This window comes from Lycium barbarum, chromosome 6 (assembly GCF_019175385.1).
Source record: "Lycium barbarum isolate Lr01 chromosome 6, ASM1917538v2, whole genome shotgun sequence".
Taxonomy (NCBI): Eukaryota; Viridiplantae; Streptophyta; class Magnoliopsida; order Solanales; family Solanaceae; genus Lycium; species Lycium barbarum.
Window position 1 is genome coordinate 89,740,125 of NC_083342.1, and position 72,089 is coordinate 89,812,213.

Sequence of the window (72,089 nt, forward strand, 5' to 3'; positions counted from 1 at the left end):
TCCCGAAACTAATTTTCGAAATTCCAAATTTACCCTCGGCCTTCCCCAATGTCTTAGCACCAATAGTTTCATAACCAACATAGTCATATTAACCAGAATCAAAATATTTCCTTATAACACACAAGTCTTAATCATTTTTCTCGATTTCCAAATATGCGAAAACACGGGACATAACATTCTCCCCCCCCCCCCCTTAAGAACATTCGTCCCCGAATGTTAAATTAATCTTATAAAGTCTTATGATCATGGCGGGGAGTCCTTTTTAATAAAGGCATACGTAAGTCATTTTGTCATCCAACACAACAAACTGAAAAGTTTAGATTACCTGTGGACGTCGGGAACAAGTGGGGGTATTTCTTCTTCATCTCGTCATCCGCCTCCCAAGTCATCTCCTCCCGGTTATTGTTGCGCCACAGGACTTTAACGGAAGGCACTTCTTTAGTGCGTAGTCTCCTCACCTGTCGATCCAGAATAGTTATAGGCTGCTCGTCATAAGACAAATGCTCCGTTACCTGGATGTCATCCACCGGGAATATCCTGGAAGGGTCACCAATATATTTCCGCAGCATAGACACATGAAATACCGGGTGTACGACCTCCAAGTCGGATGGTAAGTCTAGCTCGTAGGCGACCTCGCCTATCTTTCGAACAATCTGATACGGCCCAATATACCGCGGGCTCAACTTACCCTTCTTACCGAATCTCATAACACCCTTCATAGGAGACACCTTCAGGAATACCCAGTCGCCCATCTGGAACTCTAACGGTTGACGTCGTCTGTCTGCATAAGCTTTCTGTCGACTCTGAGCAGCCAATAATCGCTCCCGAATAAGCTTTACCTTATCTACTACTTCCTGGATCTCATCTGGCCCAATCAGCTTAGTTTCGCCTACGTCAAACCAGCCAATAGGAGCTCTGCATTTTCTACCATATAGGGCTTCGTACGGTGCCATCTGAACGCTGGAGTGATAACTGTTATTATAGGAAAACTCAATAAGCGGCAAATGATCATCCCAGCTGCCCCTGAAATCAATAACGCAGGCCCGCAACATGTCTTCCAGCGTCTGAATAGTGCGCTCGGCCTGCCCGTCGGACTGAGGGTGAAAAGCTGTACTGAGGCTCACCTGAGTCCCTAATCCCTCCTGAAATGACCTCCAGAAATTTGCCGTAAACTGGGCACCTCGGTCAGTAATAATAGATACAGGGACTCCGTGAAGTCTGACTATCTCTCTAATATACAATCTGGCATAGTCCTCAGCCGAATACGTAGTCCGAACCGGAAGAAAATGGGCTGATTTCGTCAACCTGTCAACAATAACCCAAATAGAGTCGTACCTGCGTGGAGTGCGCGGTAACCCAACAACGAAGTCCATATTAATCATCTCCCATTTCCAGGCTGGAATTTCCATCTCCTGTAATAATCCACCAGGCTTCTGATGTTCAATTTTAACTTGCTGGCAATTCGGGCACTGACTAACAAACTCGGCAATATCTTTCTTCATACCGTCCCACCAATACAAACACCTGAGATCATGATACATTTTAGTGGAACCAGGATGAACAGAATAGCGTGCATTATGTGCCTCGCCCATAATCTGCCGTCGTAAGCCTGCAACGTCCGGTACACAGAATCTACCCTCATATAACAACACCCCTTCAGATGAAATTTCAAACGGAGTCTTTTCTCTATTAAGGGCCACATCTCTGTACTGAACCAGAACAGGGTCCTCGAACTGATGCTGCTTTACCTCTTCTATAATAGATGATTCAGCAACTGCACGAACAGAAATCCCAGAATCTACCAAACGAACTCCAAGGCTGGCTAACTGATGAATCTCACGAACCAAGTCTTTCTTACCAGATGGTACATCCGCTAAACTGCCCATGGACTTGCGGCTAAGTGCATCCGCTACCACATTGGCTTTCCCAGGATGGTACAGAATGTCAACGTCATAGTCTTTCAATAATTCAAGCCATCTTCGCTGCCGCAAATTTAGTTCTTTCTGCTTAAAAATATACTGGAGACTCTTATGGTCCATATAAATATCAACATGGACCCCATATAAATAATGCCGCCAAATCTTCAAAGCATGAATCACCACGGCCAACTCAAGATCATGAGTGGGATAATTCTTCTCGTGCGGTCTGAGCTGCCGGGAAGCATAGGCTATGACTCGACCGTGCTGCATCAACACGCAACCTATCCCAATACCAGAGGCATCACAGAAAACAACATACCCGTCTGATCCCTCTGGAAGAGTCAAAACTGGGGCTGTAATTAATTTTTCTTTTAACAGCTGGAAACTGCGCTCGCAGGCATCTGTCCACTGAAATTTCGCTGCTTTCTGAGTAAGCTTCGTCAGTGGTGCTGCAATAGAAGAAACATTTTCCACGAACCTGCGATAATATCCGGCTAACCCCAGAAAACTGCGCACCTCTGTCGGTGTAGTAGGCCTGGGCCAATTCTGTACAGCCTCAATCTTCTGCGTATCAACCCGAATACCTTCTGCGCCGACAATGTGGCCCAAGAATGCCACAGAAGTTAACCAGAATTCACATTTGGAAAACTTAGCATACAATTTCTGTTGACGGAGAATACCAAGTACCGTCCTCAAATGATCCGAATGCTCCTCGGCTGATCGCGAGTAAATCAGAATATCGTCAATGAACACAATAACAAACATATCCAAGAAAGGCCGAAATACCCGATTCATCAGGTCCATAAATACTGCTGGAGCATTAGTCAACCCGAAAGACATGACTCTGAATTCATAATGCCCGTACCGGGTCCTGAAAGCTGTCTTTGGGATATCAGATTCTCGCACTCGCACCTGATGATAACCTGAGCGCAGATCCACCTTTGAAAAGTATTTAGCACCCTGTAACTGATCAAACAAATCATCAATCCGGGGGAGGGGATATTTATTCTTTATAGTCACCTTATTCAATTGCCGATAATCAATACACATGCGCAGTGACCCATATTTCTTTCTCACAAATAACACCGGCGCTCCCCAGGGTGATGTGCTGGGTCTGATAAAACCCTTATCCAACAAATCTTTCAGCTGCTCTTTCAATTCCTTCAATTCAGCCGGTGCCATTTTGTACGGAGGAATAGATATAGGCTGCGTATCCGACAACAAGTCTATAGTAAAATCGATCTCCCGCTCAGGCGGAAGGCCAGGAAGCTCGTCAGGAAATACATCTGGGAACTCACTAACGACCGGAACAGACTGAAGGGTAGGTGTCTCAGCTGCAGTATCGTGCACACGAACCAAATGATAGATATAACCTTTCTGGATCATCTTCTTAGCCTTGAGGTATGAAATAAACTTACCCCTCGGCGATGCTGTAGACCCGAACCACTCTATAACTGGTTCCCCTGGAAACTGAAAATGGACTACTTTTTTCTGGCAGTCAACATTAGCATAACAGGAAGACAACCAGTCCATACCCATAATGACATCAAACTCAAGCATGTCTAACTCTATCAAATCAGCTTTGGTGCAACGATCATAAATAGTCACAGAACAATCCCTATAGACCTGCCTCGCTATAACACAATCCCCAACCGGCGTAGCTACCTCAAATGGCTCTATAGGCTCAGACACTATCCCAATTTTACTAGCAACAAGCGGGGAAATATATGATAAGGTAGAACCAGGATCAATCAGTGCATATACAGATCTGGAAAAAATCAGTAGTGTACCTGTGACGACATTCGGCGAAGCCTCCTGATCCTGGCGGCTGGCCAATGCGTATATGCGGTTCGAGGGACCGCTAGAACCTGAAACACCACCGCGGCCTCGACCGCGTCCCGCCGGTGCCGGCATACCTCGCCCTGCAGGGCGTGCAACAGATGGAGCAGATGATGAACCGGCGGCTGACCCCGTCGGCTGAACCACACTACCAGAACCGCTAACCAACGGACAATCTCGCATAAAATGGCCCTGACCACCACATGATAAACAAGCTCCAGTAGCTCGATAGCACTCCCCAGGATGTGACTTCCCGCAATGAGAACAACGGGGCCTGGGTGGTCTGGCCTGGCTGGGACCTCTAGACACCTGTGAACCTGCCGCTCTGGAGCTCTGACCGGCCCCAGACGGTCCTGCACTATCAAATCTCCTGCCGCCTGACTGAGTACTCCGGCCGGACGAAGGAAGCTGTCTGCCTGACTGCTGCTGTTGAGGCTGTTCGCCTCGAGAATCTCCGGAATAACCTGCGGATTTGGCCCTCTTGGGTGGCCTCCTGTCCCGATCTCTGCTGGAATAATCGGCTCTGTGTCCGTCCTCCATACCCAGGGCATAAGCCTGTAGTCGGGCAATATCCATGTCTGTCTGCAATGCCACCGCCATACAGCCATCAATCAAATAGCGGTCTAACCCCATCACGTATCTGTGCATCCGATCGGCCATATCTGCTACTATGGTAGGTGCATACCGGGCCAAAGAATCAAACTCCATATTATACTCACGGACGCTCCGACCCCTCTGCTGCAGATGCAAAAATCGGTCAACCCGTGCCCGCCGTAACTCTGGGGGCAAAAAGCAGTCACGAACTCGTCCCAAGTGGCTGGGGAAGCACCCTCACCCCTGGATAGCTCCCAAGACTCATACCAGTGAGCAGCAACATCCCGTAGTCTATGCGAAGCCAACTGAACAGACTCAGTCTCTAAAGCCCTGACCAAATCTAGTGAGCGCCACATCCCCCGAATAAAGTCATGGGGGTCCTCATCGGGCTTAGACCCGAAAAACTCTGGAGGGCCACACAATAAGAACTCTCGAACCCGCAGGCTGTCACGCCTGTCATCATCATCATCATCCCTCCGCCCGCGTCTGCGAGCCTGCCCTGCTACCAATGTGGTCAACAACTGTACAACCTCCCTCAGGGTCCTGTCCTCCGCCCCTGGCTGCGGAGCTGGAGTCTCAGGAGCGGGTACTCGGGCCTCTGGAGCTGCTGGTGGACCTGCTCCAGACTGTACCAATGGTGGTGTAGCGGACCCCTCTGAGTGGGGCACGACCTTAGGAAAATCATAAACACGAGCCCGGGTAGCTCGCTGTGCCTGACTGGTCTTTCCCATCCTCGCCTTGCCCTTCTGGGCCGCCGTTGCCTTCTTCGGAGGCATCACTGCAAACACATTAACGAATCAGATCAAAATCATCCTAATAGCACAGCTCTAACGCACGATCTAAGATTCCAAGGAAAAGTGACACCCTAAATGCCCTGTAGCCTCATGTTTATAGATGTGGTGCACAACACACCGATAAACAAGACTCTACGAGACACGGCCTGTGGACATTCCAAGGACAAACCTGGCTCTGATACCACTTTTGTCACGACCCAACCCTGTAGGCCGTGACTAGTGCCCGATCTGGGCACCCAAACCCATCTATCAAACGCATTCAAATATATAGCAGAAGCCGACAAGGCTACATTCCAAATTAGACAATTTCCAGAAAAATTTCGGCAGAGTTTCCTTTGTTTTTCGAACTATCCAGAATAATCCTGCACACAACAAACACCAGCAAAGGCCACACAGGGCTAACAAAGCAACATATAAACATATGCGGACCGACCGCCTCAGCGTATGGGATCGCCCAAACAACATATACACACATATCCGAACAGAAAGACCATAACCCACAGACATGTCCACAGACCTCTAAACCGACCGACAGAATCATATGACGGGACAGGGCCCCGCCGTACCCAAATAGTCAGATATGCAGAAATATATACATGGCGAAAGATATGTATACCAAAAGTGGACTCCGAATCAAAGGGAGTACTCCGAAATAGCAGAAGTGGAGCCTACAGTGGTGGATCACCGGCGTCTGTACCTGCGGGCATAAAACGCAGCCCCCGAAGAAAGGGGGTCAGTACGAAAGATGTACTGAGTATGTAAAGCATGGAGTACAGAAATATTGACCACAACTGAAAGCAAACAGGATACAAAGGAGAGAAATGCCGAACAGTATATCCAAATGTGTATCAAAATCATATATACATAATGCAAACAAAATCATGCAAAGCTCAAGAACTTGGTCACCACTCCGACGCTGGTGCCACACACAGCATAACACCAGAAGGTTCAAATATCCGTACATCCCCGAGCACACACATATCAATATATCATATCACCAGCCATATCACAGCATAACTCCAGACGGAACCCGGCCCTATGGCGAGGTCTCGGGAACCGTAACACAACATACGGCCAAATTTATCATAGTGCGCACGAATCATAACCGGCCCGGGAACCGGTGAACGAAGTCATAATAAGGCACGAGCGGAGTCGTGAGCAAACAATGCAATTGTATATCAAAATAGCCTTTCAAAACTTGATTACTTCATAAGTCAGTTCATTAACCAAAATAGTCAAATGATTAGTTGGTACGAAAGTTTATTTCACAAAATGTTTCCAAAGTGGTACGTATGGCTCAAAACATAGTTTGTTATATCATAGTGTTCCGAACATTATTTCATAGAGGACAATTTCAAAATCGAAGGTTCTTTGTCGAAGCTTATCCAAAAAGAGAGCCTAATAGGACAAATAAGGCATCTCGGGGTTAGCGGGCCCACCTCGGGTCAAGTCGAGGTGGCGAACATAATTTACGGACATATAGGGTCTGTAAGATCATACGTGGAGATTTTGAAGTAACCCGATCACATTTACATAGGTTTCGGACATTGGATTGCTTCCTAGCCAAAATAGGGTCATTAGGCTTCAATTGAATTGAATGAATAGTAGCCATTTTATAGATCGGATTTCGAGGAGCAGAATTGCTCCCGGGGTTCCGACATCGACCTAACATACTAAGACATGCCAAAAGAAGAAGTGGGGAGCTTTACATACCTTATAAGCGTCTTATGCTCACCCCAAACTCAGATCCCGTTTCGTCCAGAATCTGCAAATGGCCAAAGTTACCAATTAGAGATTTTTAAGCTTAAGAATTCCCTTAACTTCATTTTTGTCTACCGAAATTTCGGCAGCATTTCCCCTATTTATATAACATCCCCGAGACTTAGCTCGGCTCAACAAACATCATAAGCCACAACTAAATCATTCTAACTTCAATGTTCTTCCTCACTATATAAGTTGACAACTTTCATTCAAACTTCGCAATACCAAACTAATGTCCATATTATTGTATTCATTCACTCATTCAAGGTTATTCAAACACATCCCAATTATGTTCCAAACAATATACATAAATTCAAGAAGTTCGTCACTTTCCATATTTCCCTCCGAAACGTCAACAACTACGACGAACATACTAACTCGTATTGTTTCATTCCGAATTCATTAACAACAACCATAATTCACATTTTAAAGTCTTACTTCCATAATTATATAAAATATACAAAAATCATATAATTTCCCATAAGAACCCGCAACCATTTTTCAATGCCAAATCAACTCGTTAAATATTCATTTACTTCATAAATGCCACAACGACGCAACTAACGAACTAGATAGGATTCAATTCACCTTCCCTTCCAGCTCACATGGCTCACGGCCACATACCAACACACACACACTCACGGCTGCACACACATACATCACTACCACAAAATTCTCATTTTATTCCAATCATCATAACATTCATACCAATTCCATAACACAAAAGTGGAAGAATTCTCACCTTTCCTTCAAGTTTCAACCCGCCGCAAACGTCGCTCTTGTGCCAAACCAATTATATCACGTCGGAGAGCATCTTGCATACACTACGAATACAAGAAGAACAAGATTTTTAAGACTAAGATCAAGGCTAGAAAATTTTCTTTTCTCTTCTATGGGGTTTCGGCCGAGAGCCTTATTTTCTCCAAGGTTGATTGATTTTTTTTTGTTTCTTGAACTTTCCCATGGATAAGTATGTGTATATATTTGCTTACTTATTCATTGGTCACATGAAAGTCACATGACCTATTAAATCCATGGGCTTGGACAAGCCATGGGTCATGGCCGACCACCTTTGTGGCTTGGGCCTCAAATTTTGTTCAATTTCCTTGGCCCAATTCATTAAAATCCCGTTTTTTGTAATTCCCGAAACTAATTTTTGAAATTCCAAATTTACCCTCGGCCTTCCCCAATGTCTTAGCACCAATAGTTTCATAACCAACATAGTCATATTAACTAGAATCAAAATATTTCCTTATAACACACAAGTCTTAATCATTTTTCTCGATTTCCAAATATACGAAAACACGGGACATAACGCAAGAACTCAGTATATAAAAAGAGGAAGTACTGAAATGATTTAGGAATTAAAAGGGTGATGAAGGTGATTGAAAATAATATTTCGTGTGTGCCAATAGAGGCTATGGAAGTAGTGCTATATCACATGATTATGTTTATGAGTATATGAAGTGTGTTAAAAATCATTTAGTTTATGCAAGAAATTGAGATCAAGGAGATAATTATGTGTGTGATTAGTTTTGTGTTAAGGTGTAGTGGAGGATTAAGGCCATAATTAAAAGTTTAGATGGATAAGTGATTTGGGTATACTCTCCACGTGGAGTCTATCTTATGAAATGGACAAGGTGACTAATATATATATGGACACGTACGGGCTGCTTTTGGTGATAATTTTGCTTTTTTTGAAGGTCATTAATATAGTGGGCCCTACATTATATGTAATAGGGGTTCTTTTGGATTCTCATTGGAAATAAAACAATTTTTCCCTTGAAGATGAACAAGGGCAGCAAAAGCAACGAACAAGCAACCATGGACAACAACTTGGTACTTTTATATTTTAGGTAAGTAGGCTAAGCTTCCTCTAATTTCTTTTTCCTCCAAAATCATAAGGCCTCGTCTTGATCTCTCCATGGTTGTAGAGATCAGCTCGTTGTTGTAAAGCTCGAGTGAGGCGGATAGTTTTCCTGAATCAAGGTATTAACCTGTTCCTATCTTCGTTGATGAGATCATATAAGTAATAATAGTTCGGTTATCGATTAGGACTCGCAGGATGGTGATCGAAATCCGTGAGCCCTAGTTCTTCAACTTATTATTGGTTGTTTGAGATTTTTATTTGTGCTATCTAGTTGTGTTATTGTTGTTATGGAGTTTGGAAGGAGGAAGGGCGTGGTGAAACGCCGGATAGTTGTCATATAGTGAGCTCGTCGTTCGTCGTATTGTTGATATGTCGTCTTGTTTGTTTATGGTTTTTGATAAGTTGGTTGATACTTATGTTACTATAGTTATTTTGAAGATAATGTTTTAAAGAAGGGTTGATCCATCATATTTATTCTAAAGGTTGCAAACCAAGGTATGTTAAGGCTATTCCTTCTTTTCATTGGCATGATTCCTACTATTGAGCCACCTTTGACTATTCGCACAAGGATGTGTTGTTCATGAAGATTGTACTTGGGTTACCATGACGTTATTGTGATACTCTTCTCTAGTTAAGAACGAGTATAAGAATAGTCGAGCTATATAAGATGATAGAATGACAGAAGGTATAACTAGTGTATATGTTGCTTATAGGCTAGTATGTTGCCTTTGAGTTATCATTATATGTATGTATATGCCTGGCCTTCGGGTCACGGAGTTGTTTCTTGACCGACAGGTCACGGAGTTACGCATACCTAACCTACGGGTCATGGAGTTGGTTATACCTGGCTTATGAGTCATGGAGTTGTCTATGCCTGACCCTCGGATCACGGAGTTATATCTATAGAGTTATGTTATCTTGCCTTAGATGAGAGGCAACCCAGATAGAGAACCTCCAGATCCTTTCTTGATATATCCAGAGTACAACTTGTTATTTCATTTCAGTTATTATCTTATTATCTTGCGTTACGTATTCAGTACATTATTCGTACTGACGTCCCTTTTGCCGGGGGCGCTGTATTCATGCCTGCAGGTTCTGATAGATAGCCAGATAGACCTCCTCAGTAGACGAGATGAGAGATCAGCTGACTGGTGAGCTCCATTCTTTCTGGAGTTGCCAGGTCTACTCGGAGTCTTCTTTTGCTATGTCTATATGTGATGGGTAAGTTGGGGACCTGTCCCGAATATGATACAGTTGTGTACTCTGTAGAGGCTTGTAGATGTGTCCTGTATAGTAGTAGAGTCTTGGCCTTGCCGCCCCTTTATGTACTCATTTTAGTGCTATCGGACGGATGAAGACCTCGTCGGTTAGCGTAGCTGATGTATATATATGGTTTGGCTGATATCTCGTGTAGTCTTGATGACTAAGTGTTGTGGATAGTTCTTGTGTGGCTTTGTCGGCCCTATTGGTATCTTCTGTTACAGGTAGACCTTGTCGGTCGAACTTGAGGGTTATCCCTCTAGAGATTCAAGCTCAGTATGGTATGTTCGGGCCGAGTGTGGCACCGGGTGCCGGCCATGCCCCTCCAGGCTTGGGGTGTGACAATAATAAGGATGGGACAGGACCCCGCCATACCCACATGTACACAAAAGAATCATACCAAACTGAACTGCAACTCCGGAACAAGTGGAGTGCTCCAATACAAGCGCTGAGAAGGCAGCCTAAGGGTCTGAACCGTCTCCCTATCTACCTGCTATTGACACCTAATTTTTTACCTTCCATAATTTATTTTAATTACCCAGAGTCCTTGGATATTAAACAGAGTGAAATATGTATTTTTAGAGGTCAAAATGATTTTATAAATATTATTCAGATAATATTTTACCATGCTTATTTTGTAAAATAATTTCTATAGTATTATAAAATTAATTTGCATATTTTTACAATTGTGATATATTTGCTAAATCCAATCAAGAGAAAAACAATTATCTACTTAATTGTTTAAATGGTTAAAATTTTCAATTAGCTAGTATTTTACTCTGTTTAATTCAAGGAATTTGATTAATTAATTAAATTAATCATTCTACCCCTCAGTTCTTAAATTTTTGCATAAAACGATTTGTCAGAATTTGTCACAATTAGTCGTGTTTAATTGTGATTAATTCCATAAATTGTTTTCCATATGGCTAATAGTGGCTACAATTGAAATAATCAATTGCTAGTTCAATTATGACCATCAATTGAAGCCAATTTTCATGGTTTAGCCCAATTATGGCCATTATTGCAAAATAGCCTTTTAATTGTTTGTTTAGCTTAATTGTGACTTTATTTGAAAAGATCAAATTCATTGGCTTTGTTATTTAAGGTCATTTTTGCAAATCTTTACTTTAAATTAGCTAACTGGATCAAACAAGACTATAATTGAAGTGATAGACTATAATTGAAGTGATCTGGCCTTAGATTTAATCAATTGAGGCCATCTGTTTCTGAATTTAGCCTTTAAGTTGTTAATTAGTCCTACTTGACCATGGTTAGGGGTTTAAACTAATTAATCTCTTCTTAATTGTGGTCATTTGGTGAATTGAGTATCAAAATCCAGCATATATATACACATATACACAGATATACATGTAATATACATATATATCACGTGTATACATATCACTTACTCTTTTAAATTAGGACCGTGTCCAGGCCCAAAAGGGCATGACAGCCCAAATCATCACATAACAGGGCAATACCATCCTCATTCCTTTATTCCACATGCCAAACACACCCTGTGTCTCTTCTCTTCCCTTACCCCTTCCCTTTCTCAGCAAAACCCTAGCCGCCACCCTACCCCACCTTCTTTTTCCTCGTCATTGTTGCCTTTAATGGCAAAAGCGCAGATGGGAACAGCCTTACACAGTACTTGCAAGGCCGAGAAGGGTAAACAATTAATGTTTCCGCACTCTCTCACCAAATGCCACCCCAAACAAGGTGTAAGTTACTCGTTTTTTCACTTTTCTTTATCAAATCAACGGTAACATGCCTGAAACTCTTAATGGTTTTTGTTTGCATACAATTTGAATACCGATTTTTCATTGGTTCATATAAAATCCATGCGGATCGACTTTATTTGGGTCAAATCTGGCCTTTGATTGTTTGATTGACCCATACTTCAACCGTTGGATGGAGATTTGAGAAGAACAATTCTCAGAATTGAAAATTCCATATCGGTTGAGAATTAGGGTTTGCTTGTATTTGGGGTTCTATAAATAAGAGCCCAATTTTCATTATCCAAGGGGGCGGACACTGAATATCATACATATTCACATATATACTCGAAATACCTAAATTTCTAGGCAATTTTCTTTGAAATTTTAAGAGTTCGAGTTTTAGTAAAGTTTTAAAGTTTTCTTGTGTGGGTTCTCTGTGGTTCGGGTTGAGGAAAGGAGCACTAGAAATCTTCCAAGTCCAAATCTTGATTCAAAGGTTGCACATAAGAAAGGTAATTCCCCTTTCTCTTTCCATTTTTTGCATTTCCTTTCAGTTTTAAGTTATTTGTATGTATATGTGCTTATGTGCTAGTTTAGTTAGCTAAATATGTTTTTCTTGTATTAGTTTGCTTAATAGTTAAGCTTGTTTATATGTTAGTTTTTAGCTTAGTTTATTTAGTCCTGTATATTAGCTTAGCTTAGTTTTATGCAGTTAAATGTGTCTTATGTGTTATTATAGCCTAATCTATTAAGCATGATTTAGTTTATTTTAGCTTGTTTAGTTAAATATGCCTTAGGTATTATTTTGGCCCTAGTCTGCCTATGTCAAGCATATATTATATTGGTTTTGCTTTAGTTCATCGTGATTTATATGATGTTCTTGTTATGATTAATTAGTTAGTTATTGTGTAGTAAGATTTAGATGTTGATGGTTTTTGAATTTGGCTGCAAGGCACATATTGGTCTAGTTCCTGCCTATTATTTGCTTAAAATATGGTCGTGTTATTGGTTCTGCTGGTCTATTACTATGATAGATGTAGTACTATGGTTTGATCAAATGAGCTAGTAATACCATAAAGGACTTAAATGTGCCAGTATTAAGTATTCAGTCTTTTTTTTTTTTTTTTTTTTGTATAATGTCCTATCCTATTAAGGTTGATCATGTTTCAGATTCTGTGTTTGTTTTATTTCCTTTTGATTAAATAGGAATTGATGCTATATGTCTCCACACTGTGTACTGAATATCCTGTTTTAGCTTTGCTTGTTATCTGAATATGAGTCTGAATGACATGTTGCTATGTTATCTGATGTAAGTTAGACTTGATCAATGTGGTTGAAAATATACCAGACAATGCATAAGTTCCTTTCCTGACACTACGATTAATGTGTTCCACCCATTTTATCTATTTTGACTAGCATGTTAAGGGGTTTTGACTGTTTTAAAACATACCCATACTTATATAAGTCAAGTTTGGAGTCATTTGTGACCCATGGTATGTAATGTATTGAGATGGTTTCTCAATGATATGTAGCTTGAAGCCTAAATGTACACTAGATGTTGAACTTGAACATGTCTCCTGGTTGTTATCTATCCCTTTGTCTGATTAAGTCTCTTTCATGAATACACCTTGATATGTGAGATATATTTTGTGTATATACACGAGCATATGATATTTGATGTGTTAGAATACAAGGGTATATCATTCGTATGAATCTCTAAATGTGTGCTGATATAGAATTTCTGTTAGTCCTTGGGTTTGCTTACATTTATTCACTGTTGTGCTTTTACCCCTTATGTGTCTAATTGAACTTGTGTGGATTCATTGTGTTTGGGCTTGATTTCCCCTTTGCATTTAGGCCCAAGGCCTTATTATCCTTCAGTTTGTTTCTATATACACGCATGACTTTGGAATGTGAATTGCATATGCCTTAGTCCAAATATTTTGTAGATACTAATTCTTATCATTTTGTTGTGCTATGTGAGTCCAACACGGGCCATTTGGGCCATTTCCTTTGCATAAACCTGTTGGGCCAGAGGCCTAACCACTTCATTTCATCGAGTCCGTATGACAAGGGAAGCTAATATTGTTTAAAGGCCCAGTCATGGGTGAAAATGACATGAAGGCCTAACTATGGGTGAAAATAGTAATTGGTGGGCTTAGGTAGGCCCACTAGCCTAAACCCTTCTTTTTTCTAATATACATTCATTTTATGTGAAAATCGTATTTGTAAAAAATACTTATAATTATTGAAACCCATGTGAATGTTAGAACTTAGGAAATGTATAGTAATTTAGAAAGTCGCCAAAAATGATTTCAAACTTGGATAGAAAGCTAGGAGTGCATGAAATCAGAACTTGATCACCATTTTTTAGAATTATTTTGAAGGCCACGGTCAAATCCTGAAAGGATGGGATTTTGGTTAAGAACTAATGCAAATGACTCTTTAAAATTGGTTAAATGAGGAATTTTAGGCTTCAACCTGTGCTTTGAAAGTGATAGAACTGTTTTTGATAATTCCATTATGAAATTGAAACTGAGTATGGCAAAACTATATTTTCAGAACTTACATTTTATACACCCAAAAGGCTGATTTATGAACTTAAGTAGACCCGGATAAGTTGTAAAAACTGCAAATTGACTTTGGACTTGGAAAATTCTGGAAACAGAACCTGGATTTGATCACTAAGATCATTTTGGGCCAGAAGCCCATAACTTGATTGGACTGAAAGGCGAAAATGAAAATCTGTTGGGATTAAGTTTGAGAAATGTGGATATGGACTTGGACTATTATTGACTCGATCGGCTTCAATGTTGAAATCGGACTTAAACTAACAATTTCTAATTTTCCTTATCTATGTATATATGTATAAAAATCGAAGATATACTTCGTATTTTTATATATACGTATAATAAAACCCGTAAGAACTAAACTCATTTTATTAGGACTAGAATAGTAGCGACTCTACTCGGGAGAAATTCTGGGTGTGTCCTAGTCCGACAATAAAGTGAGTTGAACACTTATGTGGATTTTCAAATCCAAAAACCTCTTTTCTAAGGGGATTTTTTTGCCAAATTTTTCCTTGAGTTGATGATATGAATAAATGACAAGTTTGTGGGAACTTAAACAATTTTAAGCAAATAATTACAAAATCACACATTGAAGCTCGTAGGTCAATCATATTCTACGGATCTTTAATACTAGGGTGCGTAAAACCTTTCCTAGGGGATCACCAGAACCCTCACCTCGAACTTTGGTCCAACAAAACTTTTTCTCTTTCTTGAAAAACTCTTTAAACTCGATTTTTCCTAATTTCTCTTAATAAATTAGGTGGCGACTCTAAAATACTAAAATTTAATTAGGGCACCAACAATCTCTTAGTAGCTTTTATGCGCCTACGTAAAAGTGAACCATAACACCTGCAGGCATGAACGCAGCGTTTACAAACAAAAGGACGTTAGTAGGAATAATTTACTGAGTATGTAAGGCATGAAAACAACATAGTAAAGATATGAAAGTAACATGAGATAAAGAGAAACAACTTATACATCTGAATGCCTCCGAAGGCGGGTGACATGCATGCTTTCCTTTTAAAAAAAACATTTTCATACATATATATAAGTCATATCATCATCATACCGTACCCGGCCATAATAAGGCTCGGTGTCATCATACCCGGCAGTGATAGGCTCGGTGTTATCGTACCCAACTGCAGTGGTGTGCAAAATAAGTGCCCCGTACCTGACCGAGTATAGCGCCACTCGGTGACATAAAATAGATATATATATAAAGCATGCATGAGAGCTCAAAGAAACGTTACAACAACATCATCGACATATCTCACCTTGAAGGGACAATAAACATAAGATGAGAACAAAAACCATAAACAAGACCAATAATCATGAGACAAGAACAATAATCATGAGATAAGATCAATAACATCATAAGAAGATCAAGAACATAAGCTCCTACTATTTCTAAGAGTGGGGTTGTTATGGATATCATTCGTATACGTTCGTATTGATATGATCATGCTAGAAGAAAGAAAGGAACAACCTTAACATACCTTAAGTCTTCCATGTAATTCAACAACAAGCTTATCACCACTAGAGCGCCAGTCCTATAACCAAAAATACATATACGACTTAGATGGCGCTTGTATATCGCTATAACCAAAAATACATATACGACTTTGATGACGCTTGTATATCAATGATAACTCGATTCCAAAGTGAAATAGACATCCTTTCCCCTATTCCTTAATCAATATCACAAAATCCACAACCAACAATTTACATAACAACTCCATATGATCTCCTTTAACCTCATATTCACCATTTTTAAAGATATACCATTGAAAAACCCTATATACACTTATATACAACACTTCCTCAACATTACTATTATCCCTCATAACAAAATTATGCTCAAAACACGCGAACAATCATAGTTGAAGTTAACTTACAACCCAAAATATCATCAAGTTCATGTTTGAACCTTTCCTCCAATTTGTTTCCCTCAAATCTTAGAATAATTACCACATAAGCTCATAAACATGAAATCTTACCTCAAGAGCACTTCAATTCCAAGATCACTTCACCTTGAAATACCCTTCAAAGCTTCTACAAGAAGAAGAAACAAGTTTCGACCACACTTTGAAACCCTAAGTACTTTGATCTTTGATTTAAGCTTGAAGAAGTGTTTGAATATGTTGGGAGAGGTTTGTAGAGCTTTTTTGAACTTGGGGTTATGTTAAAAAATGACTTAAAATGCAAAGGGGTCGTAATATATAAAATCAGTAAAATCCACCGACTCAAAAAATATGGACCCTATATACTAGCCGTATAAAATTATACGGCCAACATGTTGTCCATATAATTTTATATGGATCGTATAATTTGTTCGTGTTTTACCGTATCAAAATTCTGCTTCTTTGTAATTTTTTTTTTAAATCCTTAAATAAGGTCCATATATCAAAATAGAGACCATATCTCTCATTATACAGTCCATATTTTATATTTCCTAGAAACAACTTTTGACAAACCTTTCCGCTTCGATTCACTTATTCTCTAATCCTTCTGCAACTTACCAAACATGAACTTAAACCCTTATAAGCATAAGTTAAGCACGTCCAACCTCGTACGACCTTGAAGACAAATCCTGGTGTCCAAAACTAAGACAACTAATGTACCACGAATCTAAATGTATAAAACTACAAGGTGTAACATCCCCCCCCCCCCCCCCCTCTTAGAAACATTCGTCCTCGAATGTTAACTTCCAGGAATTCTATAAAAATTTCAGCAGAGTCTCCTCGGTAACTGTACCACTACCAACCTGCCACACAACAACCCAAACTATACAATGCCACACAGGGCCACAACAATCAATAACAACAATGGCCCTACACGACCAATAAGAGTAACTGGTAAGTAATACATACCTGAAGATGATTGTGTTGTAGTCTGCATCTGCTCTGAAGTCAGAAATAAATGAGGATATCTAGACTTCATATCCTCCTCCACTTCCCAAGTGATCTCCTCAGTATTCTTGTTTCTCCATAGTACCTTTACCAACACCACGTCCTTGGTTCTTAACGTATGAACCTGTCAATCCAAGATGGCAATAGGGACTTTCTCATATGATAGTTTCTCAGTAATGTGAACATCATCAACAGGTACAACTCTGGAAGGGTCTCCGATAAACTTATGGAGCATCGATACATAGAAAATCGGATGTACGGACTCCAAATCTGAAGGGAGATCTAACTCATAGGCCACCTGGCCCACTCTTCGTATGATCCTGTAAGGTCCAATGTACTTAGGGCTAAGCTTTCCCTTCTTACCGAATCTCATAACACCTTTCATAGGTGATACCTTTAGGATTACCCAGTAATCTATCTGAAACTCCAAATATCATCGTCGATTATCTGTATAAGACTTCTGGTGACTGTAGGCTGCTAACCGTCTTTCCTGAATAAGCTTAACCTTATCAACCTCCTGCTGGATTAGATTTGGCCCTATCAACTTAGATTCTCCAACCTCAAACCATCCGGTTGGTGATCTACATTTCAGTCCATATAAGACTTCATATGGGGCCATCTGAATATATACAAACTCAATAAATGATAAATGATCATCCCAACTACCTCCGAAATCAATCACACATGCCTGTAACATATCTTCATATGTCTGAATCGTACGTTCAGCTTGTCCGTCTGTCTGGGATGGAATGTTGTGCTAAGACTCACCTGAGTCCCTAATCGTTTCTGAAAAGATCTCTAGAAGTTAGCTGTAAACTATGCACCTCTGTTTGAAATAATAGATACTAGAACACCATGAAGTCGCACTATCTCCTTAATATATAGCTTCGAATAATCTTCGGCGGAATAAGTGGTCCTGACAGGTAGGAAATGTGCTGACTTTGTAAGCCTATCAACAATCACCCATATCGAGTCAAGCTTACGCTGAGGTAAGCCTGTAATGAAATCCATACTGACCGCCTCCCATTTCCAAGTCGGAATCTCTATACATTGTAGCAACCCACTAGGCTACTAGTGCTCAACCTTAACTTACTGACAATTAGGACACTGAGCTACAAATTCAGCTATACCCCTCTTCATCCCGTTCCACTAGTAAAATTGCTTGATATCTTGATACATTTTCGTCGTCCCTGGATGAATAGAGTAACGAGAATGGTGAGCTTCTCCCATAATCTGTTATCGTAACTCTGCAACATCAAGAACACACAATCTGCCTCGATATCTGAGAACCCCATCTCCAAGAATCTCAAATGGCGACTTCTCCTTCTGTTGAGCTGTATTTCTATAAGGAACCAACATGGGATCCTTGTACTGGCATTTCTTGACCTCGGCTATTAATGACGAGGTTGCTTAATCCTGAATAGTAACTACTGCATCACCTGAGTCTACTAATCGAACTCCTAGACCAGCTAACTGGTGAAGCTCATGAGCTAATCCCCATTTCTATGGCCGCAAATAAGATACACTACCCATGGATCTGCGGCTAACTCTAAATCATGGGTCGGGTAGTTCTTATTGTGCTTCCTCAACTGTTTTAAAGTATAAACGATAACCTTACCGTGCTGCATCAACACACAATCCAGTCCGACGCCCGAATCGTCATAATAAATAACATAACCCTCAGATCCTTCTGGAAGTGTCAGGACTAATGTCGAAATCAATTTATCCTTTAATGTTTGGAAATTTCGCTCAGTCCACTGGAACTTAGTTGCCTTTTGAGTCAACTTCATTAGAGGTGCGAAAATAGAAGAAATCCTTCTACAAATCTTCTGTAATAACCTGCCAAGCCCAGAAAACTACGAACCTCTATTGGTGTCGTGGGTCTAGGCCAATTTTTCATGGCTTCAATATTCTGTGTATCAACCCTGATACCCTTTTCTGATATAACATGCCCCAAGAAAGTCACATAATTCAATCAGAACTCACATTTAGAGAATTTTGCATACAACTTCCGATCCTGAAGAGCTCTGAGTATTGCACACAAATGATCCGCATGCTCAGCCGTTGATCGAGAGTAGACTAGAATATCATCAATGAATATAATCACAAACTGATCTAAGAAAGGTCTAAATACACGATTCATCAAATCCATAAATACTGCTGGGGCATTAGTCAAGCCGAATGACATCGCACGAAACTCGAAGTGACCATATCTGGTTCTGAAAGCTGTCTTAGGAATGTCCCTCTCTTTGACCCTAACTTGATGATACCCTAACCTTAGATCTATCTTTGAAAAACATCTCGCAACTTGCAACTGGTCAAATAAATCGTCAATCCTCAGAAGCAGGTACTTATTCTTTATTGTCACCTTATCTAGCTGCCTGTAGTCAATACACATCCGTAACGAGCCATCTTTCTTTCTTACAAACAACACAGGTGCTACCCACGGTGATGTACTAGGTCTAATAAAACCTTTCTCGAGCAAGTCCTTCAACTGCTCCTTCAGCTCCCTCAACTCAGCAGGTGCCATTTGATAAGTTGGCCCTTTACCAACTTATTTCTTCTTTAATCATAGATTGTTGTTATGTTTTGATTGAGAAAATAGTGCATTTAATGTCGTTTACTTCCATTTTATAGGTTCATTTGATTGAGAAGAGCTTTGGAAGAAACCAAGTGAAAAACAAGTCAAAAAGAGACCAAATTGAAGAAAACGAAAAAGTGGCTACAAATGCAAAAATGGCCAGAACTTAAATGCTGAAAATCAGTGGCTGTTTTGGTAAATCTTAAATTGAGAAGATTGGGATCCATAAATGGAAAGACTTGGGGTGAAAATCATCATCTTTGGCCATATTTAAGCTTGGAGATCTAGGGTTTTTGCATCCACACTTGGGGATTGAAGATCTTGATAAGAAATTTCTTAATCCTTTACTCATTTTTTCAATTTCTTGCTTTGTATTGACTATTTAAGTGTGTAGTTTTTCATTTCAATGCTTGAAACTTGTTTATAAAAATATACATTGTCAATGTTTGGATTGAAACTCTTGTTATGCTTATATATTGAATGATATTTATTGCTAATGAAGTGAGTTAATGTTTTAATTAATCTTGTGCTTTATTGTTTCTTAAGGGATTAGCTAACCCTAAGACCCGTCCATTTACTTCGATTTATCTCGAGAGAGGAAGATTAAGGTTGGGAAAGATTAATTAACAAGAATTTGGGGCTTTAAACCTCATCTAATAACTTTAGCTAGAGATAGGAAAGTTACTTGAGATTATATTAATTGTTCACATTTTCTACATTCTAAGGCTTGAGAAAGCTTAGTAATGACATTTATCAATTTGGTCGAGAGACTTTTGATGAGATTTTAGAAATCACTATCTATTAACATAAACTCGCTCTTAGTTGTAAAATCGTGAAATACATTGGATCGTTACTTGAGCGTAATTTCCTTTGTATCCATACTTGTGGCCATTGATCGTTTTACCCGCTTTCTAGATTAGTTTATATTTTTGCATTAATTATAATTTTCTCAAAATCAAAATAATTAAAAAGTGTTTGGCTTAGCTTAGGAAATGATAAGTCCTTACTTGTTTAAATCGCCTTTATATTGTTCCCTGTGGATTTGACCCTGACTCATAGTTGTGTAAATTATATTGCGACGACCGTGTACACTTTCTCTTTGAGGAGTAAATTTGGACGTTATCAATTTTGGCGCCATTTCCGGGAAAAATTTAGCGTATTAGGTTAATTTGGAATTTAAGCTTACTTGCTTTGATCCAAATTTGTGAATATGTTTGAGATTTTTCGTGTTTCTTTGTGTTTGTTATTATTTTTTTTACTTGTGTCACAATGGCATCTTGGAATGAAAATGGGTTTGATGGTTGCAATCCAGATTTTGATGACCTATGTCCATATTGTGGAGGACCCCACTTTTGGCAAGATTGTGAAAATGATCCCGGGAGAGAGATATGTGCACCATCTCAATCCTATGATGAGAGTATTTGTGATATATGTGGTGGTCAAGATTGACATTGGTGTGATTGTCCCAATTATTTTGCTCCCCCTTCCCCAAGTTGTTATAACGAAAATGGCAGTTGTACTTTTGAGTTTGATAGGAACAATGGCATGGCAAGTGAAGGGCAAAGTGCCGGATATAAAGGCATCATGGCATTGCTCTAAACATACTTGGACCGGGAAGCTAAAATGGATGAGGAGCGAGAATTAGTGCATCAATCCACTTTGGAAAATTTGGAAGCTATAAAAAGAATGAACAAATCATTTGAGGAAGCCAACTCCTCAATTTTCATGGATGTGTCTACTCCTCAAAATAAATGGGCTGAAGAAGAGATTTCAAACTTAAAAGATGAGGCCGAAACTTCTTGTGACCATGATGAGTGTTGTGTAATTGAAGAAGTGGTTCAACTTGAAGAAGAAGAAGAAGAGCAAAATCTTGAAGAAGAAATCTCCAATTCTCAAAAAGAAGAGATTGAGGAAATAATAAATAGCATAATGGGGAGAAATGAAAAATACGGGCAAGTTGTGGCCAAATAGTGGGAAGAAGTTCAATATGGCGATGATGAAACTATCTAAAACATGGATTTCACCATGGAAGAATTTTTACAAGCTTTGGACGACTCTCACAATGAAGAAAAATTTGACAATGTGAAAATTTTGAGCCAATATTGCTAATGAATCAAGCTCAACAACTTGAAGTCTATGGGGACCACCGTGAAGGCATTTCACGAATGATGGAAGAATTTCTAAAAATTCATGTTGAGCAAAGTCAAGAAGTGGAACTACTTGAAATTCCTATCTAGAAATTGGAGGCTGAATTGAATGCAAAAATTAAGGCATGTGATGCTCAATATCAAGGGGCCATGGATAGTAGTTTTGAGTTGGTGGTCAATGAAGAAGATGTTAAGATTGATTTTCAAGCACTAGTGGTGAATTTCCAACCGACAAAGCCAAAAATAATGCAAGATACCGGGATTGAAGAAATGATACTAGACTTGAGCGAAAAGGTTCACAACATAATTTTCAAGGACTCTAGTTCATTTTTGGGGGAGGATGTCAAAATTAATGCAAATTTGAAATTCAAGCGTATTGGACCGCATTCTAACCACTTTTCAACATTGTGTTTGGTGGGTAATATGGAAATTGAACCACCCGAGCCTATGGAGGAGTTTGGTGATGAAGATCAATGTGTTTTTATTTTGAAATTTGCTATGCCAAGAAGATAAAATGACATGCCTCACTTAAAGGTCAAAAAGTGCAAAATACGACACCCGAGAGTTGGCCTCCTTGCTTTTGTACCACCGCCCCATAAGCGTCACCATAATTTTGATTCAAAGTTAGGACAACAATACATGTCCTCCAAATGGAGAGAAAAGTGATAAAGTTAACACACGTCGTGCCATGATGTTAAATGTGACGCTTTGTGGGAGGCAACCCACATTCCTTCTTTTTTTAGTTCAATTTTGCTTTTTAATTTTTAGTTAAGTTTATTTTATTGGTTTCGACCAATCTATCAAGTTTCATAATTTTTTTAAATTGATTTAAATAGAATTTGAGGTTTTGGACAGTGCAAAATATGCAACATTGCTTCAGGTCACTCTCGGCTATACTAATTTTGGCTCAACAGTCACAAAGTGGATCCAGCACTTACTTTTGGTTCAAAGGACTTGCTGTATATTTTGGTTCCATGTAAGGGGTCGTTTGGTGTATGGTATAAGCTAGGATATCTCAAAACTAATTTTTTGTGGGATAAATTTATATCTTATACCAAACAAGGTATAAAATGCATCCCAACTTAAAAGATGGGATATCCTTCCTATTCCACTCATCCTTTGATGGTATAAAATAATCCCAAGAGATAGAGATAAATTAATCCCGAAATTATAATACGGGATAATTTTGACTACCTACCGAACGACCCAGGTGTTTTAAACACTTAAAACTATACACTCCCCCTTCCTTTATTTTCTCTCCCCTTTCCACACCAGCACATCTCCTCGTGCACCACCACAGCTCCGCACGCACCATCTCCTAGTCTCGTGTCTCAACCACCAGGTAAGGCTCTGAATCTCTCCCTCCTTTCCTTCTTGTCCTCTCCTCTCTCCCCCATCAATCCTATTGTTGGCAGATTTTTTATTTATTTTTCTTTCTATAGTTCAGTTTATGCGGAATTTGGGGCACATTTTGTGCAATTCTGATGTGGTTGGCTTATTGATTTTAATTTTTATTGATTGAACTATAATTCTCATGTTTTTGGGAGGGTAATTCAATCTCCTAGCTGTTACAATGAGTTTTCTTAAAGTGATGCACACTACTTGTTTGATAGATTGTCTGAGAGACGATTTCATTCGCCGGTAGAAGTCTGAGTAATCAAGCGATATGAGACGAAGTTTAGAAGTGCGTGTGGGGTAGTTTGCCTTGGTCTTAAATTGTTTTGTTCAGATTTTACCAATTTGTAATGAAGTGGACATTAAGAGGAAAATATTACACAGAGCAGTATGCTACTGTATAGCCATAAATCATGAATTGCAGAAATGTGTTCTTCTATTTGTTTGCTTGATTGAGCCTTTGTTAAAACTGATCTTCATTTTATTGTGTGCTCACTAATCCTTTCACTGAATTGAATGGTTAGTCACCATTATTATGATGCAATTTGGCCAGAGTTTTTATTGTGTACTAGAAATTGGGCAAGACAATTAAGTTGGTTGTGACAAACTATGGTGCTGACTGCGTGGCTCATTATTGTGATGGTGTGAAGATGTGCTTTAACCTTTAATGCTTAGTACATGATAAACAATTTGTGTGATGACAATGTATTTGTGAGCTGTGTGATTCAGAAACAAATATGGTAATTATTGGGAGTGTTTAAACCAAATAGGGAGTTGGAGTGATTGAGAGAAGTTTGTGGTGATATCTCTATGTTGGAAAGATGCTTTACAGTGAATAAAAAAAAGAAGTTTGGTTATAATCTGGGTTAATTCAACATTGCAAAATGTAGACTTGCCAATTTTGTTGATATTTTTTGTTTGAAGCGCTTAAATGATGTATCATACGGTGGTATGAGCTTCTGGTGCTATGCTCTTACAATCTAATTTCATTTTTAGGCACTCTTTAACACAAAATGACTTTTAGTTCACCCTTATGCTCTAGCTCAATGGCACCATTTTTTCAGGGAGTTCCTCCTACATTTTTTCAGGGAGTTCCTCGTTACTTTGAACTTTAATATTTTTAGTTGCGTTCAGGACAATGCAACACTTTTAGTTGGGGGTGTGACTCATTTATTTGTGATGATATGGGGGGCTTGACGAATTTTATGGACTTGGTAGATTAACTCTTTTGTTTTGACATTTTGATTTTGACGTGGCACTCTTATATTAGTATGATATGCTAGTTTTTGTATGCCCATGTTTTGTCGTGTATTAGTAATATCCTTGGCTTTTCTATGCCGTGGTTCTTTTCCCGAGGATGCTAATGTCTTTTGAACCCGGTGTTTTTAGGTAGTTTTGAGTCAGCTTGTCCCTATGATAGATAGTTGGGCACTTTCTTAAGCGAAATAAGCCTTGTAGGTTAGGTGTAGAGTGAGTTTTAGGTAGTTAGGAGTAAAAATGGTGTTGGGATGTGATTGTTTGCTCCTTGGCCAATTTTTGGCTTGCTTGGTACTAACTTATTTAAACCTTGGCATACGAGTTCTTGATTTTTGAAAAAAAAAATGATTGAATTAAGGATTCTTGTTGTGACTTTTAGATTCAATGTTTGGTTCTTTTGTTCACTAAATAGTCTCTATAAGTGATTTTCTTTGAGTTCATTTGTTTTAATTGGATTTTGGATACATATTTTACTTGGATTATCAGGTGCCGTGTATGGTGAGGTTTTGCATTTGTGGTCTAGAACTTGTCCGGAATGAGTTTCAAGGTGAAATCCTAGACTACACTTGGTTTGAAAAATGATGTTAGGCCTTCCTTGAATCGTATTTGTGCCTTAAATTTCCTATCCTTGCATATTTTCCCTAATCAACCCTTTTTGAGCCTTGAACCATGGTTTTATTCTTTATTGACATATCTTTTGGCATCCTACCTCCCTAAGTGTTTTGAAAGTGTAAACATAGGCTAAAAGCCTAAGTTTGGGGGTGATGGTTGGAAAAAGTTGTTATGTGGGAGTTACTTTAAATGTGAAAAGGTGAAAGAAAAAATGAAGTAGTATAGTAGAATAGAAAAAAAAATTGAATCTTTATTCTTATTTTGAAAAAGAAAAAAAAAAGCAAGGAATAATAAGAGTTGTGAATAAAGGGAAGACTAGTTGGTGAAATGAAAAATGAAGGGATGGAAAAGTTTCAAAGGAAGTGTGCTTTGATTGTTGAAAATTGTAGTGCTTAGGGAGGTTTTGAGTCACTTTTACCCAAATTGTGCCCTACCTTAACCAAAAGCCTACATTACAACCCTTTAAGTCCTAATTGATTTTGAACCAAGTGTATCTACATTAGTGGAGAAATACATGAAGGGCAAGCTTACGGTACTACTTATGTGCATTTGAACATCTTTGTGTGTGTGAGAGAGAGTTAATTCTTTCCATTTGATATCTCATTTGTGTTTTAAATTGCATTTTGTGAGTTGGGATTCTCTTTTGGTTGTGAGGGCACATAAGAATTTGAGTTGTGAATTTGTTCCATTTTCCAATTGAGCGGAAAGAACAAAAGAAAGTTGTTTTGTGATGATGAGGCAAATTTTGAAGCTTTAGTGTCATGACTTGATTACTACTTTGATTAACTTGGTGTTTGAGCACTTGAAATGAAAATGAAGTTTTTGCATCCACACTTAGGGATTGAAGATCTTGATAAAAAATTTCTTAATCCTTTACTCATTTCTTTAATTCCTTGCTTTGTATTGACTATTTAAGTGTGTAGTTTTTCATTTTAATGCATGAAAGTTGTTTATGAAAATATACATGGTTAATGTTTGGATTGAAACTCTTGTTATGCTTATGTATTGAATGATTTTTATTGTTCATGAAGTGAGTTAATGTTGTTTTAATTAATCTTGTTCTTTAGTATTTCTTAAGGGATTAGCTAACCCTAAGACCCGTCCATTTACTTCGATTTATCTCGAGAGAGGAAGATTAAGGTTGAGAAAGATTAATTAACAAGAATTTGGAGCTTTAAATCTCATCTAATAACTTGAGCTAGAGATAGGAAAGTTGCTTGAGATTATATTGATTGTTCACATTTTCTACAGTCTAAGGCTTGAGAAAGCTTAGTAATGACATTTATCAATTTGGTCGAGAGACTTTTGATGAGATTTTAGAAATCACTATCTATTAACATAAACTCACTCTTAGTTGTAAAATCATGAAATACATTGGATCGTTACTTGAGCGTAATTTCCTTTGTATCCATACTTGTGGTCATTGATCATTTTACTCGCTTTCTAGATTAGTTTATATTTTCACATTAGTTATGATTTTCTCAAAATCAAAATATTAAAAAAGTGTTTGGCTTAGCGTGGGAAGTGATAATTCCTTACTTGTTTAAATTGCCTTTATATTATTCCCTGTGGATTCGACCCCGAATCATAGTTGAGTAAATTATTATGCGACTGTTACGGTTCGCACTTCGCGGGAGGGTTAGCCCTCAGAAAGCTACTTTGAACTTATTAGTGCTCTTTCAGACTTGTTTTGACAAAGAGTCGCCACCTAATTTTTAGCAAATTAGGAAAACCGGTTTTGAAGGATTTATTCATATGCAGTGAACAAGCTTTCGTAATCCAGAGTTCAAGATAAGAGGTCTGATAATCCCCTAGGGAAGGTGTTAGACACCCTAGTATTAAGGATTCGTACTATACAGTTGACCTTCGAATTCCAAGTGAATATTTGCATGAACTGCCTATTTAAGTGGAACATTTCCGCATTTATAAAACCCGTCATTTTATTGCATATCGTAGATTTGGAATTTTTTACCTTGGTGATGGATGGATTGATGCGACAAATTCAAGGTGAGGTGCCACGGTGTATGCTTTTCGTGGATGACATAGTCCTGATCGACGAGACTCGTAGCGGAGTTAACGCTAAGCTGGAGGGTTGAAGACATACTCTGGAGTCTAAAGGGTTTAAGCTGAGTAGGACCAAGACAGAGTACTTAGAGTGCAAGTTTAGTGAAGCACCTTAGGAGGCTGGCTTGGAAGTGAGGCTTGGTACCCAGGCCATCCAAAAGAAAAGTAGTTTCAAGTATCTTGGGTCTATTATGCAAGGCAGCGGGGAGATTGACGATGATGTCACACATCGTATTGGGGCAGGATGGATGAAATGGAAGCTTGCTTCCGGAGTGCTATGTGACAAGAAGGTGCCACCACAACTTAAGGGCAAGTTCTACAAAGTGGTGGTTAGATCGACTATGTTGTATGGGGCGGAGTGTTGGCCAGTTAAGATCTCTCACGTTCAAAAGATGAAAGTTGTCGAGATGAGAATGTTGAGATGGATGTGTGGCCACACCAGGAGTGACAGGATTAGGAATGAGGATATTCGGGACAAGGTGGGAGTGGCCTCGGTGGAAGATAAGATGCGACAAGCGAGATTGAGATGGTTTGGGCATGTGAAGAGGAGAGACACATATGCCCCAGTGCGGAGGTGTGAGAGGTTGGCCATGGATGGTTTCAGACGAGGTAGGGGTAGGTCGAAGAAGTATTGGGGAGAGGTAATTAGACACGACATGGCGCAGTTACAGCTTACCGAGGACATAACCTTAGATATGAGGGTTTGGAGGACCCAGATTAGGGTAGAAGACTAGTAGATAGTCTCGTTATCCTGTCTTATTAGTAGTCACATTATCGCAGTATAATTTCTTGTGCCCTGATTTCTGCTATTATCTGTTATTTCCTGTGCTTTGATTATCCTATGTTATCTGTGTCGCTTGGGTTATTTCATTTCCATATCGCTTCGAATCTCTTAGCCTTATCTGACCTCTTTTTATGCTTTTTTTTATTGAGCCGAGAGTCTTTCGGAAACAGCCATCCTATCTTGGTAGGAGTAAGGTCTGCGTACACTCTGCCCTCCCCAGACCCCACGTTGTGGGATTTCACTGGGTTGTTGTTGTTGTACTCCCTTATATATGGGTTATCTTAGGTTCAGATTTATGATATCCGGATAAATATAATTCCTCTTAAATATGAGGATAGGATATTTTGTTTTGTAAAATGAGCAAAAACAGTTGTTTTGATTTTATTATAAAAATTGGCAAAGAAGTGTACATATTTCAATTCATGCTTACTCCACACTTGGCTTTCGGGTTGACCACATACACGTTTAGAACATCTCACTTATCGCTTTATGATTACGAATATATTTCAAACTTATTGAGAAGGGCGTTTTTTAGAACTTATTAAAAGGATCTGATTCGAGTTTAAAATTGGGCCGTTTGAAAAGATCATGGATCGGGACTTACTCTAACAAAATGGGTTGGACGCCCAAGTACAATTTTGAAGGTAAAAGGGGCGTTTTCAAACTAATCTAAGTGTCTATTTGAGAAAAATGTTTCAGTCCAATTACTCGCTTTTTTTTTTTCCGAAAAAAAGGTGTGATGGACTCTGCCCCAAAATGTACCATCTTTGTTTTTCAAGCAAAAACCATTTAATTTGGGCTTAGCCCAATTTAAAAGAGACCTTTTGAAACGATAAGTTTGGTGGGCTTTGGCCCAAAAATCTAATGTTCTTATCATATGGATTTGATCCAAAATATACCAGTTTTTCCAAAATGAAGCATGGCATTTAATTTAAAACCTGGGCGAATATTTACATTGAAATCTTTTGTCCATAATCCTCTTTAGAAAAAGGTGTGCACTTTGTATTTTGAAAGCAAGACGAACAGTTTGGTAAAAATGTTACTGCTACCATCAATCCCCTTTTTGCAAGTTTAAGGGCTGTTATGAAAAACACGTTTGATTTACCTCTTTTTAAACTTTTGAAAAACATTACTCGGGTTTGGAAAATTCACTTGGGGCCTAAAGTCAATCTAAACGTCATGTGAACCGTTTGCATAAGATGTCTAATTCTAACCACATTGGTTTTCAATAATAATGTGAGTTTTTCAAATACAATACAAGCAATAAAGTGAATAATGAAAAAAAAGGAATAAACTTGGGGTGTACCAAGCCCCTTAACCATTTTCACCCATGGTTGGACCTTCGTGTCATTTTCACTCGTGACTGGGCCTTATATATATATATATATTTGCTTCCCTTTCCTTTTCAGACTCGATAGAGTTTTTTTTTTTTTTTTGAATGAATTATCCCATTGGGCCTTTGGCCCAATAGGGTAGTTGTGTCTTTGGCCCAAATGGCCATGCAGGGAGTAAGAAAGAAAAAGGGGACCCGGTTAGATTATATTTACCGAACTTATCACAAGTATACTCACACAAATATACACTAATATACACTAAGGCTATTTACGAGTTCTGTAACTGTCACAACTTTTATCTCCTATTGGCTTTTACTGAGAAGGATTTAAGTAGTGAAAAGGGGAAGTCATCACCTCTCTTATTCCTGATGCCGCACAAGTTCCAAGAGGTTTCTCGAACCTCCGGCATGGCTGGACACTAGTGGAAGGTTCAAACTAGGCCCCCAAATGACCACTTTAGTTTCCAAATCAGTATAACCAAAGAAGAAGAAAGGGTGACACAAAACCCCTCATCCACACACAAGCAACAACACTAACTCATATACATGTTAACCAAGACAAATGAAGGTAGAGACATAAGGCAAATAACAGCCAGAGCTAGGACACAGAGTAAACAAGAATAGTTGCAATATATGTACAGGAATACACTATAACACATAGCCATGGGATAGGTAAAGACAGTTACAGTTCATGAACATGGAGTGGGCAAGTAGCAATTAACATGTGAACACAAATGAGCAAGAAGGGGGTATAACACATGATCACAAAACTGAGTGAAGGACAGGACTATAACACATGATCATGAATAAGCCAAATACAATCACAACATATGTGTACATAGACTAAATAGAAACAGTTAACCAATGACTGAGTTACAAACAGTCTATGACTTTTCAGATATGGCATGGGAGAGGTAGTCACACACAGATAGGCACAACTAAGACATAGGACAAAACTGCAGGTTTCCAGGTCCATGGAGTGACTCAAGGAAGTACTTCACAAAAGCAGAAATCTATATAGCAACTTAGACTTCACACTGATTGAACTAGAACATGTTTTAACCTTACAGAGATGATGGGTTCAGGACCATAGTATGGCATACCAAAACAGTCTAGGATTACAAATAGACGTGACTATATTGACTGTGCAACAAACAAGTCCCATTGCGCCTACTAATCACTGCAAAGTTTGATATTTAAGGGAGTCTAAAGCTAATAAGGTAAGATGTGTATCTTTATAAACACACACAAGTGACAAAAAACATTTCCATGTTTTAAAACTGAGTTTCGACATGATGATAATAACAAGCAACAAGAAATATTCAGTTTGGTTTAAAAAGAGTAATCAGTGGAGAGGAACAATAAGTTGATTGATATCTTCACACTCAGACCTATCAAATAAACAAAATATGAGGACAACATTCTATTTTAAAATAAGAAACACTTTACTCAGCAACCCCTAATGCTATGGAAAACTCTAAAATGGACTCGGTGTTTTCATCTTCAAGGGATACTAACCGGGAATGATCTTTTGAAATGTTCATTAAGTTTTCAAAAAAAAAAAAAAAAAAAAAAAGGTATGATTGAATGCATAGGTAAAACTTCAAAATTTAGACACATTTAGTATTTACAGAACAAAAGGCATGGATAACATGTAGTACTTTTAAAAGGATTTCTCTAATCTTCACTTAGACACCTGGTTTTATAACCTAGCTCCATTTTTTATTTTTAGAAAGGCAGTTCAAAGTATGCCCTATTCATCCATTTAATTTTAACAAAGACTCAGCAGACAAGAACAACTCATTTCTTTATAGTGAAGTAACACCAACGATATTGTTCAAAACAGGTGTGTATTTAGATTCCTTACTGCCTAAATAAGCACCACTATAGCATCATTAACCCATCATACAAATAATGAACAATTATCTTGACTAATCTGCCTAAGCTAGAACAGGATTGACACAACAGGCCAACACTAGTCACATCTAGTGGGCTGTCAACAATCAACAGGTGCTATACCACATGATAAGCCATAATAACTACTAAATAAATAACCATAATTGTAGAAACAACAACAGCTAAATGAACAACATCAACCACTGAAAATGGCCATAACCCATGATCAACAATGAATAAACCAACATCAAATAGATAACAACAACTTGAATAGACAACAACACAAGCCAACACATAACAACAGCTGACTAAGCAACAAATGGTAAATGGAAAAAACTAAGTAATAGCAACAACCAACAAATAAACAACTAATAGACAAACATCAAATAGGTAACAGCTAACCAGATAAACGGCAGCAACACTAAAAAGCTAAATAATCAACGGCTAACTAAGCAACAATTGCTAAATGACAACTAATAAACAACAACTTAAACAACAACTAAATAATAATAACAACTAAATAAACAACAACTAAATAAATAATGAAAAGATAAGCAATTACCTTTTTAAAGTGCAGCCAGACACAAGAATGAATTTTGAAGCCTTTGTGCTTCCAAACCTCGTACTCAGTCACACAAACCCCAAACAATAATAAATTTTAGAACTAGAAACTTTAACCTTTTAAAAGTTAAAGCTAAAAAAAAATTAACTGAGAAGCTTCAAATTCAAAATTCTAGCCTCTTGAGCTTGTGAAAACTTATTTTTGTGAGAGGGTCCAAAGTTCATTGAAAGATCTAAACAAACGATGTGGTACCAGGTGGTTTTCTGATGCAAACATTCAATATCATGAAATTAACGGCTAAGATCTACAGAAGACAAACACATACGGTTGGATCTGACCTCTTCTAGGCCGATCCGCCCCAAACTCTTAAGGACCAATGACAATAAAGTTCGTACAACAAAAATAAAATGCAAAATTCCTGCTTTGATTTAGAAAAAATGAAAGAAAAAAGTAAAAAGAAGAGATCAATACTGTGTTTGGGGCGACAAACATGAATTTGGATTTGAAACATTGATTATTTCACGCGAATAACTGTACCAGGCCTGTGTAAAGCCTGGGTTCTCTACACCGTTGCCATTTTTGGCATGAAAGAGAGAGAGAATACTGAGGCGGCACTTTAGGGTTTTGGGAAAAGGGGAATGTGAGGAGAGAGGATGGCGTAAGGCTGTGTTTGTGTGTGAAATGGAATGGAATGAGGGAGTATTACTCCTTTCCATTATCTAACGCGTTTTCGGGCCGAGTCTGGTCCATTAAGTGGACTGGGCCTGGTCCAATTTGAGAGAAATGATCATGGCTCCTTTTCCCCATGTATATCACATATGTATATTTATGTATACTAGATGTATATACGCGTATAGGGGTAGGACAGGTAATTTAACAAGATAGATAAACACTTTAAACAACCAATTATTGACCATAGTACTCAATTACAAACAAATTAGGACGTAACTAATTTTGAAACACGGCTAATAAGCTCAATTTACAAGCATAGCCTTAATTGGTTTTAAATTTAAAGTAGTGTTGCAATTATGGTCCTCTTGTTAACTAATTGCAATAATGTCCTTAGTTAATCTTACTCTAATTAATTATTCCAATCATGGCCTTATTTATCTAATTAGCCAATTAAAGCTAGATTTGCACTAATGACCTTAATTGATTTGCCAATGGATTTGGTCATTTCAATTAAGGCCACTGAAAGGCTAATTTTGCAAAAATGACCCCAATTGCCTCAACCATGAATTTATTGATTCAATTGTGGCCATAATGTAAACAACTAAATAGTTAAACCAATTTGCAATAACGACCCTCTAACTAATTAATTAATCTAATTTAAGCACCAAACAATTTATTAATTTCAAACAATTATGCAAACACACAGGATTAAAGATTGAGGGGTAAAATGGTCAATTCTATCAATTACTCAAGTTCCTCGGATTTAAGGGAATAAATTATATTTAATTTTGACTTTTGACAATTTAACAATTAAATAAACATTTATTCAAAATTGTTTTGCTCTTGATTAATTCTAATAAAATGTTCCATAAATGTCACAAAGATACCAATTAATTTCTAAATAATTTATGATGTCATAAAAAACCTCTTTATCAATTTAAAGGAGTAAAATATTGACCTGAACAATTTATATAAAAATTACTTAAACCCTTTAAGATGCATAGCTCATTTTATTTATTATCCAAGGACTCTGAGTAATTAAAATAAATTACGGGAGGTCAAAAATTAGGTTTCAATAACCGCCTCTTCGGTGTTCGGGGATGGAGGGACCATCGCTTAACAACTAAATTTGACTAACCCTAATTTTTGACTGACCCGACTTATTCTACCCTTCATTTTCATGCAATTTTCACATACGTGGCCGGACCTTAGCTTCTGAGTTTCCTACATATCTCGGGCTATACGAGAATTCAGGCCACATAGTTCGATTCAACTAAGGACTTTTAAGTGATTCGGCAAGAGAGTCCTGAAATTCTCGATGAAGTGATCGGGGTTTCTCTGGACTGCTGTTAGAGTGCGACCGACTCTCTGGTCTTGAGCCCGCCTATATATTCCTGGTTTCTGGGAATCAGGTCACATGCAGTTCGACTTGCTGGAGAAGAGTATGTCTCTTATGCAGGAATACCTTCAGATTTCCCGGTATGTGTCCGACCGGTCGCGATTTTTAGTAAAGAAAATAAAAACAAGACAAATTGTGGCTGAGTCTGAGATTGGATGGCTTCCAAATCCTGGCCGGAGATCTTGACTCTCATGGGCACCCTATCTTAACCGGCTGTGTAAGAAAAGTTCCACGTTTTCTTTGCAATTCATCTGGATCTGGTTCAACAAGTCGGCTCCTTTCTTGCGGCTGTGTGCCTGTCTCCTGAACTTGACACTATTGCAGGTATTCTTCGTGAAATTTTAAATGAATGTCCCTCTCGGCTGTTTGTATGAGTGGCCCTCTCGGCAGTTTGATATGAATGGCCCTCTAGGCAGTTTGATATGAATGGCCCTCTCGAAAATTTTGATATGAATGGCCCTCTAAAAAATTTTGATATGAATGGCCCTCTCGGCAGTTCGATATGAATGACCCTCTCGACAGTTTGATATGAATGGCACTCTCAGCAGTTTGACATGAATGACCCTCTCGGCAGTTTGTATGAATGACCCTCTCAGCAATTTGTATGAACAAATGGTCCTCCTGGCATACAAATGGAAAATATGGCCCTTGTGGCTGAATAGTCTTTCTTTCGTCCATTGTATTGGTTGTTGACCCTTGTAGTCGGATATGTCCTTTTGTCCTTGTCATGAACCTTTTGGTCACATGTATCCTTATGCTCATTCATTGTGACCCTTTTGGCCTGATATGTCCTTGTCATTCGCTCTTCGTGCGACCTTTTTGGCCAAATATATTTTCTTCTCTCTATCATGGCCTTTTTAGCCGAATCAGTCTTTATCTTTTTGCTTTGTGGCCCTCATGGCCAGGTGTGTCCTTATCGCCCATTCTCTGCTATGACCTCCTGATACTTCGCCTTCTACCAGAGTTTGCTTTTCGCCTTTGCTGTGAGTAAACATGTTGATGACGTACCTACTGTCCTGTTAAAAACCTGCATCCATAAAAAATTGTGAGTTTCCTAAGAGGCCGATTAGCGTTGTTGTCCTCCCGTCCGGCATCTCCTCTTGATGCTCCTTTGAGCCCTCTTGGACTCGGTGTTTCGTGAGATGGTTTTAGGACGCACTTACGCTAATTTGAAAATCTAAAGTAAATTTATAAAATGCGCGTTGTTTTCTTTTTGTTTTGTTTTTGTGTGTCATAACGTGTGTTTTCTTCGAACGAGGTCTTCCGATTCTTCCAGGAGATGCGATTGCTGAGTTCTGAAGTGGTAGAAGTTTTGAGATCTTTCTCAAAAATTCTGACCCAGTTTCAGGTCTTGCTCTGAGTGACCCTTGTATTATTTTGTCATGCAGGAATTTTTGTGGTTTCCTCAAAATTCTGCCCCAGTGTAGGGCTGATGCTGATTGATTCATGTGTCGATCCTTGTGTTTTGATCTTGTTGATTTCTTCGCTTGAGTGTCTCTGAGGTCTCCTATGGGCTTCTTAGATTTTTTTTTATGACGACCAAGCTCGAAAGCGCCTACATATCCCCTTACTGTAGGAATTCAGGTCGAACGTAGTTCAAAATAAAGTAACTGAGTTTTGGTTTTTACTAATAGTGTGACCGAGTCCGATATGGACTGCCTACGTATCCCACTGTGGGGAAGTCAGGTCATTGCGTAATTCATTACATAGATGATCTATTTTTCCTAGTCTATTACAAAGTATGATTACAAGCAAAAGTACGATTACAAGGGAATGGTAATGCGAATACAAGCAAATGGAATCCTAAACATAATATCTCTTGAGTGCATCTGCATTGATAGCTTTAGGCCACTCTTGTCCGTCCATGTTAGCCAGGACTATGGCTCCTCCTGAAAGTACCTTTCTGACCATGTACGGTCCTTGCCAGTTTGGCGTAAACTTTCCTTTGTATTCTTCTTGATGAGGGAAGACCCGCTTGAGTACGAGTTGACCAATTTGAAAGAGTCGGACTCTGACCCGCTTGTTGAAGGCTCGAGACATCCTTTGTCTATACAGTTGTTCGCGGCATACCACCACCATTTTTTTCTCATCTATTATGGACAATTGTTCATAGCAATTTTTGACCCATTCTGTATCATTCAGCTATGCCTCTTGGATGATCCTGAGTGAAGGGATCTCCACTTCTGCGGTTGTGACCGCTTTTATACCGTAGACAAGGAGGTATGGGTTGCCCCGGTGGAGGTCCGGGTTGTCGTTTTGTACCCCAATAAAGCATAAGGCAACTGTTCGTGCCAATTCTTATAGTTGTCGATCATTTTCCTCAGGATCCTCTTGATGTTCTTGTTGGCAGCCTCTACGGCTCCATTCATCTGTGGCCGGTAAGCAGTAGAGTTTCTGTGGGTGATCCTGAATTGTTCATAGATGTCCTTTATCAAATGGCTGCTCAGATTGGCACCATTATCCGTGATGACGGATTCTAGTACACCGAAACGACATATCAGATTATTTTTGATGAAGTCAGCCACGACTTTCTTGGTCACTGATTTGTGGGAAGTCGCCTCCACCCATTTAGTGGAAGTAGTTGATGGCTACTAGAATGAAGCAATGTCCATTAGAGGCTGGAGGCTCAAGGCTCGATGGGTCCTATGACGTCCATTCCCCATGCAACGAATGGCCAAGGCGAGCTCATCGCATTTAACGTTGTGGGGGGGAACCTTGATCAGATCTCCGTGTATCTGACACTGATGGCACTTTTGCACGAATTTGCATAAGTCATGTTCCATGGTCATCCAGTAATACCCTGTCCTCAGGATTTTCTCAGCAAGGATGAATCCATTTATGTGGGGTCCGCATGCCCCAGCGTGCACCTCTTTCAGCAGTTTCGTAGCTTCTTCAGCTTCCACACACCTGAGTAACCCAAGGTCCGGGGTCCTTTTGTACAACATTTCTTTGTTTAAGAAGAACCCATTAGCCAACCTCATGATGGTTTGCTTCTGATTCGCTGAACTCTCTGAGGGGTACTCTCCTTTCTCCAGGTAAGCCTTGATATCGGCATACCATACCATGGTTGGCTATCCGGTTCGGCCTCGACGTGGGCGTAGTGAGCTTGTTCTTCTTTCAGTGTGATCTCTAGTAGATCAATATGAGTACTCTCGCGGTGCTGGATCATGAAGGCTATCGTAGCCAATGCATCTGCAAACTCATTTTAAGCCCTCGGAGTATGCCTGAAGTCAATACTCTTGAATCTCTTGCACAACCTCTGTACCAGATTCACATATGGGAGTATCTTATCATTTTTGGCTGCCCAATTTCCTTTCACTTGATTTATGAGCAAATCAGAGTCCCCGATTACTAACAACTCTTGTATCTTCATATTCCGCCATATTGTTGGTACATCTGAAGTTAAGCTTTGCAACCATCGGATAGTGTTGTCCTGTTTCTGATATTAACACTGCCCCGATGCCTGATCCTTTGTAATTGACTGCTCCATCGAAGAACAGTCTCCAACCTGAGTATGGTTTTTCCACATCTTCTTCCATAACCATCACTTCCTCATCTGGGAAGAAAGTCCATAATAGTTCAAGTTTGTCATCGACGGGACTTTTTACCAGTAAATCAGCTAGGGCTTGTCTTTTGATTGCCTTTTGTACCACGTATATGATTTCGAATTAGCTTAGTAGCATCTGCCATTTAGCCAATTTTTCTACGGGCATCGGTTGTCGGAAAATATATCTCAATGGATCCATTCTGGATATGAGGTGCGTAGTGAACACCAACAAGTAGTGCCTCAGCTTTTGAGCAATCCAGGTCAGAGCAAAACAGGTTTCTTCTACGAACGTATACCCTGCCTCGCAGGTTGTGAACGTTTTGCTCAAATAGTAGATGGCATGTTCGTTTTTGCCCTCTTCATCATGTTGGGCAAGCCTGCACCTGAAAGCATTTTCTGATACTGACAAGTACAGTAATAGAGGACTCCCTTTCCTGGATGGCACTAGGACGGGAGGATTGGAAAGATATCCCTTGTTTTTTCAAATGCCTCTTGGCATTCTACCGTCCAATTTGTGGGAGCGTCTTTCTTGAGCAATTTAAGGATTGGCTCCACAATCACAGTTGACTGGGCTATGAACCGCCCAATATAGTTTAACCTTCCCAAGAAGCTCATGACTTCTTTCTTAGTCTTGGGAGGCGGCAACTCCCGAATTTCTTTGATTTTGGTAGGATCCAGTTCAATACCCCTGTGGCTGACTATGAATCCTAGAAACTTATCTGCAGGCACTCCAAATGTGCACTTTGCAGGGTTCAGCCTCAGATTGAACTTGCGAAGTCTGTCAAAGAACTTGCGCAAGTGCGTGGTATGTTCTGAGCTTTCCTTTGATTTTATGATGACATCGTCCATATAGACTTCAATCTCTCAATGCATCATATCGTGGAACAGGGTAGTCATAGCTCTCATGTATGTAGCACCGGTGTTTTCGAGGCCGAACGGAACTACCCCCCAAGGGATGATGAAGGCTATTTTTTCTACATCTCTTTCGCTCATGAGCATTTGATGGTACCCGGCGAAACAATCCACGAATGACTGCAGCTCATGTTTGGCGCAGTTGTCTATTAGAATATGGATGTTTGGGAGAGGAAAGTTGTCTTTTGGACTAGCTTGATTGAGATCTGGATAGTCCACACATATTCGAATCTTTTTGTCCTTCTTGGGTACTGGCACTATGTTGGCCACCCAGGTGGGGTAGGATGTCACCTCCACTATTTCAGACTTGATTTGTTTCTCTACTTCGTCCTTTATCCTGATACTCATGTCCTGCTTAAATGTTCACGTCTTTTGTTTGATCGGGACAAAACCCTCTTTGATGGGTAATATGTGGGCCACTATTTCAGTACTTAACCTTGGCATATCTGCGTATGACCAGGTGAAGACGTCCACATATTCCTTCAACAGAGCTATGAGCTCTTCTTTCTGCGGAGCCCCCATATGAGCACTGATTCGTGTTTCTTTAACATCTTCCTCGTTACCGAGATTAATTACCTTGGTTTCGTCCATATTCGGCTTCTTCTTATTTTCCAATTCCTCCAACTCTTCTACCAGTCCCTCTGGCATTATTGTCTCTTTGTCGTACTCCTCATATTCCTGTTGACTTTTTTCCTTGTTCGTTTCACAACACGTCATGACATTTTCGGTTATTTTATTACGGTTACTACTGAAAAGGCGAGGCAAAGTAAAGTTAGGTTTATTATTGTTCATTATGCCGGTTTTATAGCGAGAACTTTATTGTTATTAAAAATAATGATTTTGTGCGAATCGAGGCTTTTCAATAATTTAAGAGTAATTGGTTACAAACTGTGGTCTTGGCCCGGAACAACATCGGACCATTTCCCTTTTTTTGAACATAGCAAAGTAATTTAGAAAAGGTGGCCAATGTCGCCGCTTTTAGCAAAGGACTTTATGTAAAATCCATCTCTCTACAGAGGAGCCAAGAGGGGAGTAGATGTCCAATTGTCTACGTGCTCTCCTGGTCTTAGGCTGCGTATGGTGGGCGTCTCATAACTTTCCTCAATGATCGCGTAGCATCCCTTTTCTTGAAATAGCGACTCGAGACCCCCATTAACTTCTTCTCCATTCAACATTGGCATCTTCCTAGAAAATGACTGGTACAAACTCGAAATTGGATGAGATAGATTCCCCGTTCTGGGTTCTCTGTTGATAGCCTTTGTGAGCTCATCCTTACTAGGAGTATACCCTAGATCGAAGTGGTAATTTTTTTTGGGATTGGTACAGGCTCTGTTATCCCTTCAAGGTCCCTTCCCAAGCCTTTTCCTGTTTCAAAACCATTTCTCAGCATAGTGGAGGCAATCATTCTGTTGACTGCTGGCATTGGTTTATTGGTCTCCCCTTCTGAATGGGTGGCCCCAACGTATTCCACCACATGAAAGTTTGATTGGTGGGGGCTCCCCTCAATCACAGGTATGATGTTGTAAAGATATTTCTGGGTATCCTTCTCAGCTCTGACCACAGTTTTCTGTCCCTACCATTCAAATTTTATGGCTTGGTGCAGAGTTGATGGTACTGTGCTGGCAGAATGTATCCAGGGTCTTCCCAAGAGCATGTTCTAGTTGGCTGTGATCTCTATAACTTGGAATTCTGTTGTAAAAGAGGCCCGACTTGGATCTGTAGGTTTACTTATCCCAATGAATCACTTTGGGATCCATCAAATACCCTGATGTTTGTCCCGCTCTGGCGGATTTTGCCCATGTCATAGCTGAGCTGCGTTAATGTAGTGATGGGGTAGACGTTGAGGCCCGATCTACTGTTCACGCACTCTCCCTCTTGCCTTGCCACGACATTCTACGGTGATGTTAAGAGCTCTGTTGTGGGAGGTTCCTTCAGTTGGCAATTCTTATTTGGAGAAGCAGATTTTATGTTCTCCGATCATATGGGCTACCAACCCAGCCAAGTCTTCGCTGCTCGTACCAGCTGAGACGTGTGCATCATATAACACTCTCATGAGGGCCTGCCTGTGTGATATGGAGCTGGCCAGTAATGATAACACCGATATCTGTGCCAGTGTCTTCTTCAAATCCTCAACGAAGGAGTAGTCTTTTGGTTGCATACGCCGCTAGAAATCTTCAGCTTCTTCTTCGGTTATTGCTCTTTTTTGGGTGTTTTATTTCCTTGTGATTCTGAGCCAACTCCTCAGGAGTGTAATGTCTCCCTAAGCGGGTCATGCCTTGAGCCATGGCTGCTTGCATAATGATTGGCTCTGTGGGGGGTAGGCACAATTTTTTGTGCCGTCTGGGCTACCACAAGTGCTGGGACCAAAGTCCTGAACCCTGGTATATCCTTTGGAGCTCCTGGCACTGGCACCGAAACTTTAACGTTGGGGTGCCCATGGAGTGTGATGGAGGTTACTGTTTGTTCTAGAGATTCAACTGCTTTGGGGACTAATGCTCTGCAAGCTTTCCATTCCTCGTCCCTCTCAATAATGTGGACCCCGTTGTTTTCATGGTTGGGTAGCGGGTTCGTGTTCACATTGGGAGCTGCGGTTTCCAAAATGATTTCCCTTTGTCGATCAGATCCTGGATTTTGTGCTTGAGATTTATGCAGTCTTCTGTACTGTGCCCTTTTCCTCCTGTATGGTAGGCACAAGTCTGATCTGCCCTATAGAATTTGTTCCCTGGCTGTGCTGGTTTGGGAGGGACTTTCTGGATTAGGCCCGCGGTCAATAGCCTTTCGAAGAGTCGACCCTAGGCTTGAGAAGTGTTGTGAATTCTCTTGCTGGCTTTCTCTCGAAAGCAGGACGTAGAGCATTATATATTGGGAGCAGTGGTTGATTTTGATAATTTAGAGGTGGATAAGCTTGTAGTGGGTTGTTTTGCGGTGGACGGTAGTTTTGCTAAGATGGTGGTTTATATGTTTGTTATGGTGGTGTTTGGTAAGCAGTAGTGGACACACGGACACTAGGCGGAGCTGTGTAAGTTGGTATAGTGGTGGTGAAGCTTGGTTGTGCGTAATATATAGGTGCTGGATTGTAGGCAGGTGTAGAGTAATTTATGAGAAGCAGTGTTATGTGGGAGGATTGTGGTTCTTTTGGGCTTGGGTTCGGAATATGGGATATGCTTGCCACGTCCTTTTCCTTCTTGCAGAAGATTCCCGCAGTAGTTTGTCCGGATGCTTTATTGAAGACGATGATTATTTTCCCATATTTGAGACCATCTTCTATGGCCTCTCCTATTTTGACCAACTCAGCAAATGGCCTCCCAGCCATGGACAACATTCTGTCGTAGAAGTCAGGCTCCTGGGACCTAATAAACACAGAGACCTGCTCTCCCTCACACATAGGTAGCTGCACACGGGCTACCTCGGCCCTCCATCTACTGGCGAATTCCCTATAATTCTCTATCGACTTCTATTTGACTTTCTCAAGGTAGTAGCGGTCGGGTACCGTTTCGATATTAAAGCGAAATCTCTCCATAAAGGATTCTTCCATGTCTTCCCAAGTGAGCTATTGGCGCATGTCTTGAGTTGCGAACCACTCAGCTGCTTCTCCAGTTAGACTACGACTGAATAGTCACATAATCAGAGGTTCATTTTTCTTAACCCCAACCAATTGGTCATAGTAGGACCGGTGGTGCGCTTTGGGATTCCCTGTCCCATTAAACATTTCGAATTTTGGGATTTTGAACCCTTCTGGTAGGTTCAAATCCGGATGCATGCATAGGTCATCATATCTTAGGCCCATAGCCTTCCTTGCAGACCTATTAGATCTTTCTAACAACTCCTCTATCTTCTTTTCCATATCTCTCTCACGTTTATCCTGTTTGGCCCTCCAGGCCTTCTCCATTTCCTCGTAATAGTCTAGCTCTTTATGCCTTGGGAGGATTCATTTGGGATGTCGGGAGTGAAAAAAGACACTTGGTGGGTGGGATGGTTGAGTGGGGCAGTGGTGGTTTGCCCAGTTGGTGGGGCTGGAACACGTACTTGGTTTGCCGGATTGATGAATACCGGCTGGGGAACCTGGTAAGAAGGGACCGAGTGAGTGGTCCCTGGGATTTGGGTGTGTTTTGTTGGTGGTGCGGTGCGATAAGAAGGACCAACATGGTTTGAGTAGGTGGGGTTTAGTGGAGGTGGGATGGTTCTTGGTGGATATATAGGAAAGTAATCGGGTATTAGGGAGCTTAGTGAAGGAAAAAAAGGAGGAGACCTTCTTTCTCCAGTAGAGGTGTCTTTGTCAGCATTGGCTATCTCATTCCTAGCCACTTTTTCTTGGAGGGCTATGACAACAGTTAGTAATGTCGCAATCACATCTTCTTGAGATGATACTTCCTGTGGGTCTTGGTTATCTCCCTCGCGGAGAACGAGCTCATTTCCACCATTATCAGGTGTACCAGTCATTTTCTCTTTTCTTTTATCTGAGAGGGATGCTAATGCGGCTTTAGATCTCGTGAAGTATGCCAACTTTCAGTACTGCACTAATCGACCCCGTACTATAAGATAAGAATAACTCAACGGTAGACAAAGTTAGTTACTTGGATATAAATATAAAAGCAAGATATCACATATTGGTATTTGAAGCGCACGTAGCACATAAAGTCATATATTAAAGCTTGAATATTTTGATCCTTTGTTCTAAAATTCCAAACATTATGGGCCTTTTATGTTTAGGTGGATCTTGGTTCAATGGGCTTTATGGTCGACTTACTACAAACCTTTTTCCTGTTACAAAAATTAAACAAATGGGGGGGGGGGGGGGGGGGGGGAATTACAATTTATATTATATAGGGGCCGAGTCTTACGTAGACTGCCTACGTATCCCACTAGGGGAAATCAGGCCCTATCTTAGTTCATTTACTAAGAAGGTTATACATTTTCTCTAACTATCCTTTGGGCTTGTCACGACCCAAACCGATGAGCCGTGACGAGTGTCTGATCTCTAATGACCAAACACCCCTATACTCATATCTGGATAATACTGAATAACAAGGGCCTCTAAGTAAATCAAACTGAACTTATACTGACTCATGAAAGGATAACGTCATGAACTCTGTACAATCCGTGTTTATATATATATATATATGCTAAAATAACAGTGCAAGCCAACTAGATCGCTACATATGCTGACACAAAAGAATAGAAGCCGATAAGGCTACATCATCTGTCAAGTACATACAACTGTCTACAGACCTCTACTGGAGTATAAAGCTGTAGAGAGGACGGGACAGGGCTCCCGTCATACCCATATATACAAGTCAGAATAGCATACCAAAATGAACCGCAGCTCCGCATCAAGTGGAGCGCACTGACCACCGCTGGATAGATGTCCTACTGAGCTGGACCACCTATCTGTCTACCTGAGCCTGCGGGCATGAACGCAGCCCCCCGAGCAATAGGGGAGTCAGTACGGATAATGTACTGAGTATGTAAGGCATAGAAGTTACATAAACATAAGAATCATGGACTGAATCTAAACTAAAAAATAACTGATTGTCTATATGCATCTGTATGACAGAGTATCTGAAAGTATTTGCATAAATCTGTATATTGACGATGCCTCTGTGGGCGCATAACATGCATGCTCTTAATCATAATCATGCTCATGTATATATATATGTGTATATATATATATATATATATATAGGTCATAGTGCTGAGGAACGTTCAACCCGATCCATATGTCATATAATAGTGCCGAGGAACGTATGGCCCGATCCATATATCATCATCAAGGTGCACCAGCTGATTAGGTGGTAATGCGTATATAACGCCTATCCCTTTTCCCATACCCCATATACATATAATATACGCGTATATAACGCCTTCTGGTCACGGGTCAATATGCATATGTATAATGAATGCAATGCATATGTAAGATGAAATAATAAAACTCTCAGAATAATATGATGGCACAATAACTCTGGTGAGCAACTGCGGAGCTAACATTACTAATACATGAATCTCAAGACCCATGAACAGAAGGAACATAATAACAGGGGTACAGGATCATCAAAGACTGAAGTACTCCTAGTGCTTCTAAGAGTAGACTAATATGGAAGCTCGTTCACTCGTTTGTAGGTTCATATCATAGGATCATGCCAAAAAGAAAGAAAGGATAGCCTTAACATAACTGTTTGATCTCCTACTACTTAACGCTTATCCTCCCAAGCTCGTAAATCTACATTCAAGAGAATTCACACTATAGTTAGGCTTATTGACATATGCCTATCTCAGGTCTTTGAATTAGACTTCTTTAGAATCTGCCAGAATTCGGGTAACATCTCTCTTGTTTATATCCCTAGCTCGAAATCACAATACCAACATCCAACACAACAACAACTCTAACGACAACAACATCATCATCCATACCACAATATTCCATAAAACATCCCACACGATGTTTATCTAATTTCTCAACCAACAATTTCGTTATACGATCATTTAATAGCTCTACCTTCGCAAATAAGCTTAAATCAATATCAATAAGGGAATATTCATACCTTACTCCTGCTAGAAGCAATATCTTCAATATTCACCTTGAATTCCATCCAAGATTCACCGCAATACGATATTATAATCGCAACTATATGCTGTCTGAACCTGAATCCGGAGATTATACTTAATCCGCGTTAAAATTGATGATTGGAAGTTGGGGGAAATTTCCAGAAAATTTGGGAAGTTTGGAGGGGTGTTTGGATGAAGAATGAAAGGCTAATCCCCATTTTATAGTATTCTAGAGTCGGGTTGCACCGACCTAGAATTTTCTTATCGCTTTCGCACTGAGTTATCCCCTGGCTCCTTTGCGCGTTCGTGCCACCTAGAGGCCTGTTCGCGCAAAGTTACTCTCTGCTCTGGCAGTCTGTCTTAAAATGCTCGCAACGTTTGATTTCGATGTCGGATTGACGCGCGGCTTGTTACGTTGGAAACTAGACTTCCTGAACTTCAATTTAGACTTTTCCTTTACCTCAAAACTCTTCATATGCTAAAAGATATTCTTTTCCCAAGTTAGACCAAAATCATCGTACAAAATCTTGCCCAACTTCTCTTCAAAGTTCCAACAAACTTAGTTTCCTTTATCCACTTGCCCTCTAATCCTTCCCTAGCTTATTATATGAACTTAAACCCTCATAATCATAAGGTGGGGGGAGCATATAATCTCATATATCCAAGAAGGTACTCCAGTATCCACAATTACACAGCTAACACCTAACGAATCTTAACGTACAAAACTACGAGGTGTAACAGGGATAACCCTAACTAAAGACATCCCCAGACCAGGCCCGACTAGGGCTTCCCGCGTTTCCCTTCATAGGGATGTCAGGTCGGTGCGATTCCTTACAATAATTATGGGGGAGGGGGTAACCATTTATATGCCAAAGTGGGGGACACCTAATTTCTAGCCAAAAATATAACTCTGCGAGTTGCTGTCCTTACAAACTCGCTCTCTTATCTGTCCTTTCTTCTTAGTGCTGTGGCGGGAGGATGACCAAAATCTCTCCCGTAATAATCTTGTACTTGAGCTCAAGCTTGAACGCGTAACATTCTTCTATGTCATGTCCCATAGCTCCAGTATGGTACAAGCAAAATTTGTTCCTGTTGGGCCCTAATGGTATGGGCTCGTGGGCAGGTTTCACGGGTCTGATCTTTCTTAAAGTATCCAGAGTTGAGAAGATGCGGGCGTATGATTCCTTGAAGATCGTAAAATCATATCGCCAAATCTGGGTTCCAGCGGTGGCTCCTTCTCCGGGGTTAATAGGGTCATGGACTAGTAGGGTGTGTGGTCCCCATAAAGTCCCGATGATCTTATTATCGATCAAGCTGCAAATTCTCTTCCTTAATCCTGAGCATTCATTCAAGGAATGACCCGCCTGGTTGCAGTGAAATGGGCACCCTTTGTAGGCATACACCAACTCGGGCGGTGGCAATCTGGCCCTAGTGGTGCAAGACACTCCCGTGGCGATCATCTTTTCGAATACCTCCTTACAGGTGATAGGCTGTGAGGCCTCTCTGAATGGGGAAGAATAGGCTTTGAAGGCTATGCCCCACCAAGCAGGTTTGAGAGGGTCTGCTCTCCCAAAATTCTCCTACGTCATAGTAGAGACCACAGGTTCCAGCACGGGTGAGGGTGCATAGAAGTCAGATCCCTCGTTAGTTGGGGCATAGTAGTCAGATTCACCATTCATATCATTTTCTTCTTCTTGAAACTCGAGAAACATCTCAAATGGTTCCTCTTCTTCCTCGACCTTTATGTCGATAGGCTTCAATTCTTCTTCCTTCATATCTTGAGGCTCTTCTTCTTCCTCTTATGGCTCTTCCCCCTCTATGGGTTCTTCCTCCTCAATGGGTTCAGAGGCTTCCTGTTGAGGCTCTGACTCTTCTTGTGGGTCTGTGTCCATCACCCACGGGTCTAACCTAGCCCCATGGTGTTCATTCGCTCCTTCTAGAGTCCGTTCTTTAGGCATCATATGCCTTCTCTCTAAGGGTATATAATTCAGCACCAATTCTCTCACTTCTTCTGAGACATTCCCATAGTATTGCTCTTGGGGTAGGCCTTCTGGCGGATTCCCAACCATATCTAGCAACCTGTCTACCTCCTCTGGTTTCCTTCCTATTTCCTGGAGATGCTTTTCCATTTGTAGCACCTTATCCCGTAACATCTCAACTGTCTCTCCTAAAGTGCGCGCTTCCTGCTCTCCTTGATTCGCCATTGTAAGTCAACCTTTTTTAGTCGAGATAAATTTGGGTAAGTTTCAAGTCTCATGGTTTTTCTTTTGGGTACGTAATTTTAGATCATTGGATCAATTGTATTCAAGCTTTAATACATGATACACACATAGCAAGTAGGCATGTGAAGCACGTAGCAAGCAATTATGTAATTCGCTGATATTTATACTACTCGCGTTCCTAAGGCCTTTTTGAGCTAAGGCTTTGTTAATAGTTTGAAACATGCAAGTGCCATTTGTGAAGATGAACCATTGTCCCAAAAATCATCATTAGTTAATAAATAATAATAAACAATATCTTCCCCGGAAGGGATTACAAAGATGATGAAGCCGACATGGGGCTTATAATAAAGCAATAAATCAGCAGGGTCCTCCTCTAACTGTTACACCTCGCACTTTCAGAGCATGATCACGCCATGTATTTCACCATATTAATGGAGTGTCGGAGATGCCCCTTGAAGTTTTGAAAGGTACAAGTCATGGAAAGCACGTAACAATGAAGTAAAGGATGAATTATCATCTCGTAAGTCGTAATCGGGAAGGACAATCATGGAACCAAAGGACATGACCATTATCAAGTGTGATTAATGATAAATATCATGTATGGAGAGTTTTGAAAGATTCTAGGACCAAGCAAATCGAAGAAAATAAGTTTGTCGAAAATTTAAAAAAATTGGCAGAATTTTGGACAGAAATACTGGGTCAACTTTAGAGAAGTATATCTCCTAGTATATTAGGAGTTTTGAAGTGAAACAAAAGCCTAAATTGAAGTTCAGGAAGTCTAGTTTCTAACACAACAAACCGTTCATCAAAACGACATCGGAGTAGGGAGTTATGGGCATTTCAATATAAGCCTCCAAGCTGCCAAATGGCTCCCCGCGGGCCCCACTTGAAAAGATGGTGGAACCGACTTTCAAAGGGTATAAATACCCTATTATTCCCTTTTTTTTCTTCATTTATACTTTGGAGTTCTAGACACATCCATACAATTCCCTTAAACACTTATAACCCCTTAAATAAAAAATTCAACAAGATTACACCAAATTAGTTCATGAAAAGTGATTGTTCTTATTTCTACTTGATGTTGTGGTGAGTTTGGTCTTGAAGAAAGTTGGTGTGGCTAAAGTTCTTCAAGTATAAGGTATGTTCTTCATCCTATCTCTTAAGTTGAGTTGATTTGAAGGTTTAACAAGTCTTAAAAGTGAAAATAGTTATGGAGGAAAGGTCATAAAGTGTTGTGTTGTAGTTGTTGAGTTTATGGACTCTTTTGAGCATGTTGTGGTTGTGTTGTTGTACTAATTTCCATGTATATGGATGGTATCTAATTTTGTTGGTGTGTTGATAAGATTATGCTCCTTGATTGGGAAGAAAGGCAATATATATTGTTGTTGTATGTTGATAAACATCGTGTGGGATGTTTTATGAAATATTTTGGTATTGATGATGATGTTGTTGGTGTTAGTGTTGTTGTTGTTGTGTTGGTTTTTGGTATTGTGATTTCGGGATAGGGATATAAATAGGGGAGATGCTGCCCAAATTTTGGTAGATTCTAAAGGGGTTTAATTTGAAGACTTAAGATAAGCATATGATGATAAGCCTAACAGTAGCATGAATTCTCTTGAATGTAGATTTACGAGCTTGGAAAGATAAGCGTTAAGTAGTAGGAGACCAAAAAGGTATGTTAAGGCTAGTCCCTTTCTTTCCAAAGGCATAATTCCTTTCTTATGAACGTATATATGTTTTCCATAATATTCTTATTCCCAAAAGTTAGAAGTTCATGATTCTTAGAGTTTTTTATGATGCTAAAGATAAGTATGTTCCGTGATAATAATAATGATGATTCCATTTTTGGAGATTCCAAAGCTTATGGATTTGATGTTATTATGAGATTATTGAGCTTATTTTATGATTTCCTTGATTTTATCCATTATTGTTGATATCACCTCATAATACTTGTTCCTTCGAGGTGAGATATAGCGATGATGATAATTCCATTTCCAATGCTATCCAAGTTCATCATTTTTTATACTCTCATGACACTATTGATCTCATCTTACAATAGTTGATCCTCTAAGGAAAGATATGGTGATAATGATAATGATGATGATGATGTGCTTTTATTTATGTACTCTTATATATGTATATAGATAGTCATGTGTGACACCGAGTCTCGAAAGGGCCGGGTACAGTTATGATCGAGTCCCGAAAGGGACGGGTACAGATATTATCGAGTCTCGAAAGAGCCGAGTACAGATATTACCGAGTCCTATTATGGCCGGGTACCGATATCGTATAGGTATGTATGTTGATAAATGAAATTCATCATTTTGAAAAAGGTTAAGTAAACATGATGAATGTCTTAAAGGGCATCATGAGGTATAAACGGTTCTTTTATCTTACGTTATTCTTCGTGCTTTTATCATGTTACTATTCATGCCTTACATACTCAGTACATTATTCGTACTGACGTGCTTTCTTGTGGACGTTGCGTTCATTCCCGCAGGTAGACGGACCTGACCCATAGGATCTTCATCAGTGAAATCTTGGGAGTGCTCCATTTGCTTCGGAGCTGCAGTCTATTGGTATTAGTCCTTATGGTCACTTGTATTCTATGTAGAGACTCGTAGACATGTGTGTACAATTAGACGTTTCATAGCCTTATTAGTGCATATTGTTGTGCAATATTATGGTAGCCTTGTCGGCTTATGACGATAGGCATAGTTGTTGACAATGATGCAAAGCTGTGCCGTTATTTTGTGATGTATGAACCTTTACAGATTATGATATCTGTGAGCTATCTTTATGGTCCACCCAGAAATGATTATGAGATGTATGTTTAAAGGTGCTTTGTGTGTTAGCTCGGGGTGCCCGTCATGGCCCTCTAGTTGGGCCATGACACCAAAGGCTGATGTCGAGGCTTGGTTCGTCTTAGCTTTCTTGACCCTTCGAAGGGTGGTTTGAATCTGAAGTTGTGCTTGATACATCTCCATTCTGACTATCACCGGATCTATCTCTTCTAAAATTTGAACCAAATGCTCATCTATGCTTTCCAAGCATTCCTTTGGGCGTTCCTCTTCTCGGACATTATGATGCAGTGTGTGCCCTGGGATGGATGCATGGGCCAAGTGTCCCTGTAACCACTCATGATACCCTCGATCACACCCCGTTTCGTACGTGTCTGGAGCTAAAGTATCCGGACCCCAACTCACACGACAATTCCACTCCCTGTGGATTACATCAGCGTTCTTGATTTTCTGCTCGGTATGCTCGATAATAAATTGCTCGGGGTTCCCCATATGGGGTATCACTTGCCTTCCACTAAATTTCCTTAAAACCGAGATGGATAATAAGGACGGATTCCTCGAACCTCGACTAACGACACAAATGGACAATTTTTGCCCCGAACTACTATGCTTTCAGAAATGAAGTCAGGGAACATCAACTGGATCCTATCTTCAGTCAACTCTGCGAAGAAGTGGGCCCACTCCCCTTTGGACATGTGACCAAGGTTTAGACAGTAATTTGTGAGGTGTATATCCAGTTGTTGTTGCTCAGATACTGGACTCCTTCAGCCATGCTGATGTGTTTGATAATCCACCATTGTAGCAACATGTTACACCCTTGGAAGTACAGGAAATGACTCCGGCATTTGTCTGAAGCCCGAAAAATATCTGCCAGTATGATGGGAGCTAGGTCGAAGTATCTTGTTTCCTGACCTTGGTTATGCCGTAGAAGATAACATGGGCTAAGTAGATCACTCAAGTGTCTATGGCCAGTGACTCATCCTTCGGGAATACCATAGTGCCTAGTCGGGCTATGGCAAACGCCAAAGGTCTAACAGCTTTCTATTCTTCTCTACTCTTGAACTCCGTCTGGCATAGATTATACCCTGTGACGTCCCCGAACCTCCGGTACAGATCCCTAAAGGCTACAGTGGGTCTTTGTGCCCAGGGCGCCTCAGTTAAGGCAAGAAACTTCATGATTTGGCCGACGGTGGGCCATTGTGGGAATAATAGGTTGTGATCTGGCTTGTGTCTCCTCCTTAGACAGGTTCCATTGCTGTCTATGGCATCCCTAATTTTCTCTAGGGTCGGAGTCATCTCGATATTACCAAAACAAAACAACATTTCCTTATCGTCCCAATACCCGACTAATACCTCTTTTAGCTCCAGGAGACCTTTCATTGTCATGATAGAGGGTAGATAACCTACAGTGCAGCTAATTGTCCTTCGGTGAGCATCATCCAACCATTCCCACCAAGCTCTCAATAAGTCTGGAGCCTCGGTAACTATGTTGAAATGGATTCTGCATTCCATCTACAAAACAAAATACGGTTAAGATTGCCCCATCCCCTTAGGTTTAATGGTTCATCACATAGTCACAAATATGCTTCCACATAGCACATAAATGAAATGCGATTTTTTTCCGGGTCATAGACCGTCCGAGCACTAGGTAGTCTCTCTTAATGAGCCTTAGGTAGGTCTGAGATACACAAAGCTCGTCTAAGTATGAATGCTCTAGTTTAGTAGGGATTTGGCTTAGCTCTATCCTATTTTTCACTAGAGTGGGCTTTTCATAAAAGTCCGAGAACCCGAACGGACAACTGGGGCTGAACCGTTAAGGCTGTTGGACGATTGTAAACCAACCCCTCCTCATAAAGGTTCCAAAAGAAATATTTTGGTTTTATACTGAAGGAACGACCGTGTGCTCCACGAAGTCTCCTTTGGAACAAAGTGTAAAACAAATGTTAGGAGTGGCGTAGTTATGATATGCATGCAATGACAGTTAATAATTGTAAAAAAGTAAACACATAAATAGTTAAGGCAAACATACTCATATTATATTAGAATTCTTATGGTTAGAACCTTTAAGTCCCCAGCAGAATCGCCATCTATTACGGTTCACATTTCGCGGGCAGGGTTAGCGCTCAGAAAGCTACTTCGAACTTGTTGGTGCTCTTTCGGACTTGTTTTGAAAAAGAGTCTCCACCTAATTTTTAGGAAATTAGGAAAACTAGTTTTGAAGGATTTATTCATATGCAGTGAAAATGTTACGCCTCTCGTTTTCATCATAAGAAACTCCTTGGCTTTTTAGTGATTTATACCCTTGGTGCGGAGATTTGTACCCGGGTTTTCAAGACATTAAGTGCCTTACCTCATGTATACTGAAGTATAGGTATATGTTCCTTGCAATACGATAGGATTAGAAGTGAAACGAATCGAATCGACACGAGTTGGAGCGATTCAGGGAATCTGCAGAAATCAGTCCACTTTGATGAGCAAAGGGACGGGACGTCGACATGTCAACGAGGTGTCGTTCCCTACTGTTGACATGCCGCGGCCTCTAAACTTTCAGGCGGCAGAACGACGGAGCAAGTAGAAGCTCTGTCATTCTGTCGTCGACCCTCTCGTCAACCCGCATCGCTGGAACCTTTTTGTTCCACTTATATATATGTAGCCCTCACATTTTATTCCTCATTTATCACTCCCCAAATCAGATACAAACCCTAAAATATCTCTCCCAATATTCCCCATCATATTAGAGAAGTTTTCGCAAGATTCGAGCCCCGAGAACCCGAGCTAGTGAAGGGAAAGTTGTTCCTGGGTTTTATTGAAGTTGTTGAGCTTGGGAGTTGGAGTTGAAGTTTGATTTTGTAAGTTCTAGTTCCTTCAAGGTATGTATATGATTCTTATCTTTATTGTGAGTTGATTACCAAGGGTTTTAGTGATTTAAAGTAAACGAAAGATAGTTATAAGGCGTTAAGTTGATTAAGGGTAAAGTTGAGATTAGAGGCTATTTTGGGAGGTGATTTGGAAGGGATTTGATTATATTTTGATATGTGAGTATTGTTGTTTTTGTTTTTGGTATTGTCGATGATGTTTGGGTTGAAGTGGAATTTAAAGGATTGTTAAATTTACAGAGGAAATGTTGTCCGAGATTCGTTAAGTTCCTTTCGTACTTGAATTGGATAGTAAGTGATGTAAGTGGTCTAATTGTGGCCTATATTATCTTGATTGTAGACTTACGAGTTCGAGAAGTAGACGTTGGAAGATTAGATACGCTTCAAGGTATGTTAAGGTTGTCCCTTCTATTGCTTTGGCATGATCCTTATCATATGATTTATTATATCCTTGACTTCATATGTTTCGTATCTACAGTTTCTAGAGTATCCTTTCATGAGTCCTTCATGCATTTATTTATGTATATGTATATGTATAGATATTTTCTCACACCGCGCCGCGCTATAGTCGGTCGGGCAAGCACGTAGATGTGCACACCACTGCAGTGAGCAGATTATGAGATTACTCCGGATACGGGATGACATGATATATGGATCGGGCTGTACGTTCCACAGCACTAAACATTTATGGATCGGGTTGTACGTTCCTCAACACTAACAGTTATATTATATATGTATATGATTTTTTAAAGAGAGCATGCATACCATACGCCGCAGAGGCACTTTCAAATATTGAGATTAGCTTCCATGTTTCAAATATCTTTCGTGATTCTTATGCATTTATTGTTCTTCTGCCTTACATACTCGGTACATTATCCGTACTGACTCCCCTATTGCTCGTGGGGATGCGTTCATGTACGCAGGTTCAGGTAGACAGACAGGCGATTTAGCTCAGTAGGACTTCCACTCAGCGGTAGTCAGTGCGCTCCACTTGGTCTGGAGCTGCAGTTTATTTTGGTATGCTATTTTCGACATGTATATATGGGTATGACGGGGCCCTGTCCCGTCCTTTCTATAGCTTTGTTCTCCATTAGAGGTCTGTAGACAGTTGTGTGTAGTTGGCATGTGATGTAGCCTTGTCAGCACCTATTCTTTTGTGCACAGCATATGTAGCGGCCTAGTCGGCTTGCACAGTTCTTTACAGTATTTATATACACAGGTGGTTGTGAGTTCTTGATGCATAGTTCATGGTATTGTGCTTGTAAAAGTTAGTATAGCTTAGTTATAAGTCATATATGGGCCACGTTGTTATTCAGTGATATTCACATGCGAGTATAAGGGTGTCTGGTCAGTAGAAGTCAGGTACTCGTCACGACTCATCGATTTGGGTCGTGACAGAAAAAGCCTTCGTAATCAAGAGTTCTAGGTAAGGGTTCTGATGATCCCCTAGAGAATGTGTTAGACACCCTAGTATTGAGGATCCATACTGTACGGCTGACCTTCGAATTCCAATGTGTGAATATTTGCATGAACTACTTATTTAAGTGCAACATTTCTGCATTTATAAAATCTGCCATTTTATTGCATATCTTAGATTTGGAAAAAATTGAATATACTCCTTTATATATGGGTTATCTTAGGTTCGGATTTATATTATCCGGATGTCACGACTCATTTTAGCCTAGGTCATGCGGGCACCTACCATTCCCACCTCGGTAGGCGAGCCCTTAACTCAACGTTCACTATCAATAAATATAATAAATAGCAAAAGAAGTAAATGACGTAAGTCTCACAATATAGCATAATATAGATAAGTGCAGAAGTAAATAAATCCACCCTAGTATCTGGTCAGATCGTACAAGAGCATCTAAATCCGAATAACTCTGGTCTGAATAATAATACATAAAATGTCTCAAATCATGTCTTGGAAGAAAAGTAAGACATGAACAATAGAAGAGTCTTCGAGGTCAGCGGGCGCCATGCTCACCCTGGAAAACTCAAGTAGAAGCTGAGGAGTCGATCAGCCACGAGTCAGAGAAGTAGATCCGGCCTGATACTCTGTGTTCATAAAAGAATGCAGTAAGTGCAGGTCAGTACAGACAACAGTACTGGTAGGCATCATAGGCCGACTAAGCATAGTTAACACAATTCAGAAAATAACGCAAAAAAACAAGTAGAACAATCACGCATGAAATAATATAATCGTAACCGAGTATCCATCAACACCTATGTAAGTATCTAACCCCAATATAATGAGTCTGAGTATATCTAATCTTGGAACAATTGACACAATAGAATCAACAACACAATCCATTACACTACAGTATTCACGACATCTCACTCAAGTCATAATGCAATGCAATGCAATGATTATATGAATGTGATGCCACGCCATGCTATGCACAACCCAGTGTGACTCACGAAGTCTGAGTGCTACCTGTCCCGGATCGTTGCCAAACAGACAGACGGGACCCTGGCTAATTGCTTACAGAGGGAGTCTTACCGGCACCACTCTGGGGACCTGCGGAGCCCATGCACTACAATCGAATCTGGGATAACATTGGAAACGGCCATGCATAACGATGCCCGAATATAACCATCGGACATCGGCCTCCTCACAATCATTCAAAAGAGTTGTCAAATATCAGTTTCATAAATCAACGATTCCGGAATTGAACCTCGGGCATCGACCTCCTCACAATCACTCAAGTAAAAAGAGTTTATTCAGTATCAGTTTCATATAAACAACGATTCCGGAATGGATCTTCGGACAACGACCTTTTTCACAATCTCTCAATTAAAAGAGTTTATCAAATATCAGTTTCCCTCAATCAACGATACCGGAGAATCACCGGATATCGGCCATGCATGATAATATGAAAGAATGCGTGCAATGCATATGTCAATCATCAACAAGTAAGCTCAATATCACAAGTACCTCAACGGGGTACACCAACAATATATCACATCACAATACCATTGTGGGTATGCCAACATATATCAATAACTCAAGTACCAATAATGGGTACGCCAGTAAATATATCATAGTACAAATACTAACAACAGGTATGCCAATCCTATCCCAAATCAGGACAACAAGCGACATTCGCTATCTTCCAACTACACATGGCATCAAGCCAACACAATCAACAACCAACTGCATATAACGGGGTGGCTACTCCCAACACACATCAAGGCCCATCCTAAGGAAATATCCATCCTAACTTCACACCCGAAGGTTCACATACTGTCTCCGACATCATAATCTAAATATGTGATTCACTATACTAAGTCTCACCAAAGATAAACCATAACCTACCTGGACTATCGAACTGCAACACCAACAAGTCACTCTATCGCCTTGCCCTTCCTCTGAAGCTCAGAACCAAAGTAGTCTAAGCATAATCGAATTCTAAATTAGAAATCATAAATAATGATACTAATATTGTTATGATATCAATTAGGTCCAATTTAACCCTAGAATTTGGAAAAACGAGCCCACAAGGGCGAAAAGGAAAATTCACGGGTAAAATACCAAATTGAATCCTAGGTAATCATAACCCAATCATTAATTATTGATTTAGCCTTCCCAAGCCCCAATATCGAGATATGAAATAATAAGGTCTAAGACTTATTAAATGCATAATCACTGCCCGTCACTGCTGTAGCGGTAACTGGACCGCCCTAACGACCACCTTACCGCCTCAGCGGTCAAGCCAAAATGGCTGGTACTGCTTCAGCGGCAGGGCCACTGCCCCAGCGGTGCCGCTGCTACGGTGCTGGTGCCGCCAAAGCAGACACCAGACACTAGAAACTTGGCCTAGGTTTTTCGTTTCGATCCGATTTTCAACTAACTCCTGAGGCCATCGTTCACATACCAGATACCTAGTCTCACATAAAAACGCGCTACGAACGCGTCTGTGGCCTCGGACTTCTCAACGCAGGTATCGTTGATTGAGTTAACTACCGATGCCTTACTTCCCATTTCCCATCCAAAGACCCGAAATGCACCAAAATGCATTGGGAACTGAACCAATTATACATACAAGTTCTAAACAATCATCTGGACCTCTCGGAATTGACGAAACTCCGAAAAAGGTCCGTTTGTCCAAAAGTCAACCTCGGGTCAAAATGAGTAAATAAACGCTCGGAAGTCGCGAAAGTGCCAAAAAGACTATAACGACAACACGGTCAGATACCAATTGAACCGTTGCTCGTCCTCGAGCAACGAAAAGAAAGAAGTCAGGGAAATACCTGAATCAGTGAACAACTGGGATATCGGCTACGCATATCGGACTTAGTCTCCCAAGTAGCCTCTTTCACAGGGCGGTGCTTCCATTGCACCTTCACAGAAGCAATCTCCTTGGACCTCAATTTTCGAACCTGCCTATCTAGGATCGCAATAGGCTTCCCCTCATAAGTCAAATTCTCATCAAGCAATATAGAATCCCAACGGACAATGTAGGTACCATCGGCATGGTATCTCTTCAGCATCGAAACATGGAAAACTGGGTGAGCTCCAGCTAAACCTAGCGGCAAGGCCAACTCATACGCTACATCACCAATGCAATCCACGATCTCAAATGGGCCAATGTATCTAGGGCTCAACTTACACTTCTTACCAAACCTCATAACACCCTTCATGGGTGAAACCTTCAACAGAACCTGATCACCAATAGCAAACTTCAAATTCCAAACCTTTTGGTCCGTATACATGTTCTGCCGGCTCTGAGCAGCCACGAGTCTGGCCTGAATAACTCTCACTCTGTCAAGGGACTCCCTCAATAGATCTATGTTCCTAGGTCGAGCCTTGAACCCATCGAACCAACCAATCAGAGATCTACACCTCCTACCATATAAGGCCTCAAAAGGCGCCATACCAATACTCGAATGATAACTGTCGTTGTACGCAAACTCCACCAAAGGCAAGTGATGATCCCAATGACCACCAAAATCAATAACACATGCTCTTGACGTGTCCTCGAGCACCTGAATGGTCCGCTCAGACTGGCCATCGGTCTGGGGACAGAAAGCTATACTACAGTCCAATCGGGTACCCATCTCATCATGAAATGCTCTCCAAAATTAGGAGGTGAAGATAGTACACCGATCAAATACAACAGAAATAGGGATCCCATGTAATCTCACAATATCCTGAATATACATCTTGGCTAACTTCTCCGCGGTATAAGAAACCTGAGCCGGAACAAAGTGAACGGACTTAGTCAATCGATCCACTATCACCCAAATAGAATCAAACTTGCCAAGGGTCTTCGGAAGACCCGTGACAAAATCTATGGTAATCCTCTCCCACTTCCACTCGGCAATGGGCATCCTCTGAAACACCCCACCTGGTCGCTGGTGCTCATACTTTACCCGTTGACAATTTTCGCACTTATCCACAAATCAACTATATCCCTCGTCATACGACGCCACCAATAGTGTTGTCTCAAGTCACGGTACATCTCAGTCACTCCTGGATGAATGAAATAGCTAGAGCCGTGGACCTCAGATTAGATCAACTGAATCAGGTCACCAACACGAGGAACGTACACGCGTCCTCTAATCCTCAAAATGCCCTCAGAATCAATCACGGCCTCCTTGGCCTCACCTCTCGACACCCTATCCCGAATCTTTCTCAACTGAGATTCCTCAAACTGATGAGCCTTGATCCGATCCAATAATGATTACCTCGCCTCTATACAAGCCAAAATCCTCCCCGAGGTCGAGAGGTCGAGACGAACGAAACTGTTGGCCAAAGTCTGAACCTCCATGGCCAACGGACGCTTGGAAATAACCAATCGAGCTAAACTCCCCATACTCACTGCCTTGTGACTCAAGGCATCAGCCACCACATTGGCTTTACCAGGGTAATACAGAATAGAGATGTCATAATCCTTCAGAAGCTCTATCCGTTGGCGCTGCCTAGAATTGAGATCTCTATAGGTAAACACATGCTGAATGCTACGGTGATCGGTAAAAACCTCACAATGGACACCGTATAAGTAATGCCTCCAAAGCTTCAAAGCGAAGACTACGACCAACAACTCCAAATCATGAGTAGGGTAATTCTTCTTATGAACTTTCGATTAACGGGAAGCATAAGCTATCACTCTACCCTCCTGCATCAACACCATACCCAAACCCATACAGGAAGCATCACAATAGACCGCGAAGTCCTTGCCCTCCACAGGTAAGGCTAGGATCGGGGTTGTGGTCAAAAGAAGCTTGAGCTTTTGAAAGCTCTCCTCACAATCATCCGTCCACTGGAAGGGAACATCCTTTTAAGTCAATCTGGTTATGAAGCAATGGCAGCAAAACCCTTCACAAAACGGTGGTAATAACTGGCCAAACCCACAAAACTACAAATCTCGATAACAGTAGTGGGCCTCGCCCAACCCCTTACAGCCTCAATCTTCTGTGGATCAACAATGATCCCCTCTTTGGACATCACATGGCCCAAGAATGCTACAGACTCTAACCAGAACTCACACTTAGAAAACTTGGCAAAAAAACTATGTTTCTTCAACAACCCAAGGACGGTAAGAAGATGGCTCTCATGCTCCACTCTACTCTTGGAATACACCAAGATGTCATCAATAAACACAATCATAAAAGAATCAAGGAACGGCCTAAAGATGCCATTCATCAAGGTCATAAATGTAGCTGGGGTATTGGTAAGGCCGAAAGACATCACTAGAAACTCATAGTGGCCATGTCTTGTCCGAAATGCTGTCTTTGGAATATCCTCCGCCCTAATCTTCAACTGATGATAGCCGGAACGCAAATCAATCTTAGTAAACACCGAAGCACCCTGAAGCTGGTCAAATAGATCATTAATACGAGGCACAGGGCAAGTATTCAGGATAGTGACCTTGTTCAACTGGCGGTAATCAATGCACATCCTCATGGTCCCATCTTTCTTCTTCACAAATAACACTGGAGCACCCCAAGGAGAGACGTTCGGTCTAATGAACCCCTTGCTCAATAAATCTTGCAATTTTTCCTTAAGTTATCTTAACTCGGCTGGTGCCATTCGATATGGTGGGATGGAAATAGGACGAGTACCCGAGTCCACATCGATACAGAAATTAATGTCACGATCGGGTGGCATACCCGGCGAATCTGACGGAAATACCTCCGCGAACCCGCTCACAATAGGAATAGACTCAAGGGATGGAGATGCAACAGTCGTATCACGAACATGCGCCAAATACGCTAAACACCCCTTACTTACTAATTTTTTCGCCCGAAGTAAGAAGATAATCTTTTTCGAAGCGGGACTAGGAGTACCTCTCCACTCAAGCCTAGGGATGCCTGGCATGGCTAAAGTGACTGTCTGGTGTGACAGTCCAAGATTGCATGATAAGGAGAAATACAGGACATACCCAATATAATATCAAAGTCCACCATATCCAAAATCATCAAATCTACCTAGGTGTCATACCCCATAAAATTAACTAAACAAGATCGGTAGACTCGATCAACAACCACAGAATCTCCGACTGGAGTAGACACATGAACAGGTATATCTATGCTATCTGGGACCCACCTCTAAAACCATGGGACGTCCTGCGGCCTGACTGAGCACCGCCTCTCTGAGAAGTCCCTCCTCGACCACTGGATGATATAGGAGTCCTCGACGGTTGATAATCTCGCCTAGGTCAGGGACATCTATTGGCAATATGCCCAACCTCCCTACAAGTGAAATAGGTAAGAGGAGTCGAATACTGAAACACGGACACTGAAGACCCTGATGAAGCAGTCGTGTCCACTGGTCTAGAGAACGAGCTCTCAGGACTCTCTATCTAGGTGGCTCACTAGAGGAAACCGGTAATGCTGAATGTACGGGACGACCGAAATAGGGCTGAGGTGGCATCAAAAACTGACTGGCGCCCCTCGTATCAGAACCCCCAAAGCTGCCAGTCTGACGTGGCCTCTTGTCACCACCACTAAAAGTGCGGGCCTTGGCGCCCTCAACCATCGAAGCATGCTTAATAATGGACTAGAAGTAAGCCCCTATAGACTCCATCTGGAGGCAAGGAATCTGTAGAGATCCCACTAGTCCTCCAACAAAGCGTCTGATCCTATCAGCCTCGGTAGGAATCAACAGAGTAGAGTATCGGGCCAAATAGAGAAAACGGGTCACATAAGAATCTAAGGACATGCCCCTCTGCTCAAGGTGTAGAAACTGCTCCCTACGAGCCTCTCTCACAGACCGGGGCACATACTTCTCAAGGAAGGCCCGGTAGAACTGAGTCCAAGTTAACGGAGGAGAACCTTCAGGTTTGCACGACACGAAATACCTCCACCACGCCTTCGGGTCACCGCGAAACTAGTAGGACACATAATCAAAGCCATGGGTTTCTACTATCCCCATACGGTGCAACAACTCGTGCATATCAAGAATAAACTCATAGGCATCCTCCGATGAAGTACCAGAGAACTTCGACGGCTCTAACTTCCTAAACCTCCCCACCAGATCCTGATCAGCAGCAGTCATAACGATGCCATTCATGGGCCTAATATCCTCCCTAGGAGTAGGTATAGCATCAATGTCGGGAGCCATAGCTGCAGCGGGATGTGCTACCCGTGTAGGTCCCTGCTGAGGGGTTTGCGCCCCAACCCAAGTCTGTGAACCCTCGTCGGGAGTAGTAGCACCGGCGGCCTCCTGCTGGGCATCAAGATGAAGTAGGACCCTGCCTTAGTGTCATGCATAGCCTGGTCAGAAGTAACCTCAGGCAGTGTCCGTGCTGGGGTCACGCCATCCCCTACAGTCTGGTCTCTAGCCGGCTGGTACTCAAGCATGGGAGATAGAGACCTCTCTCATCACTGGCCCACCGTCGTAGCTCTAACCCTGGCTGGGGCAGCCCCGTAGCCTCTCACTCTGCTCCGTCCTCTGACTGTAGCGTGCCCTCGGGTGCTAGCCGTAGCTGCGGGCTCCAGCACCTGACCTCGGGCCGTAGTAGCTCGAGTCCTCACCATCTGTGAGAGCAGAGATAAGAGTCAGATACCAATTTAGTTTTTTCAGATACCAATTTGAATAAAGTAACACGATGGAAAGAAAGAAGATGAGATTTCCTAAATGTCCTATAGCCTTCCGCAGATAAGTACGGAGCTCATCGTACCGATCCAGGAGACTCTACTAGACACACTCTTGTATCAAAGACCAGATAACCTAGGGCTCTGATACAACTTGTCACGACCCATTTTAGCCTAGGTCATGCGGGCACCTACCATACCCACCTCGGTAGGTGTCACGACCCGAATCGGGGCCGCGACGAGCACCCGGTGCTAGCCCATCCGGGCACCCTCTTAGCTTACTCTTATGCTTACATCTAGGTGAGCCACATAATTATACATGCATTTCCATTCATTCATCAACTAGTCCCATTTGGACAATAGCACATTTATATCATCATAGGCATCTATGCCACATCAATGTACATGGGCCAACGTGGCAGACAAAATGATATACAAAACATAGTCCGACAAGGCCAGACATATCCAAACACATACACGTGACTACGAGCCTCTAAGAAGAGTATAACATATCACATGAGCGGGACAGGACCCCACTATGCCCATATTTATATACACAAAATAATGAATACCCAAAAGCTATGACTCCGGAAGAAATAGAGTTCTGCTATGTAATCTCTGGATAAGCAGCTATGGATCAAGTCTGTCTCCCTGTGCACTTGCGGGCATGACGCAGCGTCCACAAACAAAAGAACGTCAGTACGAAGAATGTACTGAGTATGTAAAGCATGATCAGCATCGATATATATAAGCATAAGGAACAACATATGAAATAGCATAGGAGGGGAGACAATAACACCATCATCATTACACTTACTTGCCTTTCATAGGGGCTTCCCATTTTTCATACGTATTCGTACACCTACGTCATCATCCGTATTCCATAATAGTACTCGTACCATACTCGTGCTCATATTCGTATACATGTCCTTAGTCGTATTCTCATACATAGTCTTATCACATTCATATTCATATTATATACTTAGTCATTTCATATACATAGCATTTTACATAGCATACCCGACCTCATAGGATCGGTGTTTCATACATACTTGGCCAACCAAGGCTCAAGGTTACTCATACCTGGCCCTACCAAGGCTTCAGGGTTATCCGTACCATCTGCAGAGGTGTGCGCGCATTTCGTAATCGTATACATACTTTATACATATTCATATACATATATTCTACCCGGCGTCATAAGCTCGGGGTTTCATTATAGCGTTTCATAGGCACATATAAGTATAATAGCCCGTAGGCACCTTTAGTATCATTATTAATATCATCATCGTTACTATCGTCATCATTATCGTTACTTCTATATCATGGGATTACTCGTCGTATGAGGTGCGTAGTATCATCGTAGCACATATCAAGGATCGTGAGCTTATGAGCTCGGAATATCAATCATTTGGAAACAACATACTCATATAGAGGAATTAGGGATTTGGCCAAGACACCATGCCTTATGAAAGAAGGATTAGCCTTACATACCTTTTCGTCGGACTATTCTACGCTTGCACGTCCCCTTTCAATGTTAGTGTTTCAACCTTCATTAATATCATAACAATGGTCATTAGTCATTCACATTATCCACATTGTCTAGATTTCTCAACTTGCTTCTAATTCATCCATATTCAAGGTCATAACACCCAACTTCGTCCATCCGTCTAAAGTGTCTATTTCATGATCTTTAATACCATTTATAACACATTCATATCACAACACAACAACATTCGTGATTCAATTCAACCTATTCCTCAAAATGTCACTATTCATCATTCATGACCTAGTTGACCATATTTTCTACAATCCATGCATTTCAACTCTCCAATATCTTAAACATCATATAAATATCATGAATCTTACCTTAGAAGTTGTAGGAACAAGATTTAGTTGATAATACTCCACTTTGAGCAAAACCCTAGTTTTTCTCCATTTGGATTTCTTGACTTGGATGACCTTTGATGATGTTCTCACTCTTGATTCACTTCGTTTTATGTTGTTGATGACTTATGATCCTTGAAAACTTGGATAATAAATGTAGAGAGATGATTTAGAGAGAAGTGGTGTAATGTTGAAATGAAATAAAACAAGTGTTGGTCCCTTTATTTAATGACTTGCAAAATATGAAATGAAGTGCACAGTGGCCGTCCATGGGGGTTTACGGTCCGTATTCCAGTTTACGGACCGTCCTTCGTGGTCGTATTTAACCGTATTCAGAACCAGAAACTTAAGGCTGCAACATGGTGATTTACGACCATGGTTTACGGGCCGTAAATCACTTTACGGTCCGTCCTCCAGGTCGTATTTAGCCATTTCCTCAACTGGCAGAAAGTTGAAGTTTGCATGCCAATTTACGACCTGCTAGTTTACGGAACGTATACCAATTTACGGTTCGTCCTAACACTTTACGACCACTGGGCAGTTGCAAATCTGCAACTTCCCATATTTCTTAGACTTCTCATTTTAATCACCCACGTCCATGCACATGCATTGCTCCCCTTATATCTCATCTTAACTTAGCCAACTTTCTCATTTCACATTGGATACCTTTGCAATCTCGCCTAAGGTCATCAAACGTCGTTTCTTGCTCATGGACATCATGCACTCATATTCATCACTAGTTCATTCACTTTCGTACCAACAGAAAAATTTCCGAGGTGTAACAGTAGGCGAACCCTTAACTCAACGTTCATAATCAATAAATATAATAAATAGCGGAATAAGTAAATAATGTAAGTCTCACAATATAGCATAATATAGATAAGTGCGGAAGTAAATGAATCCACCCCAGTATCTGGTCTGGTCATATACGAGCATCTAAATCCGAATAACTCTGGTCTGAATAATCATACATAAAATGTCTCAAATCACGTCTTGGAAGAAAAGTAAGACATGAACAATAGAAGAGTCTTCGAGGTCAGCAGACGCCATGCTCACCCTAAAAAACTCAAGTAGAAGCTGAGGAGTCGATCAGCCACGAGTCAGAGAAGTAGATCGGGCCTGATACTTTGTATTAATAAAAGAATGCAGCAAGTGCAGGTCAGTACAAACAACAGTACGGGTAGGCATCATAGGCCGACTAAGCATAGTTAACACAATTCAGAAAATAACGCAGTTAAACAAGTAGAACAATCACGCATGAAATAATATAATCATAACCGAGTATCCATCAACACCTATGTAAGTATCTAACCCTAATATAATGAGTCTGAGTATATCTAATCCTGGAACAATCGACACAATAGAATCAACAACACAATCCATTACAATACAGTCATCACAACATCTCACTCAAGTCATAATGCAATGCAATGCAATGATGGTATGAATGTGATGCCATGCCATGCTATGCAAACGAGATGTACATATGTACTCCAGACAGAAATATCGACATCTCGGCAGCACAACCCAGTGTGACTCGCGAAGTCTGAGTACCACCCGTCCCGGATCTTTGCCAAACAGACAGACGAGACCCTGGCTAATTGCTTACAAAGGGAGTCCCACCGGCACCACTCTGGGGGACCCGCAGAGCCCATGCTCTACAATCGAATCTGGGATAACAGGGAAACAGCCATGCACAACGATGCCCGAATATAACCATCGGACATCGGCCTCCTTACAATCACTCAAAAGAGTTGTCAAATATCAGTTTCATAAATCAACGATTCCGGCATTGAATCTCGGACATCAACCTCCTCACAATCACTCAGTGAGTGTGTTTATTCAGTATCAATTTCATATAAACAACGATTCCCGAATGGATCTTTAGACATCGGCCTTTTTCACAATCTCTCAAGTAAAAGAGTTTATAATATCAGTTTCGCTCAATCAATGATACCGGATCATCACCGGATATCGGCCATGCTTGATAATATGAGAGAATGCGTGCAATGCATATGTCAATCATCAACAAGTAAGCTCAATATCACAATCACCTCAACGGGGTACGCCAACAATATATCACATCACAATACCACAATGGTATGCCAACATAAATCAATAACTCAAGTACCAACAATGGGTACGCCAGTGTATATATCATAGTACAAATATCAACAACGGGTATATCAATCCTATCCCAAATCAAGACAACAAGCGACACTCGCTATCTACCAACTACACATTTCATCAAGCCAACACAATCAACAATCAACCGTATTTAACGGGCTGGCTAGTCCTAACATACATCAGGGCCCATCCTAAGGCAATAGCCATCCCAACTTCACACCCGAAGGTTCACATACTTTCTCCGACATCATAATCTAAATATGTGATTACTAAGTCTCACCAAAGGTAAACCATAACCTACCTGGACTGTCGAACTGCAACACCAACAAGTCACTCTATCGCCTTGCCCTTCCTCTGAAGCTCAGAACCTAAGTAGTTTAAGCATAATCGAATTCTAAATTAGAAATCATAAATAATGAGGCTAATATTGCTGTGATATCAATCAGGTCCAATTTAACCCTAGAATTTGGAAAAACAGACCTACAAGGGCGAAATGGGAAATTCACGGGTAAAATACCAAATTGAATCCTAGGTAATCATAACTCAATCATTAATTGTTGATTTAGCTCAAGAACTATCCCCAAATCTGATTCTGGTAAAAACCCCCAAATTGGGTATGAACCCTAATTTTCCAAATCCGAAATTCAACCTTAAAAGTGGAAGATATGGGGTTACTAAGCTTAGATTCGTCACATTTTAGTATTAACATCATCAACTTTATGAATTATAATCCTAGGGAGAAGTCTCCCAAAACCCTTCTTCAAATTCTACTTCTAAGGGATTAAAAAGGGAAGGGATGATTCTAAGATGATAATGATTAAAGAGAAGTAAAGGATTAGACAAGGTTTTACCTCTAAGATTTCCTTCAATTTTTCTCCAAGAACAGCCTTCCCAAGCCTCAATATCGAGATATGAAATAATGAGGGTCTAAGACTCATTAAATGCACAGTCACTGCCCGCCACTGCTGTAGCGGTAACTGGACCGCCCCAGCGGCCACCTTACCACTTCAGCGGTCAAGCCAAAATGGTTGGTGCCCGCCACCAGAAACTTGGCCTAGGTTTTTCATTTCGATCCGATTTTTTGACTAACTCCCGAGGTCATCTGCTCATATACCAGATACCTAGTTCCACATAAAAACACGCTACGAACGAGCCTATGGCCTCGGAATTCTCAACGGAGGTCTTGTTGACCGAGTCAACTACCAATGCCTTAATTCCCATTTCCTATCCAAAGTCCCGAAATGCACCAAAATGCATTGGGAACCGAACCAATCATATATACAAGTTCTAAACAATCATCCGGACCTCTCAGAATTGGCGAAACTCCGAAAAAGGTCCATTTGCCCAAAAGTCAATCTCGGGTCAAAATGAGTCAACAAACTCTCGGAAGCGGCGAAAGTGTCAAAAGGACTATAACAACCAAATGGGTCATTACACCGGATACGTATAATTCCTCTTAAATATGAGGATAGGGTATTTTGTTTTGTAAAAGGAGCAACAAGAGTTGTTTTGGTTTTACTATAAAAATTGGCAAAGAAGTGTACATATTTCAATTCATGGTTAATCCACACTTGGCTTTCGGGTTGACCACATACACGTTTAGAATGTATCACTTATGACTTTACGATTACGAATATATTTCAAACTTATTGAGAAGGGCATTTTTTAGAACTTATTAAAAGGATCTAATTCGAGTTTGAAATTGGGCCGTTTGAAAAGATCATGGATCGGGACTTACTCTAACAAAATGGGTTGGACGCCCAAATACACTTTTGAAGGTAAAAGGGGCATTTTCAACATTAATCTGTGTCTATTTGAGAAAAATGTTTCAGTCCAATTACTCGATTTTTTTTTTTCGGAAAAAGATGTGATGGTCTTTGGCCCCATTTAATCTGGGCTTAGCCCAATTTAAAAAAGACCTTTTGAAACGATAACTTTGGTGGGCTTCGGCTAAAAAATCTAATGTTCTTATCATGTGGACTTGGTCCAAAATATACCAGTTTTTCCAAAATGAAGCATGACATTTAATTAAAACCTGGGCGAATATTTACATAAAAATCTTTGAAAGTAAGACGAACAGTTTGGTAAAAATGTTACAGCTACCATCAATCCCCTTTTTGCAAGTTTAAGGGTTGTTATGAAAAACACTTTTGATTTACCTCTTTTTAAACTTTTGAAAAACGTTACTCAGGTTTGGAAAATTCGCTTAGGCCCTAAAGTCAATCTAAACGACATATGTACCGTTTGCCTAAGATGTCTAATTCTAACCACATTGGCTTCCAATAATAATGTGAGTTTTACAAATACAATACAAGCAATAAAGTTGATAATGAAAAAAAAAAAGAATAAACTTGGGGTGTACCAAGCCCCTTAACCATTTTCACTCATGGTTGGGCCTTCGTGTCATTTTCACCCGTGACTAGGCCTTCAATATATATATCTATATATATATATATATATATATATATATATATTTGCTTCCCTTTCTTTCTCGGACTCAATAGAGTTTTTTTTTTTTTGAAAGAATTATCCCGTTGGGCCTTTGGCCCAATAGGGTGGTTATGTCTTCGGCCTGAATAGCCATGCAGGGAGTAAGAAGGAAAAGGGGGAACGGTTAGATTATATTTACTGAACTTATCACAAGCATACTCATACTAATATACACATATATACAATAATATACACTAAGGCTATTTACGAGTTCTGTAATTGTCACAACTCTTATCTCCTATTGGCTTTTACTGATAAGAATTTAAGTAGTGAAAAGGGGAACTCATCACCCCCCTTATTCCTGATGCCGTACAAGTTCCAAGAGGTTTCTCGAATCTCCGGCATGGCTGGACACTAGGGGAAGGCTCAAACTAAGCCCTCAAATGACTACTTTAGTTTCCAAATCAGTATAACCAAAGAAAAAGAGAGCGTGGCACAGAACCCCTCATCCACACACAAGCAACAACACCAACTCCTATACAGGTTAACCAAGACAAATGAAGGTAGAGCCATAAGGCAAATAGCAGCCATAACCAGAGCATAGAGTAAACAAGAATAGTTGTAATATATGTACAGGAATAAACTATAACACCTAGCCATGGGACAGGTAAAGACAGTTACAGTTCATGAAGATGGAGTGGGCAAGTAGCAGTTAACATGTGAACACAAATGAGCAAGAAGGGATTATAACACATGATCACAAAAATGAGTCAAGGACAGGACCATAGCACATGATCATGAATAAGCCAAATACAATCAAAACCTATGTGTACATAGACTAAATAGAAACAATTAAGCAATGACTAAGTTACAAACTGTCTATGACTTTTCAGATATGGCATGGGAGAGGTAGTCACACACAGATAGGCACAACTAAGACATAGGACAAAACTGCAGGTTTCCAGGTCCATGGAGTGACTCAAGGAAGTACTTCACAAAAGCAGAAATCTATATAGCAACTTAGACTTCATACTGGTTGAACTAGAACATGTTTTAACCTCACAGAGATGATGGGTTCAGGACCATACCATGGCATACCAAAACAGTCTAGGATTACAAGTAGACGTGACTATATTGACTGTGCAACAAACAAGTCCCATTGAGCCTACTGATCACTGCAAAGATTGATATTTAAGGGAGTCTAAAGCTAATAAGGTAAGATGTGTATCTTTCTAAACACACAAGTGACAAGAAACATTTCCATGTTTTAAAACTGAGTTTCGACATGATGATAATAACAAGTAACAAGAAATATTCAGTTTGGTTTAAAACGAATAATCAGTGGAGAGGAACAATAAGTTGATTGATATCTTCACACTCCGACTTATCAAATAAACTAAATATGAGGACAACATTCTATTTTAAAATAAGAAACACTTTACTCAGCACCCTCTAATGCTATGGAAAACTCTAAAATGGACTCAGTGTTTTCATTTTCAAGGAATACTAACTGGGAATGATCTTTTGAAATTTTCATTAAGTTTTCCAAAAAAAAAAAGTAAGACTGAATGCATAAGTAAAATCCCAAAATTTATATACATTTGGTATTTACATAACAAAACAATTAAGGTATGGATAACAATTACTACTTTTAAAAGGACTTCTCTAATCTTCACTTAGATACCTGGTTTTATAACCTAGCTCCATTTTTTATTTTTAGAAAGGCAGCTCAAAGTATGCCCTATTCATCCATTTAATTTTAACAAAGACTCAACACATAAGAACAACTCATTTCTTTATAGTGAAGTAACACCAACTATATTGTTCAAAACAGGTGTATATTTAGATTCCTTACTGCCTAAATAAGCACCATTATAGCATCATTAACCCATCATACAAATAATGAACAATTATCTTGACTAATCTCCCAAAGCTAGAACAGGATTGACACAGCAGGCCAACACTAATCACATCTAGTGGGTTGTCAACTATCAACAGGTGCTATACCATATGATAAGCCATAATAACTACTAAATAAACAACCATAGCTATAGAACAACAACAGCTAAATGAACAACAGCAACCACTGAAACTGGCCATAACCTATGATCAACAATTAATAAACCAACATCAAATAGATAACAACAACTTGAATAGACAACAGCACCAGCCAACACATAACAACAGCTGACTAAGCAACAAATGGTAAATGAGAACAGCTAACTAAGTAACAGCAACAGCCAACAACTAAACAACTAATAGACAAACATCAAATAGGTAACATCAAACCAAATAAATAGCAGCAACAATAAAAAGCTAAATAATCAATGGCTAACTAAGCAACAACTGCTAAATGACAACTACTAAACAACAACTAATAAACAACAACCAAATAATAATAACAATAAATAAATAATGACAAGATAAGAAATTACCTTTTTAAAGTGCAGCCGGACACAAGAATGGATTTTGAAGCCTTGGTGCTTCCAAACCTCGTACTCAGCCACACAAACCCAAACAGTCATAAATTTTAGAACTAGGAACTTTAACCTTTTAAAAGTTAAAGCTAAAAAAAAATTAACTGAGAAGCTTCAAATTCAAAATTCTAGCCTCTTGAGGTTGTGAAAACTTATTTTTGTGAGAGGGTTGGGGTTCTATTTATAGAACCCCAAAGTTCATTCAAAGATCTAAACAAACGATGTGGTACCAAGTGGTTTTCAGATGCAAACATTCAATATCATTAAATTAACGGCTAAGATCTATAGAAGACAAACACATACGGTTGGACCTGACCTCTTCTAGGTTGATCCGCCCCAAACTCTTAAGGACCAATGACAATAAAGTTCGTACAACAGGAAAAAAATGCAAAATTTGTGCTTTGATTTAGAAAAAATGAAAGAAAAAAGTAAAAGGAAGAGATCAATACTGCGTTTGGGGCGACAAACATGAATTTGGATTTGAAACATCGATTGTTTCACGCGAATAGTCGTACCAGGCTTGTGTAAAGCCAAGGTTCTCTGCACCGTTGCCATTTTTGGCATGAAAGAGAGAGAGAATACTGAGGTGGCACTTTAGGGTTTGGGGAAAAGAGGAATGGGAGGAGAGAGAATGGCGTAAGGCTGCGTTTGTATGTGAAATGAAATGGAATTAGGGAATATTACTCCCTTCCCTTATCTGATGCGTTTTTGGGCCGGATCTGGTCCATTAAGTGGACTGGGCCTAGTCCAATTTAAGAGAAATGATCATGGCCCCTTTTCCCCATGTATATCACATGTGTATATTTATGTATACTAGATGTATATATGCGTATAGGGGTAGGACGGGTAATTTAACAAAATAGATAAATACTTTAAACAACCAATTATTGACCATAGTACTCAATTACAAATAAATTAGGATGTAACTAATTTCAAAACACGGCTAACAAGCTCAATTTACGAGCATAGACCTAATTGGTTTTAAATTTAAATGAGTGTTGCAATGATGATCCTCTTGTTAACTAATTGCAATAATGTCCTTAGTTAATCTTAATCTAATTAATTATTCCAGTCAAGACCTTGTTTAGCTAATTAGCCAATTAAAGCTAGATTTACACTAATGACCTTAATTGATTTGCCAATGGATTTGGTCATTTCAATTAAGGCCACTGCAAAGCTAATTTTGCAAAAATGACCCCAATTGCCTCAACCATGAATTGATTGATTCAATTGTGGCCATAATGTCAACAACTAAATAGTTAAACCAATGTGCAATAACGACCCTTTAACTG

General features: G+C 40.3%; 1 long non-coding RNA gene across 2 annotated transcripts; it reads left to right on the plus strand.

Moving 5' to 3' along the window:
* Positions 1-22,866: 22,866 nt before the first annotated feature.
* On the plus strand, positions 22,867-54,378 carry LOC132644766 (uncharacterized). Of its 2 annotated transcripts, XR_009583901.1 has the most exons (5): positions 22,867-23,304; positions 49,661-49,739; positions 53,178-53,225; positions 53,377-53,536; positions 53,761-54,378. It is a non-coding gene; the product is annotated as an uncharacterized LOC132644766 (long non-coding RNA). The 2 variants fall into 2 exon arrangements; XR_009583900.1 differs by lacking the exons at positions 49,661-49,739; positions 53,178-53,225; positions 53,377-53,536; positions 53,761-54,378 and adding an exon at positions 23,576-23,796.
* Positions 54,379-72,089: the final 17,711 nt, after the last annotated feature.